This window comes from Tenrec ecaudatus, chromosome 18 (genome assembly GCF_050624435.1).
Source record: "Tenrec ecaudatus isolate mTenEca1 chromosome 18, mTenEca1.hap1, whole genome shotgun sequence".
Taxonomy (NCBI): Eukaryota; Metazoa; Chordata; class Mammalia; order Afrosoricida; family Tenrecidae; genus Tenrec; species Tenrec ecaudatus.
The window spans coordinates 6099189-6170680 of NC_134547.1; the positions used below are offsets into that span (position 1 = coordinate 6099189).

Here is a 71492-nt window from a genome sequence, read left to right on the forward strand (position 1 = left end):
CATGAAATAGACAAAGGGTTATTATGAATATGAAGGGTGTTTTAGTTCAATACCATTAGGAAGGGACATTTTCCCCTCTTGGAGCCAGTTAGATGTTTTTGAAAATATAAATAACAACATGAATCAGAATAGCCGAGGTTCAATTAGATGGGAATCCAGAGATCATGTTTGCGGTACTCAATTTCCTTTGTAGAATTGTTTGGTATTCGAACATCGTATCAGTAAAGAAAATAAGCCCAAATAACTGTATTTGATTTTTTTTTAAGTTACTCAATCCCACTTAAATCATGAAGTCATTTAGGGAAAAAATGTTAGTTTCAAATTCTTCACCTTTGTGAAGATGAATTTAAAGAAGATTGTCAACGTTGTTTACTGAAAATTTCTTTAAAGTGTTTTGGAAACCTTCTAAAATAATGCATACCTTCTATGCTACATAATCTTTGATCTTGACAAACTAATGAATGTAATAGAGAGAGAGAGAGAGAGAGAGAGAGAGAGAAAGGGCAGAAGTGTTAGTAGTGAGGTGCTCAAACACATTTTCTCCCTAATCAAACTTTAAAACAACAGATTTTCAAAAGAATATTTTAAAAATATACATTCTTTATAATTTTGAGCCTACTGAAGGGAAAACCTTGAATCAAAGCCAAAAAAATGACAGTAAAAAAACCACCAACCTTGTTCAGAAGTGGGGCCATGAAGGACTGCCAAATTTTGTCCAAGCTATGCATCCTAAAAATCTTTCTAGAAAATATGTTTTGAAAAAGTAAACTAGATTATATGCAATGTGTCCAGAATTAACCAGATATGTGACCTCTGTGTCTTGTACCCGAGACATTTACACGAAGCAACAATCGGGCTTCCTTTAAGATAGATGTATGATTACTTGGACTCTATTTCTACTTGGTTGCTGGCCTGTTTGGGGGTTCTGCTGTGGTGAAGTGAAGTTATTTCATGTGGCTCTTCTACCCATGTCTTTATAACTCCCCCAAAATGATTGGGTGGGACCATGTGTATTGGGTGTATAAAACACTTAACAGTGGGATTGGTCAGCGTTTCCTATTCCACTAGGTCTATAAGAGTGAGCCATCTCAGAAGCAGGGAGAGAGAATCCTGTGACCATGAAGAAAGAAGAACCACCAGTGGAGCATGTGGGAGATCCTGTCTGGAGCGACGGAGGCAGTGGAGGCCACCGCACTGAGGCCAGGAGGCAGAGCAGAGTCCTGAGAGTGTGGGGCAGAGTCGAGGAGTGGCAACAAGATGGTGAGGCAGAGTGGCAGGCTTCCAGGCCCAAGCAACAAGGCAGAGGACAAGGGGCCATGTGGCTGAAGGCCAAGGATCAAGAAGAGGTAGCCCTATCAGCATGGCTGAGAAGATGTTTGGGACAAATGAACCATTTCCTTAACATTTTGTAAACGATTAATTTCCCTAAAGAACCTATATTTTCTGCGAGTCCTGAGTGGTTATTGCAACGAATTATGGAATCCCACTGAAGAGTAGAGAACCTTGGGAGGGGCGGGAGGTGTCAGCCAGGTAAAGGAGAATGGAGATCGGAAGCACGTTTGACCTGTGTCATGTGGCAATTGGCTTTGGGCTGGGGCAGGGTTGGATTCTCCTCCTTTGTGTTTTCAGGGGAGGTCAGGCATGGCGTCTGTGCCATTGTCTCCCTTAAACATAATTAGCATACTGAACATACTTTGTGAAACATATGTAGAATGCAGATTCAGTCATGTCATTCGTAGAACAAAAACGTCAAAGACTATGAGTAAATTAGACACTGCAAGCACGTGATGCTTTGCTTACACCCTTCAGTTGTGTGCCCAGAAGCAAGCAGGAACCTGATAGCCATAAGAAGAAAGATGGCGGGCCACACTTTCACCATTATTCCTTGACCAAAATCCAGCCCATGACATATAAGAGATTTTGGGACTGCTGTTTTCGGTCACAGATATTCAAAGAAAGAAGGTATGCCATAAGGTGTTCAGATAAGAAGGCAAAGTAACTCTCCCATGTGGGAAACAGAATGGGAAGAGAGTTTATACGGATGAATCCTTTAGTCTCATATGAATCCTTTAGTCTCATATATTAGGGAGCCTGGCAGACTGGGTTTCTGGGGGTGGAGGGAGGCCTTCATCCTTGTGAGAAGGAGGTGAATACCAATCACATTCTCATAATTAATATTGTTCCCAGTATATCCTCCCGTCATAGTGCTACCTCAAGGTTATCTCTTACAAGCTCATGGCTGATTGCCACCTAGTGGGTGTCAGCATTCACTATAAAGGCAGGCATGTGCCATTGTTCTAGGCTCTGAAGACAGCCACCCCCCTTACTTGCACAGGGCACTGGTGTCAAGTTACTCTTCCAATGTACTCAGGGGCCTTAAGGGTTAAAGCACAGCCCACTTTGTGATGTATGTGGTTACCTGTAATTAGGGACACTTGGATGCCCCTAGAATGTATATAAGTCTCGTTTGGATATATCCTCGCTCTCTCTTCTGAAGCTGGCTCCGGAAGTCATGACTGCGAAGGTGAGACCTTGCATGCTTTATCTTGTCTTATTGTCTCTTTAGTTTACCCCTCAATTACACAACCACCCCTTAGGCCCATTATTTGTGGGGCCTGGTACTCCCACACCCCCATATTGAAAAGACTGTGTGGACAATACAGCGATTTCATACTATACTCTGCACATGGGAATATCAGCATAGCAGAATCTATTGACGGCCAAGTGTTGTTTACAGATAAAGTGGCTTATTCGATGCAATGTCTGGGAGAGAGGGAGACAGAAATGAACGTGATACACTAATGTGTGGAGGAAGATAGTTTTAGATAAAATTGTCATCTTTTGCAGAATGTAGGCTCTTCTAGCACCAAAGAATTTATGGAACCACAATAGAAAGGCTTGAACAAGCACTCACGGGTCTACGACAAGAAATTTGGAAAACAGCTAGCTGGCCAACGAGCTGGAAGAGATCCATATTTGGAGCTATTCCCAAGAAAGATGACCCAATAGAATGCAAAAATTGTCAAACACCGTCATTGATATCACATGCAAGTAAAGTTTTGTTGAAGATCATTCAACAACCATAGCAATGGTTCATCAATGGGAAGCTGTCAGAAATTCAAGTCAGAATCAGAAGAGGATATGCAACAAGGGATGTCATTGCTGACTTCAGATGGATTTGGGCTGAAAATAGAGAAGATCAGAAGTATGTTCACTTCTGTTTTATTGACTAGCCAAAGATATTCGATTGTGTGGATCATAACTGTGGGTAGCACTGAGAAGGGGAATTTCAGAACACGTCATTGTGCTCATACGGAACTTGTACATGAATCAAGAGGAAGTCATGAGAACTTAAAAAGGGAATATTTCATGGTTTAAAATCAGGAAAGGCATGGAGGGAGGGTGGGGTAGAAAGGGACCGATTACAAGGATCTACATATAACCTCTTCCCTGGGGGACGGACAACAGAAAAGTGGGTGAAGGGAGACATAGGACACTGTAAGACATGACAAAATGATAATAATTTATAAACTATCAAGGGTTCATGAGGGATGGGGAGCGGGGAGGGAGGGGAAAAATTAGCTGATACCAAGGGCTCAAGTAGAAAGCAAATATTTTGAGAATGATGATGGCAACAAATGTATAAATGTGCTTGACACATGGATGGATGGATGGATTGGGATAAGAGTTGTACGAGACCTCAATAAAATGATTACAAAAATAAAATAAAATGAGCAAATAATCAGAAAAACTGGTTTATATGAAGAAGAATGTGGTATCAGTATTGTAGGAAGGTTTATTTCCAACCTGCAATATGCAGAGGACACAACCTTACTTGCTGACAGTGAGGACTTGAAGCACTTGCTGATGAAACTCAAGGAGTGCAGTCTTCAAGATGGATTACAACTTGATGTAAAGAAAATAAAAGTCTGTGCTCGCTTCGGCAGCACATATACTAAAAAAGAGAAAAGAAAAGTCCTCCCCACTGGACCAACAGGTAACCTAAATGGAGAAAAGATTGAAGTTGTCAAGAATTTAATCTAGCTTGGATCTAAAATCAATGGTCATAGAGGCAGCAGACAAATCAAATAAAAAAAGAAGAACTCAAAAGATGTATTATCTAGGGCAAATCTGCTCTACACGACCTCTTTAAAGTGTTGGGGAGGAAATATGTCACTTTGAGGGTTAAGTTGCATCTGCCCCAAGCAAGCCACGGGGTCTTTTCAATCACCTCATATGCATGTGAATGTTGCACATTGAATAAGTAAGATCAAAGAAGAACCAATGCGTTTGAATTATGGCGCTGGCAAAGAATACTGGAAGTATTATGGACTGCCAGAAGAACAAACAAGTTTGTCTTGGAAGAACAGCCAGAATGCTCCTTGGAAGTGAGGATAATGAGCCTGCATCTCATGTGATGTCAGGAGAGCCCATGTTCATTAGGCACGGTTCTGTTGTACATAGGGTCACTGGTTCCGGACCAGTTTGACAGTACACAACAACAATAACAACAACAACAACAACAACAACAGGACCATCTACCTAGAACACCCAAAATAAAGTACTGAAAGACTGTAGAACATATCAGCGAAACATTCGATTTGGCGAATTCAAATATTGCAAATTTATTAACCAAACTCTTAGAATCAACAAGCAAAATTCGATCCCTACCTCACACCACTCACAAAGGCATTGTAGATTAAAGATTTCAATGGGAACAGAATTATTTTCCCATGATAATTTCCAATTGCTTCCTTTTCAATGTCGGAATGGCATTGCTGTTTAGCAGTTAATTGTATAATTCAATTCAACCAGGGGGCATTTATTAAGGCCTGGAAACACTTTTGGCTGCCACCCTGAAGAGTAGGTAGCAATTCCATCCATTTCTAGCAAGTAGAAGCCATGGATGCTGCAGACCATCCAACAGTGTACAGGATAGTCACATCCTACCAACAAATAATTATGTAGTTCCAAATGTCAATTTTGCTGAAATTGAAACAAAACAAAAGAATATCTACTGTAATCCAATGCCTTAAGAAGTCCTATTTTAATAACTATTCCCAGTTATTGAAGGATTTTCCACGTAAAAATCATACTACTTACAAATAATAAGCAATAGTAAACATTTCATATAGATTTCCATCATTCGTATCTTTTATTTAGTTCTACTGTGTAACTGCATTCAGTTTCCAGTCTCAGAAGCATATTTGTAATAAACAGTCGAACGGCCCTTCTCTTTGGGGACTCCATCATGGCATAAGTCATGGTGGGAGGTCCCACTTGCCACCATTATAGACTTCAAAGCCAGATATTTGCTTTCTCTGAAACCTAGTGGTCAGGAAGTAACCAGTTACACTGTGCCTTTTTATAAAGACAGTGACATAAAGACGGGCCCAGTGTTCAGCGAGATGGCCTTGGCACGTCAACCAGGCTGTCCTGAGGCAAACTTGGATCTGATTCTTCTTTCATTGTTTCTTTGAGTTCTGACCTATTTTCTGAACTTGGTACTTCAGCCATCTCATTCAATCTGTTGGCTACCCAATGTCCTGTGAATGAATTACTCTCTCTCTTTTTTTTTTTTTGCTTAAGTCAACCCAAATTGGTATTCTTTTTGACCAAGAACCTCACTGTTAGAATGTTATATAAGAGTTGTGATAACACATGCCATTGTCTTGTTCCTGATGTTGCAAATAGTTGATAGTTTACATCCATCCATCCATCCACTTATGAAACAAATATTGAAATCTATGAGTCCCCTTCTTTTACCTGGAGTTGCAGTGTCTTACTGTAAGGGTCGCTTTAGTTTTCCGCTTTTCTGTCATTGTAATCCCACTCTCTCTGAGAGTGGGAATCCTATATCGCATTATTCATATTTTTATGCTTATTTGATTCATTTCCCTGCGTGTAACTAGCCGTCCATCATGGCCACGGCCTGGACCCCATAAGAGTGCCCCCCTTACTGTGCTTGACTCTGCTTTCTCTTCTGGGAGGCCTCTCTCCTCAAGGACTCTCACCACCCTGTTCAAACCCTGGTATTTGGGCCACTCCCAAATGGGAATGTTCTTCTCTTCTTGCTTGGGCTCCTCAGTGACATGACAGCCTTGAGTACTCACCTCACCATGCTTGCGAGACCACATTCCAAGCCACCCCACTGCACCACTCGCCATCTTGCTCCACTGCATCTACTGGTCAAAAGGAGAAGGGACAAGCACAAGGAAGGGGAAGAGACTAAATTCTGGATATGTAAATCCAAGAATATGGGAAACAGAACCGGGAAGAGAGTGTATGCGGACTCATTTTCTACAGTCATATTTAATGAGTGTGGGAGGCCAAAACTCTCATGGAGGGAGGCCTTTGTTCGTGGGTTGGAGATGCAGTCCAGTCACATTCTCCTTAGTAAAAGTTATTCCCCACAATGACTCACCTCCCCACCCACCAACCCCGTAGTAATGGCAAGTTTAAGGGGCTGCTTGAAAGCATATGGTGGCTATTATACTCTTGAAGGTCAACTGCTTGAAGGCTATCTGCCTGAAGGTTGTCTGCCATCAAGAACGATCAGATCGCCCCACCCTGAGTACGGCCAACTTCCTTCTGATAAGGATCATAGTTTGCTCCTGGAGAAGAGCTCAGGGACACCTAAGGTCAAGCCAGCTCAGAGGTGACCAAGGTTAAGCCTCCATCTTGACTCTAGGACCCTACCATCTTGTTATATGTGTACCTTCCCTAACACTTCTTGTTACGTATCTGTATGACATGGCTTGCATGCCCGAGATTATATAGGCCTGCGAGAGAATAGATTCTCTCTCTCTCTCTGGTCCTGGTCTCCTTGGAATAGGCGAACCCTTACATGCCTTGTCTGTCATTTATTTAATTTACCCTTCAATGACACAACCACCCCTTAGGACCCATTCGTTTGTGGAGGCTGGCGTCTCGCACAAGAAGATTTCTGATGGGATGTAGAGTTTTAGAGAGGGAAGAGAAACAAGGGCTGAGTCCAAGTTCTTTAACCTGAGAGGGTGGAAAATGGAGTTAACATTTACTAAGAGCGGGGGAACGGTGGGAGAAGTAGGTCTGGAGTGGAAATCCAGACTAAGCTTTGGAGATGATGAATATGGATTGCATATAAGATGGATATGCAAGTAATTATAGGGCTGACCCCAATCTCAACTATGTGGACACCCCCTCCTCCCCCCCACCCCCGCCGGAAGAATGCACTACAGAGCACAACACTGAAGCTACAGCTCAGGGAGAGGAGTGCATCTGATCAGGGGCAAATGAAGATGGAAGGAGAGAGTGGAACACATCCTGTCCCACAAAGTTCTGCCCCGAGGGCGATATTCCCTGCTTAGAGTACCCAATGCACAGAGAGGACCATAGGGCTGGCCCCACCACGAGACAAGACCTCCCTCACTGACCGATATCGCTACGAGGGATGACACTGGAGGCACAGTGTGGGAATTGTGCCTGATCTGACCCCACCACACTGGGGTGAAACGCTAAGGGTGTGCAACAGAGCAGCAAGGGGAGCAAAGCAATGAAGTCCCTAGGGAATACCCAAAATAGACTTTGGAGCCACCCCACCATTCTTGACCAGAAAACACACCTAAAGGTCAACAAACAGACCTGGAACTATTTATAGGCTTTGGTTTTTTTGTCATTGGTTTTTGTTGTTGTTTTGTTTGGCTCTGCCTTATTTTTGTGCTTATTATTGTCTCTGCATGTCTATCTAGATAACATAGGCCGGGTAAACAATCTGGAGGAGAAAATAATGGGACTGATGGTTCTGGGGAGGCATGGGAGAGGGGAGGCAGGGAAAAGAAATGGGTGTTAATAAGCCCAGGGATAAGGGAACAACAAGTGATCTAAAATTGATGGGCGGGGGAGGGTGCAGGATACCTGGTAGGTCTTAATCAAGGGCAATGTAACTGAGAGGAATTACTGAAACCTGAATGAGGGCTGAACATGATAGTGGGACAAGAGGAAATTAAAAGGAAATAGAGAAAAGACCTAGGAGGCAAAGGCCATTTACAGAGGTCTAAATACAGGCATGTACATATGTAAATATATTTATATACATAAAATGATAGGGAAATCTATGTACATATATTTATATGTTAACTATCAAGGTAGCAGACAGACATTGGGCCTCTACTCAAGTACTCCCTCAACACAAGAATACTTTGTTCTAATAACCTAGCATTCTGTGATGCTCACCTTCCCAACCCACTGAAGACAAAGTGGGTGCATAAGCAAATGTGGTGAGAAAGCTGATGGTGCCCGGCTATCAAAAGATATAGTGTCTGGGGTCTTACAGGCTTGACAACAAACAAGTGGTCATGTAGCTGAGAAGCAACAAAGTCCACATGGAAGAAGCACACCAGCCTGTGTGATCATGAGGTGTCAATGGGATCAGGTATCAGGCATCAAAGGCCCAGAACAAAAAAATCATATAGATGGATGTGAGTGAGGGGGAGTGCAGAGTGGAGACCCAAAGCCCACTTGTAGACAATTGGACATCCCCTTATAGAAGGGCCACAAGGAAGAGTTGAGCCAGTCAGGGTGCAGTATAGCACCGATGAAATATACAACTTTCCTCTGGTTCTTGAATACTTTCCCCTCCCACCCCCCACTATCATGATCCCAATTCTACCTTACAAATCTGGGTAGACCAGAGCATGTACACGGGCACATACAAGAGCTGGAAACAGGGAATCCAGGACAGATAATCCCCTCAGGGCCAACAATGAGAGTATGATACCGGGAGGGTAGGGGCTCCTCATTTTTTCCCTTACACGGGAAATAATTCTGTCTAAAGTACTACATTGGTCTGACCCAAGATCCGATCCTTGGACAGCTTCTCTCTGCCTTCTTTGTTCACCTTCAACTCAGCCTCACCCAGGCCAAGGTTTACTTGTTACTGTGGTTCTTGCTGGTCCCTCTCCTCACAACTTGGCATAAAATGATTTCAAAATAAATAAATAAAAATAAATTTAAAAAGCAAGCAATTACATTCTGAGTCTGGAGCTACAGGGCTAGGTCCAGGATGAGAGTTGTCAATATTGACGTGGTCAGTGGTTCTAAAATACCAGCCCCTCCAAGGGAGAAAGACTGGGCTCTCTACTTCCATAAACACTTCCAGTCTTGGAAACCCACAGGGGGTCCTGATGAGTCAACATTGATTAGATGGCAGTGAGAGAGACGATTAGACAGATGAATTTTAAAAGACCCATATCAGCATCGAACAAAGTGATATATCGTCTCCTTTGATCTAGCTATGTATACGAAGATTTATTTTTTTAACACCATATTCCTAGGTAGTAGTCATTTGACCATGATATGGTCTTTTGACACATTGGGGTTTCTATTGCTCATATTCGCACCACCCCAGTAGTTTTATTGGTATAAAATTCATATATCGTGAACTGCCATGGTTAAGTCGCTTTTAAAAAGAATTGATATATACACTATCACCATCAGTTCAAGTGCACCCTTCTCCATCTTGCATTCATTATTTGCTTCAAAATTCCCCTCAACCTTCCCCTCCCTCCCTAATAAACCATGACATCAGTTATCATCTCTATGCATCCAATCCTTTTGTGTTTTATAAACTGGGAAACATCAGAAACAATAGAAAACAAAACAAAAGAACAAAAAACGTCGAGGAAGGAAGAAAAGATCATCGGCAAAGAGAAATTTTCTCTCTGGAACACCTTGGACATATTGAAACCTACAGCAAATTCAGGTTGGCTCAAGAGAGAGGTCAGGTGACCAAGCATCATATTACACAGCAGCCCCCTGTACCACAATCAAGTTTACAATAATCTCTGTCTGATCGCAGAGCCCTTTGAGTCCCTCTACTCTGGTCAGAGGGGATCTGCCAGAGGCTTAATCTGACTAGGTACTCTGCAAATGGATTTTGGGCTTCCATTGTCCTCCATACCCTTCTGCAAATTGGGTGTTCACAATTTTAGTGCTGACACCTTTCTCCTCATTTTGGATTTTGTTGTCATCTTTGGATCGCACAGGCTGGTGTGCTTCTTCCATGTGAACTTGGACTTAGTTGACTCCTCGCTTAGATGGCTGCTTGTTTGAATACAAGCCTTTCAGACCCCAGGCACTATACGATTGATAGCCAGGCACCATCTGCTTTCTTCACCACACTTTGCCGTAGCAGCCCCGTCTTCAGCGATCACTTCATGAAGGCGAATATGGAGCAGGGCCCTGCTATGAGAACTAATTGTTCTTGGATTGGGGCTAGAATGACGTGAGAGACCAGAATCCATCCGCTTGTCCAGGGAGTTATCCATGACCTGCTTTAGTTTCTATTGCTAATATTATGTATGGGAATTCCCTAACAGTAATTATCAAGGAGATTCCTTTGCCATTTTCCAAATTACTGTATTAGATGGTTATGCCATGTCACGCTGCCTATGTGCACACAACTCAGAAGCTTTTGACTTTAGCTGCATGCTGAAAAAACTTAATGGGATCCTATGACTTTATTTCAAAGCCCAATAGCAAACCCAGCCTGTTGCCTTTCAGTCAGTTCTGACCCACAGTAACCTTAGAGGACAAGGCAGCATTGTCCCCATGGGGTTTCCTATGCGTTTTTTTAAAACATTGTTAGTTGGGTAAAGTTTTTTGTGTTTTTTTAAATATGTATGGAACCATAACACAGAAAAGCTGATCACTATACAGACCCTGTCGGCAGGAAGCACGTGTTTCGATGTGAGTGACTCTCCATGGTTGCAGATTGCAGCCCCATGCGTAACCACTACGCCACCAGAGTTCAGGTTCCTTTGCCATTTATGGTATCTGGAAAATGATCGATATAATCCCATGTTTTCTAATCAGGCGAAGGAATTGGGCAAAGATTATCTAAATGATTCTGTTCCTACAGAGTTTTCATCTTCCCTTGGATTACGTCCATTCTTTGATCATTTTTCTTTTTAAATTTATTTTTATTTTGTTATTATTTTTCTTCGATCCTTTTCTGCATCCTGTGTGATTTTCCTGAATGTCGGACTCAAGCCACTGGGTTTTTGCTTTGTCAAGGCCTGTGTTTTATGCTTCTAATTTAATCTCACTTTTTTATTGTCATGTCCTCAATGGTTTCTTTCTAGATTTTCCGTTTCCTGTTTGATCCTGCTGTCTTATCTTTATTATTTTTTTTATAGGAAAATTTTCTTCCAGGTAGAAATCTGCTAGGTTCTACTATATTTTGTTTTCTTAGAGTTCATTAAGTACTCTCTGCAGGAATGTCCCCATGCTGTGTTATTTCTCGACTCTGTGATTAGAAATTCTTTTGAAAGAAGAGGCTGGAGTGACAGCCATCTCCACTGGAGGACGCTATCCCTGATTTTTGGCAGCTAGGTACCATGGATCGAGATTCCTACAGATAGTGGCTCTACCTCCAACGTAACAAAACACTGCCAAGTCCTGCACCATCCTCAATGAGCCCATTGCTGCAGCCACCTTGTCAGTCCATCTCCTTGAAGGGTCTTCCTCGCTCTGACCCTCTGCTCAGCCGAACTGGTCCCTCCTGATAACAAGTCTGTGAGAGGAAGTCTTATCCTTGCTTCCAAAAGAGCATCTGGCTGCATTTCTTCCAGTTGAGGTTGGCTCATGCCTTAGCAGTGCGTGGCACATTTAATATTCCTCATGGACTCAAGAGTTTAAGGCTATTGATTGTTCAATTCTTTGTTGTCCCTTGTCCTCCTTTCTCATGGCCTGGATTTCCTTCTTAACAGGTCCAGAATGCTGAGCGCGCCTTGGCCAGCCGAGGGCGCACGTGGGCTTCAATTGGCTTCTCAGTCTCAGGATGACCTGTAACCACGGATAAGATAGCAAATTCGAGAGTAAATCTCCAGTTACAGAAATTTAAAAAAATAGTAATATTTTTTTCCTGAAAGAGAGAACTGTATACAGTGTCTCCCGGGAGGAAGAGAAAGCCCTGCCAGCCAGCATAGCTTGTCTCGTGCTAATTAAAATTAATTTTAAGTTTTATCGACATATCATTCACATATCATGCAATTCAGTGATTTAAGTATATTCAAATGTGTTGTGCAATCATGCCCACAATCAGCCTTAGAACATTTTGTTCATTCATGTGCTCATTATTATTAGCTCCCGTCGCATAGTGACCCTAGAGGCCAGGACAAGATAGAGCTGCCTCTGTGGGTTTCCAAGATTGTAACTCTTCCCCCACCAAACCTCCATAAATGCAGATTTATTCCAAACAAAATATTTAAACATGCCACAATGATCAGCAGATGGTTATAGACAGTTTCTTTCTTTCTTTTTTTTTTTACAGTTTTATTGGCACACAAACCACATATCATGCTATTCAATAGTTCGTTCATATCAAGAAGAATTGCACAATCATGATTCCAATCATTTTGTAAACATTGCTTTTCCTGGTCAAGTTGCTTTTAAAATGAGTTGTATAATCACCACCAGTTCGAGGCCTCCCTCCCCACCTCCTGCATACTTTGTTTGCTCCCCAACCCCTCACCCTCCCTATCGCCCACCCTGCACCCCCACTTCCCCTATAAACCCTTGCATCAGTTATTGTCTCATGCATCCACTCCTTCTGTGTGGGGGACCAGCCTCCACAAGTGAATGGGTCCTAGGGGGTACTTGTGTCATTGAAGGGTAAATTAAAGAAATAACAGACAAGGCATGCAAGGGCTCACCTCTTCCACGGATCTGGAACCAGAGAGAGAGAGAGAGAGAGAGAGAGAGAGAGAGCGCGAAGGTATTCTCTCACAGGCTTCTATAGTCATCAGGCATGGAAGCCACATCATACACATACATACCAGGAAGGTTTGTATTAGAGCAGTAGTTCTCAATCTGTGGGTCACGACCCCTTTGGGGGTTGAATGACCCTTTCACAGGGGTAGCCTGTTCATAACAGTAGCCAAATGACAGTGATGAAGCAGCAACGAAATAATTGTAAGATTGGGGGGTCACCAGGACATGAGGAACTGTATTAAAGGGTCACGTGCGGCATTAGGAAGGTTGAGGACCACTGTATTAGAGGTATAAACATAACAAGAAGGGGACAAGCCAGGGTCAGACAAGTTGCAGGAAGGTACGCACATAACAAGGTGGGCAGGTTCCAGAGTTAAGATGATGGCCTGACCTTGACCATCTCTGAGCTGGCTTGACCTTAAGTGTCCCTGAGCTCTTCTCCAGGGGAACAGTCTATGATGCTTATCAGAAAGGAGTGGGCCGTACTTGGGGTAAGGTGGTCTGTCTGCTCTTGATGGCAGACAGCTTTCAACCAATTAACCTGCAAGAGTATAGTAAGCAACTATGTGTTCGCAAACAGCACCTACAAATTGGCTTTATTACAGGGGACATCGTAGGAACCAGCTTTTACTCAGGAGAATGTGACTAGGACCAGCCACGCTTGTGAAGCCTTCCACCATGAGAGTCTCAGCCTCCCAGACTCCTTCACATATGAGCACAGAGAATTTGTCCGAATACACTCTCCTTCCGATTTTTCATTTGCCAGGATTGGTGGTTTTGAACTGTCGACTTGGCAGTTAGCACCCTAAGTTGTAACCCACTATATTGACTTCATGGCAGTGAGCTTTCGCCCCAGTTCTCCCTGCCCTAATTCTAAGGAATTATTAATCTAGTTACTATCTCTATAGACGTATCTGTCTCAGATTTCATATAAAGAAGACCATAGAAAAATCTAAAGAAAATAAACAAGGAACAGAAAAAAAAGTCAATCCCAAAGAAAGCGGAAAACAATGAAAAGCAGAACAAATTAAAAATGGGTTAAAAGGGAAAGGTTAAATTTTCACCTAACTCTATCTGCATCCGTACACTTCCCAGTGAACTCTGTCTGAGAGCAAGGCTGTTCCCACCCCTGGTCAATGGTCAGAGAGGACTCACTGGGGCCTAAGAGTAATCAGGTGCCACTTAAAGGGCAGGCTGGCTGACCAACCCCTCCCTTCTGATACTGATCATAGATTGTTGCCCTGGAAAGAGCTCAGGGACAGCCAAGGTTAACCTGCCAACTTAACTCTAGTACCCGTTACATATGTTCCTCCAGCACCTGCCCACTTTGTTACATATGTGATTGACGTGGCTTGCAGGCCCGATGATGATATAAAACCCGTTGGGAAATACCTTCGCTCTCTGGGTTCCTGACTGGGACAAAGAGCCTCTGTGCCTCACTGTTATCTCCTTATTTTCCACAATTGCACTCGCCGCTCCAAAGGACCCATTCAGTATGTGGGGCCGGAACCCACACATATTGATGATTTTACCCCTGAAAACATCACTGGGAGGTACAATGGTATGTGCTCCAAACTAACACAAAAGATGCGGGTTCAAACTCACCTGCTGATGCCGAATAAGAAAGGCCTGGAGATCACCTTCCGAAAAAATGTAAATCAATACTTAAAAATCGTAAATCAAAGATTATTGTAGGGTACAAGCCCCCACAATTGAACAGGTCCAAGGGGCAGTTGTATGATTGAGGGATAAAATTAAAGAGACATCAGACAAGATAAAGCATTCAAGTGCTCACCTCCGGGACAGCCATGATCTCAGCAGCCAGGTCTGCCCAGAGAGAGAGCATATATTTCCAATCACAGCTTATATACATTTTGGGGGACAGTAAGCCCCCCTGATTATAGGTAACCACATACATTAACAGGAAGAGACTGTACATACATACATAACACATACATAACAGGAAGGGCATATGCACGACAGGAAGAGGAGGTGCTGGGGGTGCACACGTGATAAGATGGGGGGACCCTTAGATTCAAGATATTAGCCTAACCTTAGTTCTCCTTGAGTTGACTTGACCTTGTCTTTGGGCTTTCCTTCAGGAGAACAATCCACCATCCTATCAACAGGGAGTGGGCCCCACCTAGGGTGGGACAGAAAAATAGGGTTTCATTGCTCTAGATCAGGGGTGTCAAATTCAATTAAAACTCGGGCTATTTGGTGCAACTAGCAAGATTCATGCGGCCACATCACATTTACAAATTTTGTTAAATTTATATTTTGAAGTGAGGATTCAGGAATATGGATAGGATAATTAAAGCACTATATAATTGCTTTTATTTCAATATTAATTTTATTTCATGCATTTATAAAACCAAAATTATTCTTTTTTACCCCAAACTTGCCAGCACTTTCCTCCTACTAGTTTTCACTTACCTCTTATGTTGTGACCAGAAAATATAACAAAATAACTAATGAAAACCACAAAATGTTGGACAGCTGACAAACGTGATGCACAATTGTAATGGCTTTCCTCTAAAAATGGTTAACTAGCGCTGCCACTAGGTATGATTCATAATAGCACAACCCAGAGTGCTCTTTCTAACCTTTGCACTATTGGGATCTGTTTACATTACGTGACACTGAGAGTGCTAGACTTCTTGCTTCCAATTGTTGCCGGAACTGAGTCAGCGTGTTTTTACACGTCCACAGGCCCCCAGGAAAGGCACTGGGCCACGTGTATACTTGTCTTCAGAAGTTAAAGGGTTAACGAGGGAATTGAGTGTACGGTGTTGCCTCCATCTCCCCTAAGTGCTATTTTCTTCATAACCATTTCCCCCCTATTTTCATTGTATTTCAGAGCATCACGGGCCACAGAAAAAAATACCCCGGGGACCACATGTGGTCCATGGGCCACCAGGCTGACACCCCTGCTCTAGATGGCTGATAACCCTCAGGGAGATTACCTCTAAGCAGTTGACCTGCAAGTGTGTAGTCAGTGACCGTGTGTTCTTAGGTTTGGCATATATTATGGGGGCACAACCTGGGGAATAACTTTTCTGTTTCCCACACCCTAAAAGTGAAAAAACAAACAACTAAAAGCAACCTATTGCCACATATATTAACATTATAATGACATTACTAGAGGCTACAATGAATCAGAAGATGTTCAAATATTAGGCTGATAACCACAAGGCCAGCAGGTTGAATTCCCCAGCCACTCTTCAAGGGAAAGAGGCGGTTCCTTGCTCCCGTAAAGATCAGTAGTCTCGGAAAGCCACAAGGGGAGCACTTTTTTAGAAAAAATAAATATTATTAATCATTTTATTGGGGGGCTCTTACATCATTCAATTGTATTATGTACACTTGTACATATGTTGCCATCAACATTTTCAGAACATTTTCTTCTACTTGAGCTCTTGGTATCAGCTGCTCATTTACCCCCTCCCATCCTCATAAATCCTTGATCAATTATATATTATTATTGTTGTTATTTCATATCTTACACAGTCCGTTGTCTTCCTTCACCCACATTTCTGTTATCCGCCAGCCTTGGAGGGGGCTATATATCCAACCTTGTGATGGGTTCCCCCATTCCCACCCCCCTGTGGTAGTTACATAATCTGGTGTCAACTTGAGACTATTAATAGTAAAGGGGTGGAATTTAGCCTGCCAACCAGGTCACAGCTTGATGACCTCATTTGAAGGAGCGATGGAGATAAATCTCTCACTGGAGGCCAAATCATATTCTCTGCTTCCTCTTCCCATTGGTAAACCACATGGAGACACATTGAGGGAGCCAGAGCCCTGGAGCTGGAGAAACTATGCATAGACTCACACCAGCGCTGAGATGCTTCCACCACCACTGGATCCACAAGACTTTCCACCCACTGACCTGTGATCTTCCTTCATTCAGCATCATTGCATGGCTGTGTGAGTCAAAAGAGGAATTTATGGACTAGTATTGACATATGGGATATCGGACTTTATCTGGACTGGCCTGGGATATGATATTTTCTTAATATACAATTGCTCTTTGATATAAAGTTCTCTCTTACACACTTACGAGTGTCTCTGGATTTGTTTCTCTAGTCAACCCAGAAAAACACATGCCCATTTCCACTCCCCACCATCCTCCTACCCTCATACTCCCACTTCTGTTCTTGAGGTGGTTATCTGTCCTGGATTCCATGTGTCCAGAGCTCTTATCTGTACCAATATGTGTACTCTGGTCTAGCTAGATTTGTAAGGTAGAACGGGGTCATGGTAATGGGGGGTGGGGGTGGGAGAAGAATTCAGGAAACAGAGGAATGTTGTGTGTTTCACCATGATTGAATTGTCCCTTCCTTGTAACCCTTCAGTGGGGGATGTCCAATTGTCTACAGATTGGTTGTGGGTCTCTACTCCAACCCTCCTCCTTCACATCGATATAATTGTTTGTTCTGGATCTTTTGATACCTGATCCCATCGACACCTCAGGGGCAGCTCTTCTCTGTCCACGGGGTTGCTATGAGTCAGAGTTAACTTAATGACAGTTGAGGGTTTTCTTTTGTTCCCTAATTATGGTGCTGGAAGAATGTTGAGAGTATAATGGACTGGCAAAAAGAAAAAACAAGTCTGTCTTGGAAGAAATACAGCCAGAATGGCCCTTGGAAGCAAGTATGGCAAGACTTGATCTCACATTCTTTAGACATGTCAGGAGAGACAGTCCCGGAGAAGGACATCATGCTTGGTAACATAGAGGGGCAGTGAATAAGAGGAAGACCTTTGACAAGATTGATTGACACAGCGGCTGCACTGATGGACTCAAACATAAGAACAATTGTGAGGAGGGCACATGATCAGGCAGTGTTTTGTTCTGTTGTGCATAAAGTCACTATGAATCGGAATTGACTCAATGGCACCTAGCAAAATGACATCTCCTGCCATCAAGTTGATTTTGACTCATAGAGACCCCACACAAGACAGAGTAGAACTGCCCCTTTGTGCAGCCAGCCTCATCTTTCTCCTGTGGGGCACCTGGTAGAGTTGAGGTGCTCACCTTGCAGTTATCAGCCTCATATGCAAGCCAGCACAGCACCAGGCCTCCGTGTTAAAATGCATAATATAGTGAGATAGAATTGTTTCAATGATAAGATACTGAACATAGAAAGCTCACAAGATTCTACATGTAAATTATTGGCATTAGCATGTGACTTTATCAGATTAATTGGCTCTAAAGGAACTGTTTAGCTGTATTAGTGACAACCAAACAATGACATTAAAGGGTATGATGTTTTTAAAAACAGCACCCAAATTCACATTCTTCATAGTGAAACTAACAGAATAAGGTTGGGATCTCTACACCAAAGACTTGGAAATGTTTTTTGAGAAAAATTAAAGGAGTCTTAAATATTGTGATACACCATGCTCATGAATTAGAATTCCAGTTATGGTGGTGCAGTTGTTACATGTGGAGCTGCTAACCACAAGGTCAGCCATTCAAAACGACCAGCCTCTCAGAGGGAGAAAGGTGAAACTTTCTACACCTGTAAAGAATTCCAGTCTTGGAATCCCACAGGGCCTATTCTACTTGGTCCTATAGGTTTGTTATGAGTCAGAAATGACTTGATGACAGTTAGTTGCCTTTGGTTGGATTCAGAGATAAGATATTCTGCCCCAGTAGAGTTGGCTCACAGTAGTGAAGCAGGCCCAATGGGGTCTCTTGAGATCCAGCTATGCCCCCATGTCAACAAGAATCACCAGCAGCGTGGCGAAGCAAGTCTCAAAGGAACGACAAAATCCATGGGTTGGCTCGGCCCACAGGTAGTGCAGCACATGGTTGAGGCATAGAATTAGTTGAAGCAGCAGCAAGCTGGTCTTGATCACCAGGGAGAAAGAAAGAAGGGGACTGGCCTTGGAAATCCATTTATCTTGCCGCCCTCCAATCAAGACGTGAACTGATTAAAGTCCGCCCACAGTTCCCTATAAAGCCTAGTTGACACAAAAACCCTAACTATCACACATACATAAAAGAGAACAGAAAATGGCTCTAAAAAGTGCCACATAGATACAAAGTGATATGTTTAGTCGATCGTCTTTTCTAAGGAAACATTTTATAATAATTTTATTTCATTAGTCTTGTATGTATCCATTTAACAGGAGACTTTGGGAAGCCAGAAGTCCAATCCTGTGGGAAACAGAAAGATTTCTCCCAAGTTGTCTCCCCATATATATATGCCAAACCTAGCTGTTTGCTACATGTGGCAAATGACTTCATTTGGAGGTCAGCAAAAGTAGGTTAGGGGTTATTCTCCCTATGGGCTATCGGCCATCTAGAGCAAGCTGACTGTATAGTCTGTCCCTGTAGGAGAACCCAGGGAGGTCAAGCCCACCCAAGGGTGACCAAGGTTAGGCGCCATCATGAATCTTGGATCCAACCTTTTTTAAAAATCGTTTTATTAGGGGCTCATACAACTCTTATCACAATCCATCCATACATCAATCGTGTAAATCACATCTGTACATTCATTGCCTTCATCATTCTCAAAACATTTGCTCTCCAATTAAGCCCCTGGCATCAGGTCCTCATTTTCCCCCTCACTCCCTGCTTTCCCCTCCCTCATGAACCCTTGATAATTTTTAAATTACTATTTTGTCATATCTTGCCCTGTCTGACTTCTCCCTTCACCCACTTTTCTCTTGTCCGTTTCCCAGGGAGGAGATCACATGTAAATCCTTGTGGTCCGCCCTTCTTGTCACAAGTATACCCCTGGTCCCTCCCCTTTCTATCATGTGTACACCCCTAGATCATTCCCTTCCTGTTACGCTTATGCCCATGGTCTATCCCCCTCCTATTGCTTGTATTGCCTATTGTACAGCCCCTACCTGTGATGTGTGTGGTTACCTGTAATCATGCCCCCTAAGTAGATATAAGCCTTGGTTAGCAATAAATCACTTTCTCTCCTGCCCTGTGCCAGCAGGAGGAGCTGAGGTGATCATGTTACCATGCATTATGTCTGACTTCTTTATTTCACTCTCTCTCCTATCGCTCTTACTCTCTATGACTTTATTATAATCTTTATATAGCTCAACCGTGCAATTGTGCTTTCTGAACCCGTGATTAGTTGTAGGGGGCTGGCTACCCCCACAAAGTCCTAACAAAGGCAACATTTGGGAGTTGATAGGAGAAGCCCCAAACATTCCTTCAACCACAGATCTGGAGGCCGGGGTCCGGAGGGCACAGGGACAGGCAGGTCCTGGAGATGGAGAGTCAATTGAAGGGTGTTGGGGAAAGGCCAGCCCCCCACAACTAATCGCAGGTTTGATAGGTGCAATTGTACAGTTAAATATATATATAAAATAATAAAGTCAGAGAGCATGAGAGATAAAAGAGAGATTGAAAGAATGGAATCAGAGACATTTCATAGTAGCATGCTCACCTCAGCCCCGCTTGGTGGTCCATGTGGAAATGGGAGACAGGAGGGCAGGAGAGAAGGGGAGGGGAAGGAGGACAAGGGGAAAGGGAACAGGGGAGAGAGGACTGGAGAGGAGAGGGAGCCAATCAGAGGCCAAGGGAGATCTTTTATTGCTAACCCAGGCCTATATACCTGTGGGGGGAGTGCAAGCCCACTAATCACAGGTAATGACATACATCACAGGAAGGGGTTGCACTATAGGTTATACAGCAATGAGAGGGGAACCATCTAGGGATATACAGGTAATAGGAAGAGGAGGGATTTGGGGTATACATGTGACAAGATGGGCGGATCCTAGATTCAGGACGGCAGCCTAACTTTGGATGCCACTGAGCAGGTTTGACCTGTTCTCTGGATCTCCATAGAAACCATTATCAGTAGGGGGTAAACCCCACCTACAAGGACCAGACTAATGGTCACAAGCTTTTAGGGAGAAGTAGCCCACTGTCCTTAACAGCAGGGAGCAGGACTTACCTGTGGTGGGCCCAGACAGTAGTCTGGCAACTGACTGCCTTCATGGAGGTAACTTGACAATCATTTATCATTAGTTGCAAGCAGTATCCTAAGTCTAACATCTATTTTGGGGAGACGCCTTGGAAGAAATCTTTCTGTTTCCCACAGAGGGGCACTCCTGCAATTCCTTCGTGAGTGAATTGAGGTGGTTGGGGAGCACATATGAGGACAGTACAAAGGCGGGGGTGGGGGGCAGGCAGCAGTCAAAGGGAGCAGTGGGTGGAACCCCGTGTTTCCAAGGAGTCAGTGATGTCCCCGTGTCTCTCCCTCTGGGCTCTATATCCACAGCTCCATCCAGTCTTGAGAAGAAAGTAGCCTCAGTCAGCCCGTCTCCCCTGAGAGCTTCCACACCTGCCGAGAAAACCCAGATCCCAGGGGGTGAAGTTACATATAACTCCAGGCTGCGCAGGACAGCTCAGTTCCAACCAGGAATTCCAGGTCAGTAGTGAGCTGATGGCTTAGTGGTTACAAACTGGATTTGAAGCCAGCAGCCACTCATCGGAGGAAGATGGGGCTTTCTACTCCAGCTAAGAGTTGGGATGGGGAGGGTATCAGAGCTTTCCTTGTGATCCCCCCGGGATTGCCAAAGGCTATGGACGACAGTCAAGCTCAAGCCAACCGCACTGCCATTGAGTTGATGCTGACTCATAGTGACCGTCTGGGACCCTTGGGAAACACCTAACCGGTTTTTCCAAGACTGTTGACCCTTCACAGGAGTAGAAATCCCTGTCTTTCTCCAGAGGAGCGCCCGGTGATTTCATACTGCTAGGGAGGACGGTAGAAGCCCAAGATCCATTTGCGGGGTCCCCACGTGGATTAAGCCTCCAGCAAATGCACTCTGGCCATAGTTCAGGGATGTGACTATCTTTGCTATGAGATGGAGAGCATGGTCAGGTCCATGATGGTAATTGTAGTTAGGTTAAAATGTAATACCATACAATTTGCTCTCCCTGCTGACCCATTTTAAAGTTGTTTCAGTTGTTGGTATTTTCCACTTGTCTTCCCCGCCTCCCCCGCCCCCAACAGTTTTATTTTGCAGAGAGTTCACGTGTCATACAATCCAATCGTTCAGTCACATCAAGAACAGTTGGACAGTGTTCACCACAATCCATTTCCTTCAATCTTACTCTCATCGTGATTAGCTCCCCATTTCCCTTCAACCTCCCCTGGCCATTCTTCCAAGGGGCCATGCACCTGGTTCCTATCTTTAACGATGGACCTATCCCAGATCTGATTTCTTTCCCATGGAGGCTTTTCTACGTTTCATCCAGTCATGGTTGTTGGTTTGTCTGTTTGCTTCCTGTTGGTGTTCTGTATGATTTTCTGCAGATGAAATCCAGGACAGGGAGCTCTAGAGCAGCGGTTGTCCACCTTCCTAATGCCTCTGACCCTTTAAGACAGTTCCTCATGTGGTGGTAACCCCCCAACTGTAAAATTATTTTAATTGCTACTTCATCACTGTCATTTTGCTCCTGTGATGTATCGTCCTGCAAATATCTGATAGGCAGGATGTAATGTCACTGTTACAAATTTAACAGAATTAAAGTATAGTGATTAATCACAGTAACAATATGTAATGATATATTGTGAAATATTTGTTTCTAGTGACAAATAAATGAAGTTTTGTCTCGAAGCACGGTGTATCATGGGTAACAGGCTTCACACCGGGGACTCCTATGTGGGCGTATCTGCATGTGGACGGAGATGGAGAGAGGAGCGGTGTCTCAGTTCCTAAGACCATTGGAAATATGTGTTTTCCAATGGTCTTAGGAGACCCCGGTGAAAGGGTTGTTGGACTCCAACAGGGGTGGCGACCCACAGGTTGAGAACCGCTGCTCTAGAGAGACAGGAACTGAATTGATTATCGGATGGCATGGCAGGCTAGGGGATGATGGCGAACTAATGAGTTTGAGAAGCAATGTTGTGAAACGGATTGTGGTGATGATACACAATGAAACTGTACTGCAGGGAGAACAACTAAGAGCTGTGGGAAAATGACAGGAAGGGTGGATGCCGGCAAACTCAACATTCATATTTTTAAGGAGTCTGGGAAGCCAAGGGCCAAGTGTAGGAAGTCTTCACATTTGTGCGTTGGAGATGCATCCCACTCACATTCTCCTAAGGGAACGCGATTCCCCACGATGTCCCCCCATAATAATGCCAAACCGAAGCTGCTGTTTACAAACACATGGTCACTGAGTATATAATATACACTTGGAGGTCATTTGCTTAAAGGCTAATTGTCTAATATTGATTTGCCATCAAAGGCAATCAGACCCTGTTGTCTGTCCTACCCTAAGTAGGACCCCCTTCCCTTATGATAAGGATAGTGGATTGTTCCCCTGAAGGAGAGCCCAAAGATACTTAAGGTCCAGCCAACTCAGAGACCACCGAGGTTAGGCCTCCATATTGATGCTAAAGTCTGCCTACCTTGTTACGTGTATGCCTTCCTGTCACAGGTATGACTCTGGAACAGCGGTTCTCAAGCTGTGGGCTGCGACCTCTTTGGGGATCGACGACCTTTTCACAGTGGTCTCCTAAGACCATCAGAAAACACATGTTTCCAATGGTCTTAGGATCTGAGACACCACTCCTCTATCCGTCTCCAGGCAGGTCCACCCACATGCAGATAAGCCCGCATACGTGAGTCCCCGGTGTGAAGACTGTGACCCAGGCTACACCATGCTTCAAGACCAGATTTCATTGATTTGTCATTAGAAATCAATATTTCATAGTATATCATTACATATTGTTTTTTTGAGACGAATCACTATGCTTTAATTATGTGACAATGAGACTACATCGTGCATATCAGATATTTCCAGGACGATTCATAACAGTAGCAAAATCAGTTATGAAGTAGTAGAGAAAGTAATGTTATGGTTGGAGGTCACCACCACGTGAGGAACTGTCTTAAAGGTCACGTCATTAGGAAGCTGAGAACCACTGCTCTAGTTCCTACTTCTTGTATATCCCTAGCTGATACCCTTCCTGTTATATATGTGGTTATCTGTAATTAGAGGGATCTACACACCTAGAGTCTAATATATTCACTCTCTGCGCTGACCTGGCTCTGAAGTCATGGTGGTCCTAGAGGCGAGCCCCTGCAGGCTTTTATAGCCTCTAATGTCCCTTTAATTTTATCCCTCCATTACATAACCGCCCCTTGGACCCATTCCGTTGTGGGATGCTGGTCCCCCGCAGGGCTGCACTGTCAGACCCACAAAGGCAGTTCTACCCTGTCTTAGAGGGTCATTGCTGGGATTGGGCATCACATGGCAGTGAGCTCGCTTTGGGGTGTGGCCCCTGGAGAAAGGCAGGTATGCTCACCTGGTGTAGTAGGCCCAGGTAAGGCCATAGGTGAGGAGGAAGCCAGCCCCCATGAGGATCCCCCGGACCACAGTGCGGATCAGCGGCCCGGAGCCTTCTTCCAGACAGGGACAGGAAGGAGGGCTTTCTGCAGGAGAGAGAGACTGTCTCCAGGCGTCTGCCCTGCCCACAGCCAACACATTTCTTCCCCCAGTGTCTCTCCTACCAGGCACTCTGCCCAGGAGCCTCACAGAAACGGTAGGGTGCCCAGTGTGTGGGGGTGTGGCGGGGTGGGGTGGGGTGGAGGATGAGCCACTGAGGTCAACTTCTCCACATCTGCGGCTTAGGAAGCAGCTTCAGCACCCTGGACGGTGAGGCCTGCCTGCGGGGGCCTGATGAGCATTGCGGGGTGAGGTGGGGGTGTTGGTGTCAACCACGTCAATCCTTCAGGAGACCGGGCTGACCCCCTGGGACACGCGGCGACTCTGCCTCTTGCTCAGGGTCTCAGGTGCTGGGAGAACCAGTGAGAGTGAAAGGGAACCTCAAGGGGGGAGGAGGAAGTGGCCCAGAGAGTGGCAGATTCCTCACAGCGGGGCGGGAACTAGAGTAAGGGGAGGGGCTAGAGCTCAGCTATGGGGCGGGGCCAGGAGCGAGGGCGGAGAGTGGGCGGGGCCAGTATGAAGTCTGAGCGGGCAAGGCTGAAGTGCAGGGAGAGACAGGAGAGACAGGGGAGAGTGGGTGGAGCTTCAAAGACCTGGAAGTGGGAGGAAGAAGGGGGCAGAGCTAGATCGGAAAGGGGGCGTTTCTGTATTAAGGAGCAGCCCAGAGAGTGGACCCAGGTCTGCCATGAGGCTGGGAGCACCTGGCTCTGCAGACCAGGCAGGTGCGAAGGAGGCAGGGTCAGGTGCTGGGAACGTCCAGGACCAGGCTGAGAGCACTGGGCTTCCTACTGGGCGCACCCGGAGGCGCAGAGCTTGGGGCTGGGATGGGACGCAGTACGTGGAGGGGGAAGAAGGTTAATGCAGTAAACAATAGACATGGACCGAGGCAGGGGTCGAGTCAGGGGAGGTGGGGCGGGGAGAGGATGTCACCACAACTTGGGGAGGATGACAGAGCTGAGCAGCTGCTGGGGCCCCAGCGGGGAGGAAGAGGAACGTGATTTGAGAGGGAAGTTAGCAAAACTCAGTGACTGATGGGGTACAGGCTGGCTGGAAGGGGAGTTGTCTGGGGTGAGGGCGAGGGAGAAGCGGGGCTAAGTCGGCTTTTCCCAGATGGCACTCAGGCAGACTTAGGGCTCAGGGAGAGGGCTCTGGGTAATGCAGTGGGAGGAATGGGCACAGGAGGGCAGCTCTGGGAGAGAACCAGGAAAGGTAGGGGCAACATGGGATGGCCAGGGCTGAGCTCCGCGGGTGGGGTGGAGGGTGTGTGTGTACACACTGAAGTTTCTGGAAAAGAGGATGACATCAGAGAAGAAGGGGAGCAGGTGTTGCATTAGAAACTGCAGTGTGGGAGCCGAAGGTAGCCCTGGGTCCACCTTAAAGGGACTTTGGTGAGAGGGGAATAGGTTGGGGGGGGGGTGCCCACCCAGGAGCTGAGGACTGAGGGAGAGCTTCCTCAGCAAGTTGTGAAGTTCATCTTTCCCTGTGAACTTTGCTCAGAGATAGCATCTGCTTCCTAAGCAGACAGGGCCCAGGCTCCAGGGAAGCTGCAGAGAGAAGCTCGTTCCTACCTGTGTCGTTCCTCTGGAGAACGGAGGTGGCCACTGTGTGGGGTATATCTTCAAGGGGAGAGGGGGGAAGACCAGGTTGGTCTTTTGCAATCCTCGCTGTGGGGAACAGGAATGGGAGGTGAATGTATGTGGACCAATTCTTTATATTCTCATGTGTTAAGAAGCCTGGCAGGGCAGGTTTCTGGGTGGAAGGAGGCCTTTACAATTGTGGGCTAGAGATGAGTCCCTGTCACTTTCTCATAACCAAGATTGATCCCCACAATATCCTCGCATAACAGTGCTGCCTTAAAACAAAACAAAACAAACAAAAAACAGTGCTGCCTTAAAGTAACCTCTTATAAGCACATGGCTGATTGCGATCTGGCTGGCAGATTTATCTACAGGAGCAGACATATAGCTATTGCTCTCCCTGCTCAGGGGACTGTCGCTTCCCCTTCCTTGTCCTCAGCACTGGTGTTAGGTTCCTCCTCCAGTTCCTGTCACACTAGAGCAGCGGTTCTCAACCTGTGGGTCGCCACCCCTGTTGGGGTCCAACAACCCTGTCCAGTTTGTTAGGTATGTGGTTACCTGTAATAAGAGTGGGGAGTTTGCATGCCCCAAGACTATATAAGGTGATGTTGGGAATACATTATCTCCCTTTCTGCTCAGACCTACTTCTTGAAACCATGGCAGAGGTGAGCACCAGCCCCTAACAAATAATCATGGGTCCGGAAGGTGCAATTATATGGCTATAATACATAAAGATTACAGTAAAGTCATAGAGAATGTGCTAGAAAGTAAAATAAAGGACTCATACGCATGTTATGGTAGCACGCTCACCTCAGCCCCACTTGCTGGTCCACGTGGAGATCCAGAAACCAGAAAAGAGCACAAGGGGGAAGAATTTATTTCTAACCAAGGCTTATATATACTTGGGGGGGCGTGCAAGCCCCTGATTTCAGGTAACGACCTATGTCACAGGAAGGGATTGTAGCAAAGGCAGTAGAGTAATGGGAGGGGAACAATCTAGGGGTGCGTACAGAACAGGAAGACTAGGGATTGGGGTACACATGTGACAAGATGGGTGGATGCTAGATTGAAGATGGAGCTTTACCTTGATTGTCCTTGAGCTGGAGACTTGATTTAGTCTAAGCTTTCTATGATAAAGAATCCCTTAACAGCAGGGAGTGAGCTCCACCTGTGGTGGGATAGACAGTGGTGTCTGATTGCTCTGGATGGCTGAATGCCTACAGGGAGACTATCTCCAAGCCATCTGATCTCCCACCAAGTGCTGGCAAGCAGCCTCTTATGTTTGGTAGATATTTGGGGGGCGGGGGAGAGACAAAACTGGGGAAAAGTCTTTTTATGTCCCACGTTTGTCTGTCTCTTAATTTCTTCCTTTCAATTACACTATGGGTCCCTTAGAACCCGTCCGGATGGGAGGCTGGATCTCACCCTTCCCAAATGGGTCACCAACCTGGAAGGGGTGAAGTTGGAGGGAACTTCCTGTAAACTTTTCTAGGAAAAGCATCTCAGGGCGTGAGCCCTTCATGACCCAACGGCCCACAGGGTGCCAGCCATCCCACTCAATACTCACAGGAGACATTGAGCAGGATGGTCACCTCCGTGCTCACAGAAGACCCTTCTTGTTTCACCCGACAGGTGAGGTTGGTGCCGTGGTCCTGGGGCCTCGGGGTGAAGGTGAGCACTGGGGACTGGTGAGTGGTAGGGTCCGTCTCTTTAAGAGCTTCCCCCACCCACGAGAAGGCCAGGGGTCTGCCCCCCTCACAGGACCCTGGCAGGCTGCAGGTCAGGTTAGCGGGGCGGCCAGACTCCAGAGGTTTCAGAATGTGGATGGTGGGTTTCTCTGTCAGGTCTGAGGGGGAGAAAAGAGGGAGGAGTCTGGGCCCCAGTGGCATGGGAACCCAGAGTGAGTGTTCTGACAGTGGCCAGTGTCCCAGCAGGCAAGCTGGCCCTGGATCCTCTGACCACCCAGCCCCCTGAGCAGGAGCACGGATCATCACCTCCCTCTGCCAACACTGAAGCTCCCTCCTGCCAGCACCCCTCCCGGGGCCCCTTCATACCTGTCACCAGCAGTGTCAACCTCCTATTTTGGTAGGTATATTGCACCTTCTGTCCTCTCTCCACCCGGAAACTGTAGGTCTCTGAGTCAATCTTCCTAGCATCTCTGATGCTCAGGGAGCAGTTGTTGGTCAGAGGGTCTCCAATGAGTTGGAACCGGCCCCTTGTCTCTGCCTTTACTGCTCGGGTTGGATGGTTGGTGGCCACCACATGGGCATATTGTATATCACCCCTGCCCTCAAACCAGAAGATGTTGAGTGGGGCAGGATCATAGTAAGATTCCCAGGGGTAGATGAACTTGCAGGGAACCGTGACACACAGACCCTCCTGCACCGACATCCAAAGAGGCATGCGCAGTTCATACCCTCTCTCCTCCTGCAGGGACCCTGAGGGATACAGAGAATCAACCACAGCTCCATCCCGGACCCCCGTAACCTTGGCTCATCCCTCAGCCCACTCACCCCCCCCACAGCAGGGGAAGCAGCAGCCAGGACAGCATGTTTGTGTCCACAGCAGCGGGGCCCAGCCCTTCCCTGTGGGGAAGTGAATGCCCTCAATGTGAGGAGGGGCTGAGGAAGCCCAACAGGAAGCATTTGGGTAAAAGAGGGCTGTGGCCACCACTGAAGGAGAACTGGTAAATCAAAGCTTGGAGGTGGGTCAGGCTGAGATGACTTCTAGCCCCCCCTCCTAGAGTGTCTGTGTAGCCATTCTGGCTCTGAGACCTTGAAGGTTCTTTTCACCACCACATGATTGGTCACCACCACACAAGTGATTTCAAGCCCAAGAATGAGAGTTGGATCACCAAGGAGAGAGCACAGAGATCAAAGAGAAAGATGAGGGATCCCTCTCAAGATGCTGTGTGGGAGCTGCCTGCCCTCCTCCATCTTCAGGCATCACCATCAGCATCGGCCACCGCAGGCCCATGACTCTGCAGTGGGAATTAGGCATGTTTCTCATGTTGGGGACCAGCCTCCCCATACTGTATGGGTCTATGGGCAGTTGTGTATTTGAGAGGTAAATTAAGGAGACATCAGACAAGGTAAAGCATGCAAGCGCTCACCTCTCAGTCATGACTTAGGAGCCAGGTCTGAGCAGAGAAAGGCCATAAAGTAATCTCATGAGTTTACATAATCTGGGTCATGTAGGCCACGGTCAGCACATATTTAACAGGAAGGGGTTGTGCAAGAGCCATACATGTAACAGGAGGGGCATAAAGTTGGGGTGTACAGGCAATAGGATGGGGTGGCATGAGGGGCACACATGGGACATGAAGGCACACACGTAACAAGATGGGCAGCTCTAGAATCTGACATATGGGGTAATATTGGACTGATGGACTTGATCTGGACTTGGCTGGGATGTCTTCTCAATATACAGGTGATTTTTTATTTTTTTGGATCATTTTATTAAGCGCTCATACAACCCTTATCACATTCTATACATCTCTCCATTGTGTAAAGCACATTTGTACATTTATTGCCCTCATCATTCCCCAAATATTTGCTCACCACATAAGCCCGTGGCATCAGCTCCTCACAGTTGATCTTTTTAAAAAAAATTTTATTAGGGGCTCATACAAGTCTTATCACAATCCATACATATACATACATCAATTGTATAAAGCACATCTGTACATTCTTTGCCCTAAACCTCTCCACTTCAGCCCTTTGCATCAGGTCCTCTTTTTTTTTTTTACAGTTGCTCTTTTATCAAAAGCTCATTCTTATACACATAGGAGTGGTATGAGTGTCTCTGGATGTGTTTCTCTAGACAACCTGGAATAACAGACATGTGACAAGAAGGCACATACTGAACAAGATGGACGGCTCTAGAGTCAAGATGGCAGCCCGACCTTGGTCCTCTCTGAGCTGGTTGACCTTGGGTGTCTTTGAGCTCCTCTCCAGGGGAACAATCCATTATCCTTAGCAGAAGGCAGTGGGTCCTATTGAGTGTGGGACAGACAACAGGGTCTGGTTGCTTTTGATGTCAGATAACATTCAGGCAGATGGTCTTAAAGCAGTTGATCTCCAAGTGTATAGTTAGCGACCACGTGCTTGTAAGCAACACCTTAAGTTGGGCATCATTATAGGGGGACATCATGGGGAATAACTTTTCCATAGAAGAATTTGAGTGGAATGTATCTCCAACGCAGGAACGCGAAGCTTCCCTCCACGGGGAGCCCTGGCTTCCCAGACCCCTTACGTCTGAGTGTTGAGTGTTTGCCTGCATACACTGTCTTCCTGGTTTTCCGTTTCCCACACTTTCCCCCTACAACTTTTTAAAAAACTGATTCTGGCACCAACTCTCCACCAACAGCGTGCTTCTCTCCTGGGTTTGATCAGTTGTGGCAGCCGCCTGAGAATTCACAGACCCTGCTCTCAGCGATGGGTGTGTCAGGGAAGTAGTGCTTTGGCAGTTCCGGTTCAGGACTGCTCAGGATACAGCTCTTTATTTCCCACACTTTCACTGCCCTCCAGTCGATGTGGACCCCTTGTGACTCCTCGGGACAAGAGAAGGTGAAAGAACCATATGCACGGGGTGTTCATTGGGATGCTGTACCTGCTTTGATACAATGGAGGGAACTTGAGAGTGAGGTGTCCCAACAGCTGGCCCCACGGCCTGCTTCCCCACAAGGATCCCTGAGGCCCAGCTGGTGGGATGGAGAGGGAGAAGGGGCCCAAGTTGACTTTGCCCAGAGGGCACTCAGGCAGACTTAGAGCTCAGGGAGAGGGCTCTGTATAATGTAGTGGGAGGAATGGGCACAGGAGGGCAACCCTGGGAGAGAACCAGGAAAGGTCCAGGGATCATGGGATGGCCCAGGGCTGAGCTCTGGGGGTGGGGAGGGGGTGGGGGGGTGCAGATGGAAGTTCCTGGAAAAGAGGATGACATCAAGGAGGAAGGGGACCAGGTATTGCCTTAGAAACTGTAGTCAGTGTGGCAGCCGAAGGCAACACTGGGTCCACCTAAAGGAGCCTTTGGTGAGAGGGGAATTGGTGTGACATGAGGGAAGGCTTCCTCTTCAATTTCATCCCTCCCTACGTTTGTGCTTGGAGGTCCTGCCGGCCTGTAGCGCATCCCACCTTCCTTCTGCTGCCTGCTGAGATCCCCTGGAGTCCCGAATCCCCTGTCTCTGCCTGTGTTTTGACAGCTCCCTAAGGAGTCACCACAGATCCTGGTTCAGAACAACACCAGTGGCTTATCTTGCGTTTCTTGATGTCTGGACATAGAAATGGGTCTCATAGGGCTAACTCCGGAGATGGTTCCTTTGTGAGGCCTGAGGCAATATGCCGTACCCCTGGCTTCTCCAGCTTTGAAGACTGAGGCTGATGGCTGGATTCCTGGCCGCCTTCCAGCCCGGAATAACATCACTTTAAATCCATCCCAAACCACGTCTCCCTCTCTGACTCTTCCAGGGCATCCTTCCCTGGCATCTGTGCCCAGAGATGGCATGTGCTTCCTCAGCAAGGAGGGACCAGGTTCCAGGGCAGCTCCTGAGAGGAGAAAGTTCTCCCCTTGTAGTTCCTCTGCAGAATGGTGGCCGCCCCAGATTGTGAAGTATCTGGATCGAAAAAGGGGTGGAGGTCAAGGTGGCCTTTTGCAACTTGTAACAGTTGCCACCAAAACAGGAAGCAGTGTCAGCTGGGCAACTTCCCCAAGCACCTCTGGGAATAGGATCTCAGAGCATGATACACACACACCCACACACACACCCCTTGTGCCCAGGGTCTCTGTCCTCTCACAAAACTCACAGGGATGTTGAGCAGGCTGCTCCTTGCCTTGGTCCTGAAAGGAAGCTAGATTGAAGGACACGGGGAGCTGTCTTCCCACCGCTTGTAAAGTCCCACAGAGAGGGTCTGGAAAGAAGTCAGGCAGCCTTTGGACCTCTATGGGAGAAACCCAAACTGAGCATGCGCAGACTAGGACCCCCTAGGTCCAGGGAAAACCAATGGCTTGGGCACACCAGTCTGAGGTACATCACACAGCTGGGCCTGAACTCAGCCAATGAGGACAAACAATACCTTCAACTACCCCTCCCCAGCCAGAGGTGTTAAATAGCCCAGGCTGCTTTTTACTCTGCCCTCCTTCAGGGCCATGTGCAAGGAGGGTCTCTCGTGTGTGTGTCCTCTCAGAGTCTGCTTGGATCCTACTCAGGGCCCACATGCTCTTGGCCTCTTGGACTCCGGGGATTCCCCAGTTCCCACCAGTAGGTGTTCTTTCCCACGTGGCTTTTCGTGCCCACTTGAGAACCCCCGCACAGCTTCTCTTAGGCCTGGCATGCTTTCCAGAAATAGCGTGTGCCCTTTCCAGACTTTAGAACCTGAAACTTTTCCATTTGTTCATTTAAAACTCACCTGGATGACAAAGCTGTGCTTTTGTACCATGAATTCTTTCAGCATCGTCGTGTAGCAAGAACCGGGCTGAGGTAGTTAGTTTATTGAGCCAACTTGGCCAATAAACACATGTGAATTTAATGGAAAGGCAGAGGGATAAATGGCTTGGTGAGCCTTGCCTTTCTAGTTCTCGGGTCTCTTGCTTTCTGATGGTCGGACCAGGGTGCAGCTGCCTTAGCCAGTTCCCTGCTTTAGCTGGCAAGGCTCACTTCCTGCAAGACATCCCCTAGGGGAAGCCGCATGGACGTACCCCGATGCAGCCCTGGGAGCTGGAGCAGCCGTGTGGAGACCCCTGCCAGCACTGAGATGCTCACACGATCACTGACTCGGCTTTCCTCCTGCAGTCAGCATCATAAGTGTGTGTTTTGTGAGATGGAGGATTTTCTGGATTGGTGTTTGACATATGGGTTAATGTTGGACATGTGGGCTTGGGCCGCAGTAGGTTGGGATGTGTTCTTGATACTCATTTAACCTTTATATAAAACTCTTATACATGAGTTTCTGTGGATTCGTTTCTCTAAAATCCCTAGACTAATACATGAGCTTTATCCCGCTCCAGGAGCCAAACAGTCACATGAGATCCTGTGGGAAACTGAGGACATGGAAGAGAGTGTATGTGTCCGGTGGTCAACACTTGTGACCACGGTGCTCGGCTCACCGGTTCTAGGGAGTGATGAGCCCTCACCATCCACGATCCAGAGCGGCGACTGGATGACCATATTCTAAGGTCCAGCGTACAGGGACTCCCCCATCAAAATGCTAATGTCAAGCTACCTCATCCTGGCACCTGGCTCCTCAGGTAGCAGTTAAAGGATGCTATCCCCAGGGGCACCTGCTCCCTCTGTGTCTTCTCCTTAAGGAGCAATTCCCACCGTTTATCTCTTGCTTACCTGGTACTCCCTTTGAGGTATTGGCCTTGAGGCCTTGGGATAGTCAAGATCAACATGTTGCCCATTTGCATGTGCAGGTTTAACAAGAGGCTTGCAGGCCGCAGTACTATCAAACCTTGTTGAGTAAACTCCCGGACTCCTTTCTTCTCCTTTCTCCTGGAAAGGAGACCAGTCCCTCGCACCCCACTTTCTGTCTTCTTTGTCTTACGTATTGGCGCACATCGCTCCATGGGATCATTTGACGATGGGGCGGAACTCCCAAAGATCCTTTTTGTTTTACCTAGCAGGTGATGTCGGTGGTCCTTGGGCCTCAACGTGAGAGTGAGTACCACGGACCGGAGTAGACCATGGACCATCATGATAAAAAGGTTTCCCCCATCCGGGAGAAGGTGAGTGGGCTCCTCCCTCATGGGACCCCAGCAGACTACAGGTCTGATTCATGGGGCAGCCAGACTACAGAAGTCCCAGAATAGAGATGTTGGAAAACTGTCTGTCAGGAGCAGGAAGAGGAGAGAGAGAGATGTATCTTGGCTCTAATTTAGTAGGAACCCAAAGTGGTCCTAATAGTGACCTCTCTCTCAGGATATAGATGGCCCAGGTCCTGTCCATCCTCCAACCACCCAGGTCCCCAGTGCCAAGAGCAGGTACTGTCCAGTTCTTCTGGACAAACACCAAGGTTCCTTCCCTGGATCCTTACCATAGTTGTCACATGCTAATTAGGTGTATCTCACAGTTATAGGTTACATCTAGCCCTGTCTCCACTTGGAACATGTAGTCATCTGTGTCACTCTTCCTCATCTCTCTGATCCTCAGGGATTCGTTGTGGGTCTCAGGGTCCTAAGTGTGTTAGGCCAGGTAGACGAGAGAAACAAATCCAGAGACACTCGTGTGTATAAGAAAGAGCTTTCAAAGAAAGAAAGAAAGAAAGAAAGAAAGAAAGAAAGAAAGAAAGAAAGAAAGAAAGAAAGTGCTTTGTATCAAGAAAACATCTCAGCCCAGTCCAACAGTACTCTGTAAGTCCTTCCTCAGACTCACAGCCACCTGTAATGATGCAGAATGCAGAAAGATCACAGGCCAGTGGGTGGAAAGTCTTGTGGATCCAGTGGTGGTGGAAGCATCTTAGCACTGGCGTGGGTCTCCACATGGCTCCTCCAGCTCCAGGGCTCTGGCTCCATCAGCTTGGCTCTATGTGGCTTGTCAACAGGAATGTCTAGCAGAGAGAGCGCATCCTGCCTTCAAAGAGGAATACCAGAGTTCCCAGAATCCTCAGGTGAAGGCCATGCCCACACTGAGACCTCATTGGCTATGACCTGATTGACAGTCCTGACTCCACCCCTGTGAACTCAAGTTCACAGGAGATGATGTACATGCCACAGGTACTGCCCTTGTTTAGATGCGATGGACTGAACAATGATGTATAATATGCTTTTCTTTGTTACCTTCCACCAATAAAAGAGGTGAAACAATGAATGAAATACAACTTAAAAAGAAAAGAGAGAGAGAGGGAGAAGGGTCATTATAGGGGAAGCCAGCCCCCCACAACTAATCATGGGTTCAGTAGGTGCAGTTGTAAAGTTAAGATATATAAAGATTATAATAAAATCATAGAGAAACAGGAGAGATGAGAGAGTAAAATAAAGACGTCAGACACATTTCACGGAAGCATGCTCACCTCAGCTCCTCTTGGTGGTCCACGTGGGAATGGGAGATGAGAAGACGAGCAAACAGAGGGTGAGAGAGAGAGAGAGCAATTTATTACTAACCAAGGCTTATATATCTTTGGGGTCATGCATGCCCCCTGATTACAGGGAAAGACATACGTCACAGGAAGGGGCTGTATAATAGGCATACACATTACAGGAAGGGGTTGTACAATGAACATAAGCATGACAGGAAGGGAATCAGCTAGGGGTGTACATGCTATAGGAAGAGGAGGGACTAAAGGTATACGTGTAACATGATGGCGGCCTAACCTTGGTCACCCTTGAGCAGGCTTGACCTCCGTGGGCTCTCCATCAGGGAAACCATCTACTACTATCCCTATCAGAAGAGAATGGGCCCTACTTAGGGTGGGACAGACTATACAGTCTGCTTGCTCTAGATGGCTGATAGTCCTTAGGGAGAATAACCTGAACTACTTTCGTTGACCTCCAAGTGTAGTCATTTACCAGGTAGCAAGCTGCTAGGTTTGACAAATATGTGGGGGAGACCACTTGGGAGAAATCTTTCTGTTTCCCACAGGTTACAGCCTTAAACCCACCAGATTCTTTACCTAGGACAGCAGTTCTCAACCTGTGGGTCACACCCATTTGTGGATCACCCGATTCATCACCGTAGCAAAATTACAGTAATGAAGTAGCAACACAAGTCATTTTATGGTTGGGGCGGGGTTTCACACAAACATGAGAAGAGTCAGGGCGTTAGGAAGGTTGAGAACTACTGAAGTAGGAAATTGAAACGCTGGCCCAAGGGGTTACAAAAGGAGGAATAGCCAAACCGACACTGATTTACAAGGGGGTACCCCATCCCCCCGGAAAAAAAACCCTTCATCTGTTTGGATGACTGATAGCCCCTCCCTCATTTATTTTCTTCACCTCTTCCAAGTGGTCAAATTGCTACCGTTTCATGTCCCTCTTCATTCGAGGAAAGAAAAAGAAGTTGCACAGAGCAAGGTCAGGTGAGTAAGGTGCCTGAGACAAGAGAGGCATGTTGTTTTGGGGCCCCAAACTGGTGCACTGAGATGGTTGTGTGAGCAGGTGCATTGTCGTGGTGGCAAAACCAGTCCCCCGTCTGCCACAAATCAGTGTGTTGGGTTTTTTTTTGGTCGCATGCTGTTACACAATCTTCTCAGAACCTGTACACGGAAAGCTTGATCAAAAGTCTGACCTGGTGGAATGAACTTCAAGGGCACTATCGCCCTCACATCACCCAAGCAAAACAAATGGGCATCTGTTTTTTGGGGGGTACTCTCTTGGACATTCCTTGAGACACACAGGTTAGTTTCAATCAAGAACAACAAGAATGAGCTCTGTCTGTTTTTCTTTCCATCTTCAGGTAGGGTTGTTGTTTTTCTCCAAAATGTACACCTTCTGCACCCTGGTCCCCACCTCCCACGCACACATCAATCAGGGGGCTTGCTGTGCGCTGAGTGGCTTACGTCTTTGAGCGTTCAAGTATGAGCCTGCAGCCTGGCATTTCGGACCCACCCCGAGGCTCCTTGGAAGGAAGTCCTGTTGATCTCCGCGCAGAAGGTCACAGCCTTGAACACCCTGAACTGGAATCCACTGATTGAACCAGTGGATTTGGTTGTTTGTTTGAATTGATTCGTGGAGTTTTCACTCTTCTGGGAGCTTTTATTTGAGATCAAGATCGCCGGCTTTCTCTGCTTCATGTAGAATGGAAATTTCCAAGTGTGTGGAATTGCAGCTTCCCTCCCCCCCACCCTGGCCTTTGAATGTTCTGTCAATGTTATTCTGCTGTTTGGAGCGTTCTACGACTGGTGACTAGTTGCACCTGTGGTGGTGGCCGTCTGTGGTAACTTGTCCTTTCAGGTCTTAAAGCATTTAAGATTGACCAAGTGCCTCCCGCCGCCCCCCCCCCCACCACGCCCTCACCACGACCACTTGATTATAACAAGAATATGATTTCGGTTTGTTTTACTTTCTACTCTTAAAAATTCTTTTAAATTAAATCGCGGGTTTCAACGCCCATGTGACAGAACTAGCTCCTCAGGCCTGAGCGCTGTGGGGACTCGGGTCACCTTGGAGCCCTGACCTCTTCGTCGGTGGCTGAATGCGGTCTGGGTGGGAGAAGAGGGCACGTGGCCAGTGTGGAAGGAAGTGTGAATTCTCTTGTCAGCTCGCCTGACCTCTGTCAGGTGGGACTTCTGGATCTGATAATTTTTTGTTTTCAATAGAAGCTGATCCGGTCCATTCTGCTGAGAGTTCGTAGCAGTTAAATGTTGGGGACAACTGAAAATGTCTAGGAACATGTTTCGTCCAGCGAAACCAGAAAGAAACATGAATTTAAAACAAAAAAAAGATTGGGTGAAGGGCGACAGCGGTCGGGGTCAGAGATGAAAAGGAGGAGAATTTCTTGCTTATTAAGGGGTCACGCCAGCGGGAAGGTGGGGAAGAGAGTGAAAAAAGAGCTGATACCAAGAGCTGAAATAGAAAGTAAATGTTTAGAAAATGATGAGGGCAACACAGGAACAAATAGGCTCGGTGCAGTGGATGTATGCAATGTTATAAGAGCTGTAGGAGCAATACAATGAGATACAAAGGCACCAAAAGAAGCAAAATATGTTTTCATGAAAATAAAAACAAAGCAAACAACCCCACTTGCCACTGAGTGGGTTCCCATTCATGTAGACGCTGTTGGACAGGGTGGACCTGCCCCTTAGAGAGACCCGGCTTTCTCCCTGAGAACTGGTGGCTTTGAACCACTGACCTTTCTGATAGAAGCCCGAGGCTCAGCCCACAGCAGCACGAGACTTCTGCACCTCAAGAGCCAAGTAAGAGCAAGCTAGATCTTGGGTTGCTACCTCTGTGGGAGAGAGAGGCGTCTCTATGCTCCCATGGAGACTGACAGCCTCAGCAGCCCAGGGGAGTTTCCATCCTGGTCTGCAGGGTTCCTGAGAGTCCGAATTGACTCCCTGGTTTGGGGTTGGGGGCATTCACCCCATGTTTCCTTCAAACATGGAATCAAGAGAGAACTTCATCCGACCCGGCACCCTCCCCTCCCAGATTGGACCCTGCACGCTGTCCTTGACTTGCTTCTTGTCTCCTGGGATCCTGACAGCGATTCAGACAGAGGTGGTGACTGCTCCACGCCCCTGCTCTTCAAATGTCCTTGTGCCAGATTGTCTTGCAGGAGGCCGACTTCTCCCAATTTAGGCGAGCCATCTCCTGGCAGAAGAGTGGCACCTGGGGCAGCGCTTGGCTGCTAGCCTCAAAGTGGTTTGGAACTCAAGTGCTGCTCCTAGAGAGTAGAACACTGAGCTTCTGGCAGGGGAGGGGACCCAAGCAACGGGGGAGAATCCATAGCTCACGCGCTCCCTCTGCTGGACGAGACTCAAGGAGCACTTTGGAGATTCTGCCATTTCGCGGTTGTGCTGTGGGTTTACTAGTGGGCTGCTAACTACAAGGTCAGAAGTTCAAAAACACCAGCTGCTTCTCATGAGAAAGATGAGGCTCTATAGTCCCATAAAGAGTTCAAAACCACGGGGGAGGACGGAGAGAGAGCGGGAAGTGTTAGCAATGATGGGTGTACAACTCCCTGCTCCTTAGGGGGACGAATAACAGAAATGTGGGTGGAGGGATACAGCGCATAGATACAGCGCATTGTGTAACGCATGTAAGCTATTTCTATGTTGCTTATCTATCTATCTATCCATCTATCTATCTATCTATCTATCTATCTATCTATCTATCTATCTATCTATCATCTATCTATAGAAATGGAGTAGTCCGCAGGATCTATGTTGCTTCTTGATTGGCGTCCTCACTGGCAACATTCTTCCTTGTCTCTGAGCACCATCGCTGGGTGGTTTAGCCTCAACCATGCTTTCACTGTAGAAGGAGGATCCCATTCCTTTAGAGGTTGGCCAATTGGACCATAGTCATTGCGTTGCACAGATTAGGACAGGCGACTCCTCTGTCTGCATTATGTTCATCTTTGAAAGACTCCTTTCTGCTTCTGCTGAACTGACATCAACGGTGCCGAAAGTGTGTGCAGCGGTTTGAACATTTTCAGGACTTGCACAATGCAGTCATCATGCGCGCGTGGGCATTTTAGGACATAATAAAAAGCTGAAACGAGTGACTGTGTCATCCTCTGGTCCTTTGGTACTTTATCCCTTTACATTGTAGGTTTGTTGACTGAATTAGCAAACACAAGGGAATAAAAATGCAGTATTATATCAAAAGCATGAGTTTTATGGGCTGAGTAACCATAGTTCTGTCTAATATTTTATACCTATAGATGGAATGAACATTATTACTGACCCTTAGAATATGCCGCTGCACCGATGAACGTTGAAAAACAATAGTAAGATGTATAAGTTTGTGAGTTCCACACTCCGTGGCAGGGCAGCTGCCCACTGTAGAGAACCTGATTACACGTGCCCTTTCAATGACTTGTTCACTGAACACACAAATAATTAGGTATTGTTCCCGCTGCACCCTTGCAAACCTCTTCAATGCCACCCCTGGGCACAACCATAGGGAAGGAGTCTTACCACGGTTTGGATTGTGCCCATCGCCCCAATACATGTGAAAATCCTAACCCGGTACCTGCCAATGCACGGGAGAAAGCGGCTCTCTGCTCCCATGAAGAGCGACAGTCTCACAGCCCTACAGGGGCAGTTCTACCCTGTCGTGCGGGGTCGCCGTGAGTCGGAATGAAGTCCTTGGCAGTGCGGGGTTCTTGTTTTGTTTGGAGGGGTGCGATCCCACAGGTCAATATGGCTCCGCCATGGTTGGTGGCTTCGTGGCTGTGTCGGGCTGGGACCGGCAACATCAGCAGTTGGAAGCCACCAGCAGGAAGAAGAGAAGGCTTTCTGCTCTCGTCCACAGTCACACTCCCGAATCTCACCAGGGTCGCTATAAGTCAGAATCACCTCCAGGGCAGTAATTATTGTCATTATTTTATTAATAGATTACTTATCGGGGCTTCTTACTACTTTTATTACAATCCGCACATCCATTGTGTCAGGCGTATTTGTACATATGTGGCCATTGTTCTCTTCTACACATTTACTTTCTGTGGAGCCCTTGGGTTCAGCTCCTTTTTATCCCTCTCCCTCCCCACCCCCTCTGCCCCCCGTCTTGAGGGATATTTTATTTATTCATTTTAGAGGCGGGCAATTGTGTTAGACTAAAGAAACAAACCCACAGACACACATATGTGTGAAATAGAGAGCTTTATATCACAGAGCAATTGCATATTGGGAAACCATCCCAGCCCAGTCCAGGTCAAGTCCATAAGTTCAATATTAGTCCATATGTCTGATCCTAGTCCACAAATTCCTCTTTAGACTCACACAGCACATGCAATGATGCCAAATGCAGGAATATCACAGGTAGATGGGTGGAAAGTCCTGGGGATCGAGTGGGGCTGGACGCATCTCCAGGGCTCTGGCTGCCGTCAGCGTGGCTCCATGTGGTTTGCCAACAGGAGGGCTAAGCAGAGAGAGAGTGTGTGGCCCTCTTCCAGGGAGAAAGAGCGGAAGTTCCCAGTAGTATCCTCATGAAAAGATCACACCCACCACGAGGCACCAGGAGCTGTGTGACCTGATTGACAGGCCAAACTCCACCCCTTCACTCTATCAAGTTGACATGAAATTCTGTAACGACCACAGCAATACCTACAAAATAATGTGACCTCCGTGGTTACACATTGGGCTGCTAATCTCAAAGTCAGCAGTTCAAAACCCACAACCACTCCTTGGGAGAAAGAGGAGGCTTTCTACCTCTAAAAGAGCTAAAGGGAAAGTTTGACCCTGTCCCATGGGGTCACTATGGATCAGAATCTAATCGATGGGAACAGAGAAAAGCGGACTAACAGAGCTCCTTGCAGCAGCAAAGGCAGTGTGGCCGGTGCTCAGCTCACGTCACTTTTCCAGCGACATTCCTATGACTGGATTTTACTAACAATAGCCATCACGGTGTACATGAAGGTGAGCTATAACTCTTAGGCTGCACAAGAAGTCAAAGCTTTAAACCACAGTGACTACATAAAACAAATCCTAGTGTCCCTTTTCGGAATTGAGTGCCGCGGACCAATCCTACTCAATGACCAGGAAAGCTAGGAGGATCAAGGTGTCATTAATATTCCAAACTTTTGAAAAAAATTTTGATTTATTGTAAAATTAGCACAAGGTCAATCTTTTTAATGGAGTAGAATGATAAAGCCGGTGGAGAAGGTGTAGCTCTAATACTTCTACTTGAGTAGAGCACAGCAGTTGATGTCCCCCATCGTTTGTACACTCGCAAGGTAGCAACAAGACAAACACCGACTGGGAACTTTTCTGTGGTCCTGGCCAAGGCTCATCGGAACCCTGCATGCTCACAGCCTGGATACTGACCGCTTTTGAAAGCCGTGCTCTTTCCTTCTCTTCGACACCGGTCACTGTGACTCAGAACCACCTGGTGGCATCCAGCAATAACAGCGTCGTCAACATACCTACTTGGCATCATGTCATTTCTCTTACGTTCAAGGTTTGCTCGACGGCTCAGGACAGAGTCTAATGGGATGAATGTTTTATGTGTGCTCACGTACACTGGGGCCTCTCCTGTTAACAAGAACATGAACAGTTTATGGGCATATCATTCACATCATGTGGGATACAGAAATGTTATTCCGCAGGTGGTTCACCTCTATTCTATGCCACTCAAAGGAGCTGCTTGCTAACACATGCTCAATGGCTATCCACTTGCAGGTCAACTGCTTCAAGGTTATCTCCCTGAGGGTATCAGCCATTTAGCAGTGGTTCTCAACCTGTGGGTCTGGACTCCTTTGTGGGATCAAACGACCCTTTCACAGGAGTCACCTAAGACCATCTTAGAAAGCAATAAGATTCTTAACAGGGGAATTAAAAAGATGAATTAGCAATGAAAGAAGTTTATGTTTGGGGGTCACCACAACATGGGGAACTGGATGAAAGGGTCATGTCACTAGGAAGGTTGAGAACCACTCTTCTAGAACAATCAGACCCTGTAGTCTGTTCCCCTTTAGGTGGGGCCCACTCCATTCTGATAAGGATGGTGGACTGTTCCCCTGAAGGAGAGCCCAAAGACAAGGTCAAGTCAACTCCGGGAGGACCAAGGTTAGGCTGTCATCTTGAATCTAGAGTCCACTCATCTCGTCACATGTGTACCTCTAGTACTTTCCATTCCTGTTGTGTGTACCCCCCTCCCAGCTCATCCGCCTCCTGTTGCATGTATGCCTAACAACCCCTTCTTGTTACGATGTAATCAGGGGATGCCTGCATATCTCCTGGGTGCATATAATCCATAATTGGAAATATGTTAGCGCTCTCTGTGTGACCTGCCTCTGAAGTCATGGTGGTCCTGGAGGCAAGCACTTGCAGGCTTTTATCTCCTCTGATGTCCCTTTAATTTTACCCCTCAACACAGCTGACCCTTGGGCCCATTTGGTTTGTGGGAGGCTGGTCCCCCGCAGGGCTGCACTGTCAGACCCACAGAGGCAGTTCTACCCTGTCTTAGAGGGTCATCGCTGGGATTGGGCATCACATGGCAGTGAGCTCGCTTTAGGGTGTGACCCCTGGAGAAAGAGGTATGCTCACCTGGTGTAGTAGGCCCAGGTAAGGCCATAGGTGAGGAGGAAGCCAGCCCCCATGAGGATCCCCCGGACCACGGTGCGGATCAGCGGCCCGGAGCCTTGTACCAGTTGTGAGGGACAGGGACAGGAAGGAGGGCTTTCTGCAGGAGGGAGAGACTGCATGGGGCTCTGTCTCCAGGCCTCTGCCCCGCCCACAGCCAGCTCCTGTCTTCCCCCAGTGTCTTTCCTACCAGGCACTGTGCCCAGTAGCCTCACAAAAACTGTATGGTGAGGGGGGTGGGATGTGTGTGTGTGTGTGTGTGTGTGTGTGTTCAATTTCTCCACATCTGCAGCTTAGGAAGCAGCTCCAGCACCCTGCACACTGAGGCCTGCCTGCCAGTTCTCAATCAGCATGGTGGGGGTGACGTTGGGGTGTTGGTGTCAACCACGTCCTCCAGGAGCCCGGTCTGACCCCCTGGAAAAGCGGCCACTCTGCCCTTTGCTCAGGGTCTCAGGTGCTGTGAGAACCAGTGAAAGTGAAAGAGACCCAGGGTAGGACAAGGAAGTGGGCAAGGAGAGAGGTACCTTCTACTTCTCAATGGGGGCGAGGCTGGAGCCCCGATTGGGGCGGGCCAGAAATGAGGGCGAAGAAGAGTGGGCAGGGTCAGAATGGTGGGATTACAGCAAGGCTGAAGTGCAGGGAGAGACTGGAGAGTCAGTGGAGGGTGGGTGGAACTTTCAGGCCACATAAGTGGGTGGAAGAAGGGGACAGTGCTAGATCGGAAAGGGGGCGTTTCTGTACTAAGGAGCAACCAGGAGATTGCAGACAGCGGACCCAGGTCTGCCATGGGGCTGGGAGGACCTGGCTCTGCTACTAGGGAAGTGCGAAGGAGGCAGGGTCAGGTGCTGGAAGCGTCCAGGACCAGGCTGAGCGTCGTACTGGGTGCACCGGGAGGCGCGGAGCTGGGAGCTGGGATGGGACGCAGTACGTGGAGGGGGAAGAAGGATCCTGTTGGAACCAATAGACTTGGAAGGAGGCAGGGAGGCGTGGCGGTGGGGGCCTGGGTATGTGTGGGGGACGAGGATGTCACCAAAACTCGGGGAGGATGACAGGTGCGCAGCTGCTGGGGCCCCAGCGGGGAGGAAGAGGAACGTGACTTGAGAGGGATGTTAGCAAACTCAGTGACTCCTGGGTTCCAGGCTGTGGGGAATGGGAGTCGTCTGCGGTGAAGGCGAGAGAGAAGCGGGCTAAGTCGGCTTTGCCCAGAGGGCACTCAGGCAGACTTAGGGCTCAGGGTGAGGGCTCTGGGTAATGTAGTGGGACGAATGAGCACAGGAGGGCAGCTCTGGGAGAAAACCAGGAAAGGTAGGGGGATCATGGGTCTGCCAGGGCTGAGCTCCGCGGGTGGACACAAACTTTTCCTCCCTTCCTGACTTCCCAGGACGGACAGGCTGACGTCTCCTCTCCTCTCCCAGTGCACTCTGGGATTGGCAGGTGTGTGATGGCTGAGGAGAATGGACAAGCATGTTGGGCATCACACGATCACAGCAGAGTGGGTACCTCACAGGGCCATGTCTGCTTCGTTTGACAGAGAGAGAACAGCGCCTCCTCCGGTGGATTTGGGAAGTAGACTGGGTGGACGCAGCAGGAAACAGGACTTCGGGGACAGGTTGGGAAGGTAGAGGGACAAGCAGAGAGGGCTGATATGGCGAAACGACACCCAAAGCAACTCTGTTGGATTTGGAAACAAAGAAGTCTTTCATGGCTGTGGTAAGATGGAGACCACAGGAGGGATGGGCCCTGGGAGGGTCCGTAGCCTGGCTCACAGCTTGGAACAGAGTGTGTGCGACGTGGGTGGTGAAGGGAGGTTGATGGGAATCCTCGCTCTTCCCATACCTGATCCCGTTCCAGCTCTGATTCTCCACCTCTGCTCTGAGCTCCCAGCCCCAGAGGGAAGAGGGTCTTCCTACCTGAGCCAGTCTGGAAGGTGTTGATGGTGTGGGCCTCAGGTGCATCTGGGATAGAAAGATAAGGCTCTGTTTCAGAGGTGAGAGCGGGATCAGGGTTCATTCTGAGCCCAAGAAGTCCTGGAAATGGGTAAGGTGAACTCTGCCTTTCTTGCCCAGCCCAACGGGACCCCCATGGCTCAGCTCCCAGCATGAGTTTTTTCTCCTCTCCCTCTCCTCCCCCACTCCATCTTTCTTGCTTCTCTCTCTCTCTCTCTCTCTCTCTCTCTCTCTCTCTCTCTCTCTCACACACACACACACACACACACACACACACACACACACACACACACACATTCCCACTGCCCTCAGAATGCCAGCCATCCCCCCAAAACTCACAGGAGACACTGAGTGGGATGGTCTCCTCCGTGCTCACAGAAGACCCTTCTTGTTTCACCCTACAGGTGAGGTTGGTGCCATGGTCCTGGGGCCTCGGGGTGAAGGTGAGCACTGGGGACTGGTGGGTGGCAGGGTCCATCTCCTTAAGAGCTTCCCCCACCCACGAGAAGGCCAGGGGTCTGCCCCCCTTACAGGACCCTGGCAGGCTGCAGGTCAGGTTTGCGGGGCGGCCGGACTCCAGAGGCTTCAGAATGTGGATGGTGGGTTTCTCTGTCAGGTCTGACGGGGAGGAGAAAGGGAGGAGTCTGGGCCCCAGTGGCATGGGACCCAGAGTGAGTGGTCTGACAATGGTCAGTGTCCCAGCAGGGAAGCTGGCCCTGGATTCTCTGAGCACCCAGCCCCCTGAGCAGGAGCAGGGATCATCACCTCCCTCTGCCTACACTGAAGCTCCCTCCTGCCAGCACCCCCTCCCAGGGCCCCTTCATACCTGTCACCAGCACAGTCAGCCAACTATCTCGGTAGGTATATTTCAAGTACGTTCCTCTCTCCACCCTTAAAATATAGTCCCGTGCGTCACTCCTGCGGGCATCTCTGATGCTGAGGGAGCAGTCGTTGGTCCGGGGGTCTCCAATGAGTTGGAACCGGCCCTTTGTCCCTGTCTTCACTGCTCGTGTTGCATGGTTGGTGGCCACCGGAGAGTCATAGTATATATTGTCCCCGCTCTCAAACCAGAAGATGTAGAGTGGGGTAGGATCATAGTAATATTTCCAGGGGTAGATGAACTTGCAGGGAACAGTGACACACAGGCCCTCTTGCACCGTCACACTCTCCGGCACCTGCATCTCAAAATCTTCCTGCAGGGACCCTGAGGGACACAGAGAATCAGCTGCAGCCCCAGCGGGGACCCTCACACCCTTGGCTCATCCCTCAGCCCACTCACCCCCCCACAGCAGGGGCAGCAGCAGCCAGGGCAGCATGTTTGTGTCCACAGCGGGACCCAGCCCTTCCCTCCGGGGAAGTGAATGCTCTGGATGTGGGCAGAAGCCGAGGACGACTCAACCGGAAGCATTTGAGTGAAATAGGTCTGTGGCCACCTCTGAAGGGGAACTTGGACATCAAACAAAGCTTGGAGGTGGGTCAGGGTGAGATGTCTTCTAGCCCCTCCTCCTAGAGTGTCGATGTGGACCTTCTGGCTCTGAGCGGGTGAAGGTTCTTTTCAGACCCGAACCTGAAGTCACCACCACCACCAAGTGATTTCAAGCCCAAGAACGAGAGTTGGATCACCAAGGAGAGAGCACAGAGATCAAAGAGAAAGATGAGGGATCCCTCTCAAGATGATGTGTGGGAGCCGCCTGCCCTCCTCCATCTTTAGGCATCACCATCAGCATCGGCCATCCCAGGCCCATGACTCTGCAGTGGGAATCAGGCATGTTTCTCCTGTGGGGACCAACCTCCCCACAACCAACTGGGTCTATGGGCAGTTGTGTAATTGAGACATAAATTAATGAGACATCAGACAAGATAAATCATGCAAGTGTTCAGCTCTCAGTCATGACTTAGGAGCCCGGTCTAAGCAGAGAGAGAACATTCAGTAATCTCACGAGCTTACATAATCTGAGTCATGCAGGCCACGGTCAGCACATATTTAACAGGAAGGGGTTGTGCAAGATCCATACACGTAACAGGTGCATGAAGTTGGAGTGTACATGCAATAGGAAGGGGTGACACTAGAGGCATACAGGAACAGGAAGGCACATATGTAACAAGATGGGAAGCTCTAGAATCATTGACAGATGGACTAATATCAGACTGATGGACTTGATCTGGCCTGGGCTGGGATGTTTTCTCAATATACAGTTGCTCTTTGATATACAGAGCTCTTCCTTATAGACATAGGAGTGGTATGAGTGTCCCTGGATGTGTTTCTCTAGTCAACTTGGTATCACACCCATGTGATAAGAAGGCACATACCCAACAAGATGGGCGGGCTCTAGAGTCAAGATGGCAGCCCGACCTTGGTCCTCTCTGAGCTGGCTTGACCTTAGGTGTCTTTGAGCTCTTCTCCGGGGAAGCAATGTATGATGCTCATCAGAAAGGAGCGGTCCTACATAGGGTGGGACAGACAACAGGGTCTTGTTGCCTTTGATGCCAGATAACCTTCAGGCAGATGGCCCTGAAGCAGTTGACCTCCAAGTGTATCGTCAGTGACCGTGTGCTTGCAATCAGCTCTTAAATTTGGCATTATTATGGGGGGACAACACAGAGGATAACTCTTACTTAGAAGAATTTGAGTGGGACACATCTCCAAGCCAGGAACGTGGTTTCCCTCCATGGGGAGCCCTGGCCTTCCAGACTCCTTAATGTATGAATGTTGAGTGTTTGCCCACATACACTTTTTACTAGTCTGGGTACTTTAGAGAAACAAATCCACAGAAACTCATGTGTAATAGAGAATTTTATATAAAGGGTAAGTGCTGCCCAAGCCCACAAGTCCAACATTAACCCATATGTCCAACACCAATCCACAAAGTCCTCTATCTCACAAAACACACACTATGATGCCACCTGAAGGAGGAAAGCTGAGTCAGTGAACATGTAAGCATCTCAGTGCTGGTTGGGGTTTCCACATGGCTGCTCCAGCACCCAGGGCTGCATCGGGGTAGGTCCATGTGGCCTCTTCTCAGGGATGTCTTGCAGGAAGTGAGCCTTGCCAGCTGAAGCAGGGAACTGCAGCTGCACCGTGGTCTGACCATCAGAAAACAAGAGACCCGAAAACTGGAAAGGCGAGGGTCACTGAGCCATTTATCCCTCCGCCCTTCAATTAACCCCACATGTGTTTATTGGCCAGGTTGGCACAATAAATTAAGTACCTCACACTATCTTTCTTCAGTTTCCCACACTTTTCCCCTGCTTTTTTTTTTTAAAACCAATTCTGGCTCCAACCCTCCACCAACAGCGTGCTTCTCTCCTGGGTTTGATCAGTTGTGGCAGCTGTCTGAGAATTCACAGACCCTGCTCTCAGCGATGGGTGTATCAGGGAAGTAGCACTTTGACAGTTCTGCTCAGTTCAGGACTGCTCAGGATACAGCTCTTTAATTCCCACACTTTCACTGCCCTCCAGTCGATGTGGACCCCTCAGGACTCATCGGGTCAAGAGAAGGTGAAAGAACCATATGCACGGGGTGTTCATTGGGATGCTGTACCTGCTTTGATACAATGGAGGGAACTTGTGAGGTGTCCCACCAGCTGGCCCCACGGCCTGCATCCCCACAAGGATCCCTGAGGTCCAGCTGGTGGGATGGAGAGGGAGAAGGGACCCAAGTTGACTTTGCCCAGAGGGCACTCAGGCAGACTTAAAGCTCAGAGAGAGGGCTCTGGGTAATGTAGTGGGAGGAATGGGCACAGGAGGGCAACTCTGGGAGAGAACCAGGAAAGGTCCGGAGATCATGGGATGGCCCAGGGCTGAGCTCTGGGGGTGGGGGGGGTGGTGGGGGGTGGTGCAGATGGAAGTTCCTGGAAAAGAGGATGACATCAGAGAGGAAGAGGACCAGGTGTTGCCTTAGAAACTGTAGTCAGTGTGGCAGCCGAAGGCAACACTGGGTCCACCTAAAGGAGCCTTTGGTGAGAGGGGAATAGGTGCGACATGAGGGAAGGCTTCCTCTTCAATTTCATCCCTCCCTACGTTTGTGCTTGGAGGTCCTGCCGGCCTGTAGCGCATCCCACCTTCCTTCTGCTGCCTGCTGAGTTCCCCTGGAGTCCCGAATCCCCTGTCTCTGCCTGCGTTTCTGACGGCTCCCTAAGGAGTCACCACAGATCCTGGTTCAGAACAGCACCGGTGGCTTATCTTGCGTTTCTTGATGTCTCATAGGGCTAACTCTGGAGATGGTTCCTTTGTGAGGCCTGAGGCAATATGCCGTGCCCCTGGCTTCTCCAGCTTTGAAGACTGAGGCTGATGGCTGGATTCCTGGCCGCCTTCCAGCCAGGGATAACATCACTCTAAGTCCATTCCAAGCCACGTCTCCCTCTCTGACTCTTCAAGGTTGTCCTCTGGCATCTGTGCCCAAAGATGGCATGTGCTTCCTGAGCAGGGAGGGACCAGGCTCCAGGGCAGCCCCAGAGGGGAGGGGCTCCCCCCACCCCTGTAGTTCCTCAGGAGAAAGGTGTTGGCCCTAGATTGGGGAGTATATGGATCAAAAGGTGTGGTGGGGTTCATGGAAGCCTTTTGCAATTTGCAAAAGTAGGCACTAAAACATGAAGTGGTGTGGTCTGGGTAACTTCCCCAAGCACCTCTTGGAATAGGATCTTAGAGCATGACACCCCCCCTGCCCCCCGCATACCCAGGGTCCCAGCCCTCTCACACAAAACTCACAAGAGATGTTGAGCAGGATGGTCCTTGCCTTGGTCCTGAAAGGAAGCTAGATTTAGGGACAAGGGGGACTGCCTTCCCATTGCTTGTAAAGACCCACAGAAAGGGGCTGGAAAGAAATCAGGCAACCTTGGACACCTTTGGGTGAAACCCAAACTGAGCGTGCACAGACTAGGACCCCCTAGAACAGTGGAACCACCCTTTCACAGGGGTCGCCCAAGACCATCGGAAAACATATTTATGATAGTCTTAGGAATGGAGACATGGCTCCTCGATCCATGTCCAGGCGGGTCTGCCCACATGCACACATGCTCTCATACGAGTACAGGCATGAAGACTCTTACCTATGCTACACCATGCTTCAAGACAAAATTGTATTTATTTGTCATTAGAAATAAATATTTGACAATCTACAATGACATTGTTTTTGTGATTCATCACTACGCTTTCATGATGCTCCATCTGTAACAAGGACAATGCATCTTGCCTATCAGATATTTACATGATGATTCATCACCGTAGCCAAATGACAGTGATGAAGTAGCAACGAAAATAATTTTGTGGTTGGGGGGTCACCACCACATGAGGAACTGTATGAAAGGGTCGCGGTGTGAGAAAGGTTGAGAACCACTGCCCTAGGTCCAGGTAAAGCCAACACTGAGAATCCAATCTAAGCGGAACTAAGGCTATATCACATCTGTAAGCATTTGTAAACCCAACCAACCCTATCTCGCTTCTGTAAAGATTTACTTGTGTCAGGCATGCCCGTCAATTACCACAGGAAAGGCAAGTCTTGCTAACCAAATAGAGTGCCCAGCCTGACCCCTGCCATCCTGCAGAGCTCCTGAGACAGGGCTGCAGGCAAGAACTGAAGAATGTGATTGGAGAGAGCCCCCTGAAGACGGGTGCTGGAAATGCTTAATTAACTGCCCTGTGCAAAAAAAATGGTACATGGATTAACTGCCTTCGTGTAGAATTGTGAAAGTGTAAGTACCCAGCTTGGTTGCGGAGAGGGGCTGCTCTCTGAAGCCCCTGCGTTGGGCTGCGGCAGTCTCTGGCCAGGAAAATAAAAAGAGTCTTCATTCGAACGCTGGTGGTCGATCTCACGATTACTACCAAGGAGACCCCCCCAAGAGAGGGTCTTACATTTGGGGGCTTTCCCAGAATGGACCACCAACCCCCAAAAGAGCTTTTTTGTGTGTGTAATACCTGGAATAGGCCACCACTCTTACGATCTAAAACTAATACGGGGTGCACACTCTGAGCCCCAAGTACAGATCAAACAGTGAGCGGAGCCCAGAATCTGCACTGCAATTGCCAGCTTTGCTGAGTCTCCCTGAAAATCCTCCGGAGGTAAGTCTTAAATGACCCTTGTTTTGAACTTGGAAGAGGAACCTGTTCTGGGCTGGTAGCCTGTGGAGACACTAGCCCTCGGCCTGCGGGAGCTGGCGAGTGGCTGGCAGCTCTTGGGGACTTATACGTCCCAAAGGTGTTTGGTGTGTGAGTACTGGATGGAGCATGCATGCTGCTTGTCTTTTTTGTTGTGTCTTTGCCGGCTATTTGACTAGTGGTGGTGGGGAGGGGGCTGGCAAGGATCCAAAAGAAAGACTCCCCTGGATTGTGTCCTGGAGCATTGGAATCAGTTATAAATCCGGAGTCTATCTGAGTTCGGTGTTGTTTTCCAAAAGAGAATTGCACGCCTCGTGTGAGTCAGAAAGGCCTACTTTTGGTGCAGCGTGACCTTCAGAAGGTACCCTCGATCGATCCCAAGATAGCGCGAGCCGTTGACCGGGTGATGACTGGCTCTCCGGACCATCGGAACCAGTTCCCCTATATCTCTGTCAGGGTGGAGAGGCCGTGAGAAGCCCACCTCCTTGGTGACATCACTGTGCACTATAACACGGGGGAGCACCACTCTGTTAGCCAGGGATGCCTCTGACGGTGACACCAAGAGCCCCTCAAAGGCCACTGCGATGGCTATTTAAAAACGCAAGGTGTTATGGGACACTACCGCTGTCGAGAAGAACTTGTTAGTCCCCCTGCTTATCCAGCCCTTTACTCGTCCCTACTTACTTCCCCACCAGTATAAGCCTCTACCCCCGCTCCCCTCCACCCATGCATGCATCAACTTCCCCATCAACTTCTACTTCTCCAACACCCCCTGCTCCTACTTCCCGCTCCCCCCGCCCTGCTCCCCTGTCCTTTCCCCACCGCATACTTGGGGTTTGCAATCTTCTGAACCCCTTTCACCTGCTCCTCTATTGCCTCTTGGGCAGGTGGGACAAGAGGGAGGGTCCATTTCACATCCTACCTGGGGGTCCCAGGACCCTCCTTTTTCAACTGACCTCCAAGGTTTAAGCTCCCTGGCAGCCTCTAATTTTTAGCCATCAGCCAATTTGGGGATGTCTGCCCAGCAGCCCCTCAACAGCCTCTTCCCTGCTGAGGAAAGAGACTGCATTCCCGTGGAAGTGGGAAGGCAGCATTAGGGGCTCACAGCTCCTGATCTGCTGTTCTCAGCGCTTGCTACCTGCCTGGGGAAAGGTCCCCCTGGGACTCCAACACTGCGGATGGGAAGCAGTCTCTAGAAAACCACCACCAGGCTCTTACTTTGGTACTCTGTGGGGCTGCCAGGAAACCCACCAAGTTGTCTAAAGTAGCAGTTCTCAACCTGTGGGTCGCGACCCCGTTGGGGGGTGAGGGTGGAGGTAGAAAGACCCTTTCACGGGGGTCAGTCACCCAATTCATCACCGTAGCAAAATGACAGTGATGAAGTAGGAACGAAAATCATTTTATGGTTGGGGGGTAGGTCACCACCACATGAACTGTATTAAAGGGTCACGGCATGAGGAAGGTTGAGAACCACTGGTCTAAAGTAACAGATGTAAAACAAAAACCTGAGGCCCCGCCCCTTGCCTGGAGTGCCTCCTAGGTCCTAGGGGCACATCACGTGTACACACCCCTGAACTCAGACAAGCCAAATCATCAGAGTGCCATTCATACGGCATTTGTAGCGCAGATCTCGGGAGGAAAATCCAAAAGCTAGATGCGTTTGAAGACAAAACAAGGTCAGAATGGGTAGCCACCGCTCAAAAGGTATTTGACAACCATGAACCTGCTGAGGATCACCTCGCTAAGAAGGTGGGATGGGCTGTTACTGAAACCCTCCAAAATAGCAAAAGATCTGCTCGCTCCAGGAGATGCACCTCTCTCTCTCTCACACACACACAACCCTCCAAAATAGCAAAAGATCTGCTCGCTCTAGGAGTTGCATCTCTCTCTCTCTCTCTCTCTCTCTCTCTCTCACACACACACACACACACACACACACACACACACACACACACACAACCCTCCAAAATAGCAAAAGATCTGCTCGCTCCAGGAGATGCACCTCTCTCTCTCTCTCTCTCTCTCTCTCACACACACACACACACACACACACACACACACACCCCTCCAAAATAGCAAAAGATCTGCTCGCTCCAGGAGATGCACCCCTCTCTCTCTCTCTCTCTCTCTCTCTCTTTCATCTATCTATCTATTATCTATCTAATCGTTTTATTAGGGGCTCATACAACTCTTATCACAATCCATCCATCCATTGTGGCAAGCACATTTGTACATTCGTTGCCCTCATCATTCTCAAAACATTTGCTCTCCACTACAGTCAAGGGAAACAACCCTGTGGATGCACAAGGGCGAGAACAGGCTCCATGTGGAAAAAGACCAGGGTGCCTATTGCAAGGAGCAGGGGCATTGGAAAAAGTGGGCCCGACTATAAACAGGAAGGAGAAAGTAGTGTAAGGCCTGGAGGGCAATTTGAAGGGGCCAGGGCTCCATTGGCCCTGGAGTCCATGGGGTCTCAGCAAGTAGGGGGCCAGCCTGTTAGGTTTTGGGTGGACACCAGAGCCACGCATTCAGTGTGAACCAAACCGTTGGGTCTGGGAAAATGAGAATGTGGGAAATAGGACGAGGACTACTATATTCCCTAACTTATAACAGAGGGAATCTGGAAAGCTAGGAAAGCCACCACTTTGGTAAGTTAGAGACAAAGTCCAAGCACACGATCCTGCTTTAAATAGCATTCCCACTGATTCTCCCCTCACAGCTGTGCTGCCTTAAAGTGAGCACACGGTTGATTCTATCTCCGTGTGGAAGCAGACATTCTTGTTATCTCCTCCCGCCAAGGCACCCATCCCCCCTCATGCTTTCCCCCAATGCAGGTAATAGATTTCCTTACCTGGGAGCTTAGGGACCTTACTGTGGTTACTGCCCACCTGTGATGCATGTAGGTACCGAATATGCATGTCTTATGGCTACTTACAAATATCCCAAGATAGTAAAGACACTCTCTTTCTTGGCGTGGACCTCGCTGTTGAGATCATGGCCATCTCGGAGGGGAGCATGTTACCATGAAATGTGTCTGACTCCTTTATTTTACTCTCTGTCTTATCTTCTATCAGTGTACTATGATCTTTATATCTTATAACCGCACACTTGTGCCTATGGGCTCTGTGGTTGTTAGAGGCTGGTTTACTCTGACAGTTGGCAACTTTAAACTCAACAAAGACTGAAGTGCAAGGGGCCATAGGGAAAGTACAAACCTTCCCGTGGACCACCCAGCGCACTGTACATCTGGGACAAGGTACTGTCACTCATTCCTTTGTGGTCCTTCCGGATCACCCTACCCTTGGATGGGGCCGGATTTGCTTCACAAGCTGAGACCTACGGTTCCTTCCACCATTTCCAAAACTCTTCTTCAAGTCTGGAATGAGGTTACTCTTCTGGCTCTCACCTGCCCTCTGGTGGAAGAACACGGACTATGGTCTACAGTCACCACCCAATGATCATCCTCCTCGCTCTCTTTTAAAACAGCGTCAGCAAGAAGTTCCCGAGGTTTGGGCTGAGATGAATCTGCCAGGTTTTGCATCTCATGTGCCACCAGGCATTGTCCAGCTAAAGCCTCAGTGGTGCCGGTAAGAGTTAAGCAGAACCCCGTGAGTCATCAGGCCAACATGGGCATATCTACGAATGATGGCAGCAGGAACACTACACCATGCCAGTCAAGCTGGAGCACCCCCTTGCTACCAGTACAGAAGCCTGACTCCGATGACTACCACCTGTACAGGACTTTTGAGAGGTACACAAGAGTGGAAACCATCCACCCCACGGTGCCCAGCCCCTATACTCTGATGAGTCTTTTGCCACCAGAAAGGACCTGTTGTACAGTCTTGGATCTAAAGGATGCTTTCTTTTGCATTCCTCTGTCTCCTGTAAGCCAGCCTTTGTTCGCCTTTGAATGGGTTGATCCTGGGCATGGAAAATAGGGCCAACTATGTTGGACATGATTAGTAAAGGGTTATAAAACTTCACCTGCCCACTTTGATGAAATCCTGAACAAAGATCTCTTGGGCTACCAAGAAAACCACCTGGAGGTAAGTCTTTTACAATACGTTGATGATTTACTTCTGGCTACGGCGTCTCCCAAGCAGTGTTGGCAAGCGACAGAGGATCTCCTGCAGCCCTTAGCCAACCTGGGATACCGTGTTTCAGCGAAGGAGGCCCACGTCCGTCTGCCGAAAGTCACTTCTCTCGGTGATGAACTACAGGATGGAAAGCGATAGCTCTCCTCATCCAGGATCCAGGCCATGTGGCAGATCCCCGTGCCTTCCACCAGAAAGCAAGAAAGGGAATTCCTGGGGACTGTGGGTTATTGATGCCTGTGGCTTCTGCGTCTTGTGGAAACAGCCAAGCCCCTGCATGCCACTACTTCCAGAGGTGATGTCCCTGGGATTGGACCCTGGAGACTCAGAATGCCTTTGGAAACTTGAAATTAGCCTTAACAAACCTCCCTGCGCTTGCCCTGTCAGACTTGACCAAGCCCTTCCACCTGGTTGTGGCTGAAGCAAAGGGGTCCTAACACAATCACTGGGAAGCATCCTGCTGTATACTTCTCAAAGAGACTCAACCCCGTGGCATGGGATGGCCCAACTGCTTGCATGCAGTGGTGGCTACTGCCTTATTAGTTAAGGAAGCTGACAAATTAACTCTGGGCCCAAACCTGGATGTGGTGGCTCCACGCTCAGTACCCACAATGTTACCTTAGACTTCAATTCATGACTTTAGAAGCAATACACACGGCCTGAGACCCGGTCTTCCAGACCAGCCCTTGTCAACTCTGGATTTAGTCCTGTTCACAGCGGGGTGCAGCAGCATGATAAATGGAGTCCACCATGCCGGACGGAGCAGCACTGGTAAATCCAGAGCTTGAAACCCTGTGGGCCCAACCCCTGCCACAAGGCACACCAGCCCCTAAAGACTGAACGTACAGCCTTAACTCGAGCATTGCAGCCCGAGGAAGGTAAGAGAGTATGCTTATACACAGACGGTAGCCGTTCTTTTGCGATGGCTCATGTGCATGGAAGTATTTACAAAGAAAGAGGACGATTAAAATCAGATGGTGTGTTAGACGGGGTTCTCTAGAGAATCAAAACCAAATTTTAATAATTATATATATATATAATATAAGAAATAAACTGTTAATTAAATTATATAGCAGTACAAATGGCTCAGTGCAACTCACTCCCGTGAGACAGTTGTGAGACACTGGCAGTCCTTCAAGTCTTGAGGGCCGCCGGGTAGCCCTCTGTAGAGCAATTCAGGCTCTCCGGGCACAGGCAGCAAACACCAAGGCAAGTCACCAACAGTCAGCCAGATGACAGGGTCCGACAGTTCCCAGCTCAAGAGATGTAAATTCCAATAGTGTGGCAAAGGAGATTTTGAAGGAACCTCAAATTACAGCAACACAGTCCACAGGTTAGGTGTCCCACAGGTAGTGTAGCTTGCAAATGGAGGCACAGAACAAGCAACGCAGCCGTACACTGGTCCGATGATCAAAGAGCAAGAGACAAGAGGTGAGGTTTGCCGAGCCATTTATCTCTCCGCCCTTCAATTAATCCCACATGTGCTTATTGGCCAGGTTGGCACAATAAGCTAACTACTTCATATGGGAAAGGGATTAAAAATAGACTGGAATCCTGGCTCTACTTGAAACTATATGGTTACCACGCAAAGTGGCTCTCATCCACCAAAGAGCCCATCAAAAAGACAATAGCCTTGAAACAAGGGGTAGTAATGCAGCAGATTAAGCAGCTAAGTAGGCTGCAGTAGAACAAGTGGGGAAGTCACAAACCCGCCTTACTCTTCTGCTGTCCACCATAACCCCAAAACCCCGTTACACCAAGGAAGAAGATGAAAAATACTTATAGTTCAATTGGACTAAAACCCCTGATGGATGGTGGGTAACTCTGAAAACCAAACTTGTTTGACAAATGCTTTGGGAAGAACTTTCTTGTGGCAGTTACACCAAACCATCCATTTATCAGGCAAAAACTGTGGAACTTAATTAAAAAACAATTTTTTAATCCCTTCAGGATGAAAGTTAGTAGAAGTTGTTGCAGGTAAGTGCATCACCTGCACAAAGGGAAATGCTAACAGAGCCAAGGTTGTTACAGGTGCTCAGCCACCTGGAACTTATTCCGGAGAAACCTACCCCTTGGACTTTATTGAAGTGAAACCTGGGAACTATGGATACAAGTATCTTTCAGTATTTGTGGACTCATATTCAGGGTGGGTAGAAGCATACCCCGCAAAACATGAGACTGTGAATGTAACTATTAAAAGTTATTAGAAAAAATTATTCCCAGATTTGGTCTCCCGTCTTTCCTGGGGTCTGACAATGGCCCGGCTTTTTTTCTTTTAATCATTTCATTGGGGGCTCATACAATTCTTATCACAATCCATACATGCATCCATTGTGTCAAGCACATTTGTACATTTGTTGCTATCATCATTCTCAAAATATTTGCCTTCTACTTGAGCCCTTGATATCAGCTCCTCACTTTCCCCCTCTCTCCCCTTCCCCCTCCCTCATGAACCCTTGATAATTTATAAATTATTATTATTTTGTCATGTCTTACACTGTCCGACGTCTCTCCTCACCCACTTTTCTGTTGTCCACCCCCCAGGGAGGATGCTATATGTAGATCCTTGCAATCGGTTCCCCCTTTTTACTCTACCTTCCCTCCACCCTCCAGGTATTGCCACTCTCATCACTGCTCCTGAAGGGATCATCTTTCCTGGATTCCCTGTGTTTCCAGTTCCTATCTGTAGCAGTGTACATCCTCTGGTCTAGCCAGATTTGTAAGGTAGAATTGGGATCATGATAGTTGGGGGAGAAAGCATTTAAGAGCTAGAGGAAAGTTGTATGTTTCATCGTTGCTACACTGAACCCTGACTGGCTCGTCTCCTCCCCTCTACCCTTCCATAAGGGGAAGTCCAATTGCCTACAGATGGGCTTTGGGTCTCCACTCAGCACTCCCCCTCATTCACAATGATATGATTTTTTGTTCTTTGTTGCCTGATACCCGATCCCTTTGACACCTTGTGGTCACACAGGCTGGTGTGCTTCTGTCATGTGGGCTTTGTTGCTTCTGAGCTAGATGGCAGCTTGTTTATCTTCAAGCCTTTAAGACCCCAAATGCTATATCTTTTGATAGCCGGGCACCATCAGCTTTCTTCACCACATTTGCTTATGCACACATTTGTCTTCAGTGATCATATCAGGAAGGTGGGCACCCACTGATATGATTTTTTGTTCTTTGATATCTGATACCTGGTCCTTTCTATACCTCATGGACACACAGGCTGGTGTGCTTCTTCCATGTGTGCTTTGATGCTTCTCAGCTTGATGGCTGCATGTTTACCTGCAAGCCTTTAAGACCCCAGATGCTATACCTTTTGATAGCCAGGTGCCATCAGCTTTCTTCACCACATTTGCTTATGCACCCATTTGTCTTCAACTATCGTGTCAGGAAGGGATGCATCATGGAATAATGGCTTGGCTCTTACAGCCCAGGTTTCCAAATTGTTGACTAAGGCTGTGGGCATTGATTTGAAATTAAGGTGTGCATATCACCTTCAAAGCATAGGACAGGTAGAAAGAATGAACAGGACCCTAAAAGAAGCTTTAACCAAGTTAACACATGCGACTGGAAGACATTGGATAGAGCTGTTACCTTTAGCCCTCCTGAGGGCAAGATATACCCCTGATAAAATGTCTTTTACCCCTTATGAAATGATGTTCAGTAACCCTCCTCCTATATCACCAAATGTTGTCTTCTTTTCTAGAAGAAAATAATGTTTTTCTTGCTAAAGTCTTTCCAAGCCGTGCAGCAGGTCCAAGGTGAATCTGAAGGAAGCTTACTGTACTCAGGACACCGTGTTTCAATGGATGAGAGCCTTCGTCAGAGTACGAGTTCAAGGTTGGAGACTCTGAATTCATCAAAAGCTTCACATCCGCTGCCACATTGGAACCCAGAGGGAAAGGGCCTTTTAACACCCCCTCCCTCCCTCCCCCCCACGCCCCCACCAGCTGTGAAAGTAGCTGAGCGCCCTGCCTGGGTCCACCACACCTACTCGAAGAAGGCCCCTCCATTGGCCGAGAGGAACGAAAACTGAGCTGTAGTAGAAACCCCAAATCCTTTAAAACTGAAATATTCACGTTCTCCTGGTTCCTCTTCTGTAAAATCCAGGGTAGCCAGGCGGGATTCCAAGATAGGTCCATTCTGTGCCCCATCTCTAAAAGCCATCTCAAATGGTCCAAATGGTATGCACACCTACTTATATCCACAGTGATTGCTACTGAGGCCAGTACCCAGAGTGAATGCATTATTGTGGTATGAGAGTATGGAAATTAACCTAACTACTTAATTGCCACCCTTATAAAAGAACTAGGTGCACACCTGATTGTAATAAACCCGCATGCTGGGCTCACCAAACACACTGGGGGGGGGGGGTGAGTGCTGGAGGAGGTGTGACAGACGAAGGCAGGATACAGATGGCTCAACAGGTTATAACAGATCTGAAAACCATCTCCCAGAGACTGGAATAGAAGCCCATCAGACACGAGGGGCACCACACTGCCCTTAGCCAACTGTGCCAGCCAATGCTGAAAGCCCTGACACATAGCTTCGCGCCTGTAGAAACCGCTTGCTGGGTGAGTTTCCTTTGGTGGCACGGGGTTCACGGGCTTTCTCACCCCTGAAAATGTATACACTCTAGCTAGGCCACAAGGCGTGGGGGGGACAAATGTCCCCATGTTCTTAGCACAGGTTTATCATTAGCATTTAACCTCACCTGTCACTTCTTAGAAAATCGATCCCCAGGCACCACACAATGCTCTACCACAATGCTCTGCCTTCAGCAAACTCACTCAAGCCACGAGTGCCACCAAAGGGGACATTTTCCTGGTGGGATACAAAGGTGTGCAAACGCTTCTCTATCCGGGGAATTTGACGAGTCCCAGTGGCGTGATTTACCCTCCTGTTTTCAGAAAGTGCTCTTCAACGGTTATTCCTGGGTTCCCCATCCCGTACAGAGAGGGGTTGGCCCTGCTCTTGCAGGCTTAGGGATGATCATAGGGACTGGGGCAGGTCTAGCGGAGTGAGGCCCCTCTATAGGATTATACCCACAGTTGTCATCTGCCCTGAGCGAGGCTATGATAGAAGTGACAGACACCTTAATACCTTACAGAATCAAATAAATTGATTGGCTGACGTGGTCCTCCAAAACCGTAGGGACTTAGATCTCCTGCTTCGTGACAAGGGAGGCACGTGCTTGGCCTGAGGTGAAGTGCTATTATTTTCTTAATGGATCAGACACTGTCACCAGCAAAGGTAAACAGTTAAAAAAACAAACAAAACGAACTGCAATCAGGAAGGAGCAGTTAAACACCTCTGGGCAGGGAATCCTCTTATCAGCCTTGCCATGGCTGCTTCCTTTTGCTCCGATGCCTCCTTGCCTTACTAGTTATGTGACACGGTTCTCTAGAGAAAAAAAACCAGGGCACTTATGATTATATATACATATATGTATATATATCACATGAAATACACAGCTAATCAGTCTATAGAGCAGTACAAATGGCTCAGAGCAACTCACTTCCTTGAGACAGCTAACACCCTGGCAGTCCTTCGAGTCTTGAGGGGCGCTGGGTGCAAGTCAAGGAAGCAGACAGCTGAGTCCTCTGTAGAGCAATTCAGGCTATCTGGCCACAGGCAGCAAACAGCAAGGCAGGTCACCAACAGTCAGCAGCCAGATGACAGGGCCTGAGAGTCCCCAGCTCTAGCAATGTAGAGTCCCCAGTAGCATGGTGAAGCAGGTCTTGAAGGAACCTCAAACTACAGTGACACAGTCCACAGGTTGGGTGTCCCACAGGTAGTGTAGCTTGCAGTTTGAGGCAGAGAACCAGCTAAGGCAGCTGCACACTGGTCTGATCATCAAAGAGCAAGAGACCAGAAAGGGGAGGCTTACTGAGTCCTTTACCTCTCTGCCCTTCAGGTAATCCCACATGTGTTCATTGGCCAGGTTGACACAATAAACCTACCTATCACACTAGTAATGGCCACTTTGGGGCCCTGCACACTCAAAAGAATTGAGGAAACCTTTGTTAGAAAAACTACCATTGCAGTTGTAGCCTTAGCTGTAACATATCGCCAAGAGCACACCGGATGAAGAGGCATCAGACTCAATGATTTGAGTCCTGAATAGAACAACTGGGGAATGAGAGTCCCATCTAAGCCTAACTAAGGCGATATCACCTCTGTAAACCTTCCTAGGCCTAATGAATGCTATCTCGCTTCTGTAAACATTCACTTGAGTTAAGCACTCATCAATTACCACAGGAAATGCAAGTCTTGCTAAGCAAGCAGAATGCCTTGCCATCCTGCAGAGCTCCTGAGACAGGGCTGCAGGCAAGAACTGAGGAATGTGATTGGAGAGAGCCCCTTAAAGATGGGTGCTGGAAATGCTTAATTAACTGCCCTGTGCAAAAAAGTGGTACATGGATTAACTGCCTTCGTGTAGAATTGTGAAAGTGTAAGTACCCAGCTTGGTTGGGGAGAGGGGCTGCTCTCTGAAGCCCCTGCGTTGGGCTGCGGCAGTCTCTGGCCAGGAAAATAAAAAGACTTCATTCGAACGCTGGTGGTCGATCTCACGATTACTACCAAGGAGACCCCCCAAGAGAGGGTCTTACAATACCTTAGGCACACCCACCTTAGGTACATTACACAGGTGGGCCTGAACTCAGCCTATGGGGTCAAACAATACCTTTAACCACAGCTCCCCAGACAGGTGTTAAATACCCCAGGCTGCTTTTTATTCTGCCCTCCCTCAGGGGCATGTGCAAGGAGGTCCTCTAGTATGTGTTCCAACTTAGGGCACACATGCTCTTGGCCTCTTGGCCTCTTGGACTCCGGGGATTCCCCAATTCACACGTGTGGGTGTTCTTTCCCACGTGGTTTTCCATGCCCGGTTGTGAACCCCAGCGCTGCTTCCGCTAGGCCTGGCACGCTTTCCAGAAATGGCATGTGCCCTTTCGAGACTTTAAAACCGGAAACTTTTCCATTCCTTCAACAAAACTCACTTGGATGGCAGAACCGTGCTTCTACGACATGACTCCTTACATCGTCGGCTTGTTGCAAGAACCAAGCTTTATCCCCCTCCAGGAACCACGCAGTCACCTGAGAGCCTGTGGGAAACTGAGGACATGGAAGCGAGTGTATGTGGTTTGCTCTCAACACTCGTGACCACGGTGCTCAGCACGCCGGTTCTAGGAGAGGCACACCTGCACCGTCCACGATCCACAGCAGAGCCTCGATGCCCATATTCCAAGACACATCGACGCCCCAATCAAAATGCTAATGTCAAGCTGGCTCCTGGTCATGTTCACAGCACATCAGAACACTGCACCCTAAAAGCCTTGGCAATGACCATTTTTAAAAGAGTTTTATTTCATTCTTTTATACAAAGGGTCGCAATGAACCAGAACCAACTTGTGTCACCCAACAATAACAACATGATCAAAATACATACTTTGGATCATTTCAATTCTCTTACATTTGAGATTTGCTGGATGGCTCAGGATATGGTCTAATCCAGGGGTCCTCAAACTGCGGCCTGAGGGCCACATGCGGCCCGCCGAGGACATTTATCCGGCCCCCCTGGGTGTTTTTGCCCCGTTTGTTTTTTTACTTCAAAATAAGATGTGTGCAGTGTGCATAGGAATGTGTTCATAGTTTTTATTATTTTAATTTTTTAGCTATAACCTGGCCCTCCAACGAGTCTGAGGGACAGTGAACTGGCCCCTGTTTAAAAAGTTCGAGGACCCCTCTTCTAGTGGAATGAAAGTTCTATGTGTATTCCAATGCACTGCAGATGCTCCCATTAAAACCAAACGCCCGTTTTATTGACATATAATTCACAAAGTGTACAATCCAGTGGCTTAAACATATTTACAAGACTTGTGCAGTCACCACCACAATGAAGTTTAGAGCATCGTCTTCCTTTCTTATACTCATTGCTATTAGTTTTCCATCCCCTCCCCCTAGCATCCCCTGCTGTAACCCAAAGCAACTATGAATCCAGTTACTGTCTCTATAGAGTTAACCTGTCCTGGATTCCAAATACAGTACCTTCATAGCAAGAAAATAAGACCCAAAAAACCCAACCAAGCCACCCCCCCCCCCAACAACAATAACAAAACAAAGAAAAACTTCAGTCCAAAAAAGCAAGAACACGCCAAGCTCTTGTTTGAAATCTTAGGAAGAAGCTAAACCATACTTTCCCCTAATTTATTAGGCCTTCCACCCCCATTTAAGAAAAAAAAAATTATGCAGCGAGCCCCTGGAACTGAAGAACGTGTTCCACAGTGCTGAGAAAGCCCGCCGTTCCTGCTCGTGCCCAGTCCCCAGTGATGATGGTCCCCGGACAGCACAGGCCACCCCGTGACATATGTTCAGAATATCATTCCAGAATGAGCAAGGAGGGTGTGAAATTACGTTGTATCCGATTTCCTTCAGCTCGGACAGTGTAGGCATCATGTGCACGGTTCAAATTTTATTTTGTAAATTATTCCATTTGAGTGCTCACGATGAACCCTGTGGTCCTTAAATCTTGCTTTAATGAAGCTTCAGAATGAAGAGAAACAGATTAAAAAAATCATTTCATTGGAGGCTCGTACAATTCTTATCACTATCCATCCATCCATCCATCCACTGCGTCAAGTGCATATGTACATTTGTTGCCATCATCATTCTCAAAACATTTGCCTTCCACTTGAGCCCTTTATATCAGCTGCTTGTTTTCCCCTCCCTCCCCACTCCCCCTACCTCATGAACCCTTCAAAATTCATAACTTTTTATTATTTTGTAGAAACAGATTGTTTTTAATAGAATGACTGTATAAACATTTTTTATGACTTGTCAGCAGCTTTAAAAAAATAAACGTTTTTTTAAAAGATGTTTTTGATACATTTGAATGTACAGATCATGAAAATGGAAAATTGTGGTGCTTATTACAAGTACACACTGAGAGGAATATTGAAACCGGAATGAAGGTCAGACATGATAGTGGGACACGAGGGAAATAGAGGAAAGAACTAGGAGGCAAAGGGCATTTATAGAGGTCTAAATTCAGGCAGGTACATATGTAAATATATTTATATATAATGATAGGGAAATAGAGCTCTGTACATATATTTATATGTTAAGTATTAAGGTAGGAGATGGACATTGGTCTTCTATTCAAGTACTCCCTTAATTCAAGAACACTTTATTCTATTAACCTGGCATTCCACGATGCTCACCTTCCCGACACAATCGCTATAAACAAAATGGGTGCATAGCAAATGCGGCGAAGAAAGCTGATGGTGCCCTGCTATCAAAAGATATAGCGTCTGGGGTCTTAAAGGCTTGAAGATCAACAAGCAGCCATCTAACTGAGAAGCAACTAAGTCCATATGGAAGAAGCACAGCAGACTGCATGATCATGTGGTGTCGAAGGGTTCAGATATCAGGCAGTAAAGAACCTAAAAAAATCATATCCTTGTGAATGAGGGGGAGTGTGGTGTCGAGGCCCAAAGCCCATCTGTAGGCAACTGGACATCCCTTACAGAAGGGTTGTGGGGAGGAGATGAACCATTCATAGTGCAGTACAGCACCAACGAAACACACAACATTCTTCTAGCTCTTTAATGCTTCCTGCCCCCACCCCCTCCCCATGGCACACCATGACTCCAATTCTACCTTACAAATCTGGCTAGACCAGAGCATGTAAATGGTACAGATAAGAGCTGAAAACACAGGGAATCTGAGACAGATAACCCCCCAGGAGCCATGCTGAGAGTGGCTATACCAGGACGATAAGGAAAGGTGGGGGTAGGTAGGGGGAACCGATCACAATCATCTATCTATAACCTCTCCCAGGGGGATGGACAACAGAAAAGTGGGTGAAGGGAGACATCAGTCAGTGTAAGACATGAAAAAATGATAATACTTGATAAATTATCAAGGAATCATGAAGTAGGGAGGGTGGGGGAGAGGGGGAAATGAACTGACACAAAGAGTTCAAGTAGAAAAAAAATGTTTTGGAAATGATGATGGCCACATATATATAATTGGGCTTCATACAATGGATGCATGTAAGGATTATGATAAGAGCTGTACGAGCCCCTAATAAAATGATAACAAATAAATAAAACAAATAATAATAAAAGTACAGACTGGTGGGAAACTCTACACCTGGTTGACTTAGGTTTAAGCAGTTGATGCTGTAAAAACATACTGCTTCTCTGATACTTATGGCAAGTTGAGCAGCCATTCTTGCTGTCTTCTCCCTGCTTGTCAGTGATGTGGGCCATTTTATTTCCATTAGTTTGGACTATATGCTCTTGAGTCGAACAGTATAGCTTCCTCACCCCCCTGTGGCCCTAGCTTTCCTGGCAGAAACGATGAGGAAATTTCCTCTTCTGACATTCTGCCTGTTTCTTGTGGCTTCCGGTTGCAATTTCCTTTCCCCTCAACCAACCCATCTGTTTCTCACTCCTAACCGATGGGACAGAGCATGGGGGTTGAGGGGTGGATGAGGGTGTCCCAAGGCAAGATCTGGACTCCTCAGCTCTAGAGATGCTTCTTTTGTTGTGTGGGGGTCCAGGTGTTATGTGTGGGGCTGGTACTGCTCCCGTCACTGTCTCTCACTTAGGCACTGAGCACAGAGTCTATATGTTAATCTGGGTAGACTACAGAAACAAATTCATGGACACTCCTATGTGTATAAGAATGAGCTTTATACAAAAGAGTAATTGTATATTAAGAAAACATCCCAGCCCAGTCCAGATCAAGTCCATAAGTCCGATATATTAACTCATATATCTGTAAATTCCTCTTCAGACTCATACAACACATGCAATGACACTGAGTACAGGGAGATCACAGGCCAGCGGGTGGAATGTCTTGTGGATCCAGTGACGGTGGAAGCATCTCAGCACTGGTGTGGGTCTCCACTTGGCTCCTCCAGCTCCAAGGCTTTGGCTGCCATCGGCATAGCTCCATGTGTCTTGTCAACAGGAAGACAAAGCAGAGAGAGAGGGTATCTGGCCTCCAGTGAGTTATTTATCTCCTTTGCGACCTGATTGACACGCAAGACTCCACCCCTTTCCAAGTTGACAGGAGATTATGTAACTGCCACCTCTGTGATGGTCCAGGACAGCCTGTGTGGCTTCATGCTCTGTACCTTCTCCACATGTGGGATCCTGGACCCCTGATCCCTGTAGCAGTGGTTCTCAACCTCTGGGTCACGACCCCTTTGGGGGCATCGAATGACCCTTTCACGGGGATCACCCAATTCATAACAGTAGCAAAATTGCAGTTATGGCGTAGCAACAAAAATAATTTTTTTGATGGGGGGGGGGTTGTCACCACAACATGAGGAACTGGATTAAAGGGTCACGGCATGAGGAATGTTGAGAACCACTGCCCTACAGTGATGTATTTGAATTGTGGTGCTGGAGAAAATATCAAAAGTACCCTGGACTGCTGAGAGGACAATCAAACCTGTCTTGGGAAAAGCATAGTCCCGGAAGAGTACTCTTAGAGGCAAGAATGACGAGACTTTGCTTTACGTGCTGTGGGCTTGTTGTCAGGAGAGACCAGTCCCTGGAGAAGGACATCGTGCTGGGTAACTTAGAGGGGCAGTGAGAACGAGGGGGGCTCTCGAGGGGATGGATTGTTCAGGGGCTGCCACAATGGACTCACGCTTAGGAGCAGTTGTTGAGGACGGCTCAGGACCGGCAGTGTTTCCTTCTGCTGTGTGTAGGATCATGATGGGTCAGAATGGACTCCATGGCGCCTACTGACAACATAGTCAGGTACAAGATCACAGTCCTTCAGTGGCCAAAATGAGCAAGATGAATACGTACAAAATATAATCCCCCTGGTCTTTATTGTCCTTTTTCTTTGGGAGAGTCACCTTTTTGATTCGGGCACCTGCTGGGAATAAGCCAATTAATGAGATGGGAGAGAGAGAGAGAGAGACAGAAATATTTATTGAATACCAACATTCAAAAAGAGCAGAGTGGATCCTGTCCAGCACACAAAAAAAACCCTTAGCAGATGGGGCTCTACTGGTGTAATCTGTTAGACTCTAGTACGGTTCTCGACCTGGGGGTCACAGCCCCTTTGGGGGGGTCAAGCAACCCTTTCACAGGGGCCGCCCAATTCATAACAGTAGCAAAATGACAGTGATGAAGTAGTAACAACAACAATTTTATGGTTGGGGGGTCACTGCCACATGAGGAAGTGTCTTAAAGGGTTGCAGGATTAGAAAGTTTGAGAACCACTGAGTTAGTAAACCAGCTTCTAATATCCATGGGGTCCATAGGAGCAATTGTACGGTTATCATAGATGCCGATCATAGTAAAGTCATAGAAGATAGGAGCGAAGCTAAAATAAAGGACTCGAGGTGGGAGGGTCTTGCAGAGCCATTGATCTCTTTGCCCTCCAATCAGACTGCAATCTGATTAATCCCACATGTTCCTATTGGCCAGCTTGGCACAATAAGGCTAACTATCACAGTCATAGACAATACCAAATAAATACCTTAATGGCCAGCTAACAAGAAGGCCCTCAACACAGTAGCTGTTGACACAGTGGCTGCAACAATGGGCTCAAACATGAGGTAAAGATGGTGCTGGACTGGGCAGTGTTTTGTTCTGTTGTGTACAAGGTCACTATGAGTTGGGACCAACTTGATGACAACTAACAAGAAGAACATCATCAACACCTTTTCTCAACATATCCTCCACTTAGGTCTACACTGTGGGATAGAGAAAGGTTTTCCCCCAGGTTAATATATGCCAAATCTAGGAACATATGGTCATTGACTATGCACTTGGAGGTCAACTGCTTAGAGATTATCTCCATTATCAGCCATCTAGAGCGATCACACTCTATTGTCCCTGTTGATGGGGATAGTGGATTGTTTCCCTGAAGGAGAGCCCAAAGACAAGGTCAAGCCAACTCAAGAAGGACCAAGGTTAGACTTTCATCTTGAATCTAGGGTCCATCCATTTTGTCACGTGTGTACTCCTAGTGCTGCCCCTTCTGATTGCGTGTACACCCCTTGCTTATCCCCCTGATTGATGTATGCCCGCGGCACAACCCCTTCCTGTTATGATGTAATCGGGGGGGGGGCTTTCATGTCCCCAAAGTGTATATATGCCGTGATTGGAAATATATTCCAATTTGCTCTCTCTGTACGGACCTGGCTGCTGAGATCATGGCCATCCGAGAGGTGAGCAATTGAATACTTTATCTTGTCTATGTCTCTTTCATTTTACCTCTCAGTGACATAGCCGCCCCTTGGACCCATTTGATTGTGAGGGCTGGTACCCCACATCCACACAATTACAAGGGCAACATGTCCATTTCTCCCACCTCTTCCATGAGGAATTCTGTGCTCTTTGCTTTACACCACCACCACACAGCAGCTTTGGTATCCTCAAGAGACTCCAACCATATTCTGTTATTTTTTTAAATTCACATTCTTAGCCTTTGGGGACAAGACAAAGTCTTGTCAGGGATGTGTGTAAAGTTTTCCAATGACATTGTTAATGGACAGCTCTTAGCCCTTGCTGACAGTGCCCAGGTGCATTTTCATGATGGAAAATAAACATTCCTTGGGGAAACTTTCCTCACCATTATAGCTTTCCATTTTCATAAAAGCAACTTCATAATAGCCCTCCTCAGCCCCGATCATCCTGCGTCCTTTGAAGAAATCTATCAGGATGACATTTTTGAAGACACCCCCAAACAGCTGCCATGACAAGCTGAGCTACCGTCTTGGCCTGGAATTTTTCCGGCCCAGTAGATCCCCTAAGATCCCATTAGTTTTATTGGATTAAAAAAAATAGGAACCCTAATGGGACTACAGGGTTCTCGTGGCCCCGCAGCGACGCGTTAGGCTGCTAACTGCAAGGTCAGGAGTGTGAATCCACCCGCCGCTCCACGGGAGAAAGACGGGGCTTTCTACTCCCGTCAAGAGCTACAGTTCCACCCCGTCCTACGTGGTCGCTGGGGGTGGAGTCGGCGTGGACTCCATGGTGATGAGCTTGAGTCTAATGAGCCTCACCCAAGTGTGCGGTTGAGAGAACTGGTCTGCAGCCATCCTCTAAACACGGAGATGTGTCTTGGTGTTGTGTCTGTCAGAGGCTGTCAAGTTGGTTCAGGCTCACAGCGACCCAGAGCAGAACAGAAGGAACTACTTACTGCCTGCTCCCGCCCCACCCTCACAGCTGTGGTGATGTCACTGCGTCTGGCCACCGCCTGGCGGGCCTTCCTCATCTTCAATCCCTTTCTCCTTCACCAGGTATATCCTTCTCTGGGGCCTGGTCTGGGGACTCGTCTATCCAAAGTCTCTAAGATGAAGGCTGGTCGTCCTCGCTTCTCATGAGCACTCGGGCCGGACTTCTTCCAAGACAGACTGGTGTGTTCTTCCAACAGTCCAATATTCTTCTCCAGCACCATGAGGTTCGTCTTCGATCTTCCTTATCCAATGTCCAACTGTCACATGCATCGAGGCCACCAAAAATACCAAGGCCGCCTTCCTGTTCCCAGGCTGTCACCTGCGGGGAAAACTAGCATGCTCCACACCCGGTGGGTTGTGGGGATCCGGAGAGGAGCCGAGCTCTCTCTCTCTCTCTCTCTCTCTCTCTCTCTCTCTCTCTCTCTCTCTCTCTCTCTCTCTCTCTCTCTCTCTCTCTCTCTCTCTCTCTCTCTCTCACACACACACACACACACACACACACACACACACACACACGGCAGCAAAGAGTGAAGTCAGTTTTATGAAAGCATTGAGTCCTTTGAAAGGAAACACAAGGAGATGGGTCCCGCTCATGGGTTGAGAAGGGCGGTCTTAAGCATGGATAAGGTATGCTTCCCTCCAGGAGTGAAGTGTGGTCCCCGCTCAGGAGCTGAGAGGAAGATGCTGTCTGGGGGAGCATTTCTAGCTCTCACACGTTGCTTTCAGACGGGAGGGGTCGCCCTCTGCAGAGGGTCAAGCAACTTTCTCCTGACTCAGTCCACCCTTGGGTGTCAAACACCCTTTCTCTCTGTTTTATCTGGGAAGCTACTCTGGGTCAGCACATCTCAGGATGCTCTCTGAGAACCGTCCTGCGTCAGCAGGTTCACCAGGGCATGGCTTCAAGGTTCAGGTGTCTGCCAAGCCAGTTCTCACGGAGTTCTTTGTCCATCATTTGTTTCAATGGGCCCTTTGTTCATCCCTTTGCCAGGCAGGGCAGAAGCTCCTGTCCTGTCCTTGTCAATTACCAAAACTCTCGGGGTTCCCTGGAGTCGGCCGCAGCTTCTTCTCCAAGTCAGAGAGTTTCTTGTTTGCTTAGGTCTTCAAGAAGCCCAGAAGACATTGGTTGCTTTGAAGCCACCTGCCAACCGCGGGGCCACCTGCTTCTGTGAGGATGGACGGCCTTGTGGTTGCTTCCACTCTGAGAGAGTCACCCTGAGTGAGACTCAGAGCTGCAACCACAGGGGTGGTTCTTTGGGTCTTCAGACCCATCTGCACAGCTGGAGGTTGGGTGGACCCCAAAGGTGATGACTACATGTGCTGCCCCTCCGGGTGAAGCAGGCTCTGCGGCCAGAGCGGGGTTTGCTTGAGTCCCTGCGGGGGGGAAAGGAGGGTCCCCAAGAAGTCATCACTGGTCCAGTAGGTGCAATTGTACAGCGGTGATAAGTAAAGATGATAGTGAAGTCACAGAGAACATGAGAGATTGAAGTCATGCAGTCAGACACAATTCATGGTAGCATGCTCACCTCAATCCCGCTTGGTGGTCCTCATGGGGAGAGTCCAGGAGCGAGAGCAGAAGCCCCCAACTTTATTGCCAACCAGGGGTTATAACTACTTAGGAGGGTGTGATTACAGGCAACCACACGTCACAGGAAGGGGCAGTACAATCAGCATACACATCAAAGGAAGGGGTGTATAATAGGCGTGTGCATGACAGGAAGTGGATGAGCTAGGGGTGTGCACATAGGAAGGGGAAGGACTAGAGGTAGACATGTGACAAGATGGGCGGACCCTAGATTCATGATGGCGGCCTAACCTTGGTCACCCTTGACCTCTCTGGGGTCTCCTACAAGGAAACAGACAACTACTATCCTTATCAGAAGGGAGTGGGCCCTACTTGTTGTGGGATAAACAGTGGTGACTGCTTGCTCTGGATGGCTGAATGCTCTTAGGGAGGATAACCCCTGACCTCCTTCTGATGATCTCCAAGTGTACAGTCATTCGCCATGTGTAGCAAGCAGCTAAGGTCGGCATATATTTGGGGCAGACAACCTGGGAGAAATCGTTCTGCTTCCCACAAGTCCCTGCTCTGCAAATCTGCATCTGTGCTTGTTTCGAGAACCTGCTCAGTGGGTGGGGTTCTCTCAAATGGTGCCAGGCTCCAGAGGGCCTGTGCCTCATTTCTCTCCCCTCAGGCCATGGTACTTGTCCAGGAAAACCCAAAGCTCTGGAAATGTCTTTCTTGTTAGCTCTTCAGTGCCTTTAGTGGTTTCATGCTGAGTCCAGAGCGCTGGTGGCATAGCGGTGACAAGTTGTGCTGGGATCCTCAAGTTAAGCACTTCGAAACCACCAGCTGCTCCCTGGGACAAAGACGGGGCTTTCTACTCCCGTAAAGAATGATACTCTTGCCAACCCACAGGGGCAGTTCTTCCCTGTCCTATAGGCTCACTATGACTCGGAATCAACTCCCTGGTGGTGTTTGGTTCGATTTTGGATTTTCATGAATAAGGGAATTCTGGCAGTGTAGGGGCTTACCCAGTGAGCTCTTGTAACTATGAGGTCACCACGTGAGCCAGTAGTCAGCCCGAGGGAGAACACTGAGGATTTGGATTCCGATGAAGAGTTGCAATCTCAGAAACTCAGAAGGACACTTCTGGGTCATAGGCACTTTATGGCTGCCATAGGGTCACGCTGAGTCAG

At 47.9% G+C, this 71492-nt stretch overlaps 2 protein-coding genes and 1 pseudogene across 2 annotated transcripts; all 3 read right to left on the reverse strand.

The window, feature by feature from the left end:
- Window positions 1-10656: 10656 nt before the first annotated feature.
- On the reverse strand, window positions 10657-10775 carry LOC142432959 (small Cajal body-specific RNA 14; annotated as a pseudogene).
- Window positions 10776-24478: 13703 nt separating this feature from the next.
- On the reverse strand, window positions 24479-28321 carry LOC142432632 (sialic acid-binding Ig-like lectin 14). The gene is made up of 4 exons (XM_075537854.1): window positions 28290-28321; window positions 27825-28213; window positions 27338-27616; window positions 24479-24543 (listed from the first exon to the last, which is right to left on the reverse strand). The coding sequence occupies exons 1-4, from the start codon at window positions 28319-28321 to the stop codon at window positions 24479-24481; spliced, it is 765 nt and encodes a 254-aa protein (XP_075393969.1).
- A 14085-nt stretch (window positions 28322-42406) lies between these two features.
- LOC142432634 (sialic acid-binding Ig-like lectin 14) lies at window positions 42407-45708 on the reverse strand. Its single transcript, XM_075537856.1, has 5 exons — window positions 45672-45708; window positions 45219-45596; window positions 44732-45010; window positions 44357-44401; window positions 42407-42546 (listed from the first exon to the last, which is right to left on the reverse strand). The coding sequence occupies exons 1-5, from the start codon at window positions 45706-45708 to the stop codon at window positions 42407-42409; spliced, it is 879 nt and encodes a 292-aa protein (XP_075393971.1).
- Between the last annotated feature and the right edge of the window lie 25784 nt (window positions 45709-71492).

What these genes read in the sequence shown, in the direction of transcription:
- LOC142432632 (XM_075537854.1), bottom strand. Translation starts at nt 28,321, where the DNA reads ATGCTGTCCTGGCTGCTGCTTCCCCTGCTGTG. An exon ending in CTGCTGCTTCCCCTGCTGTG is followed by an intron (nt 28,214 to 28,289) that starts GGGGGGGTGAGT and finishes TTCTCTGTATCC; the next exon opens with CTCAGGGTCCCTGCAGGAGG. An exon ending in CATCCTGCTCAATGTCTCCT is followed by an intron (nt 24,544 to 27,337) that starts GTGAGTATTGAG and finishes TGGTTCTCCCAG; the next exon opens with CACCTGAGACCCTGAGCAAG.
- LOC142432634 (XM_075537856.1), bottom strand. Translation starts at nt 45,708, where the DNA reads ATGCTGCCCTGGCTGCTGCTGCCCCTGCTGTGGGGGG. An exon ending in CATCCCACTCAGTGTCTCCT is followed by an intron (nt 44,402 to 44,731) that starts GTGAGTTTTGGG and finishes TTTCTATCCCAG; the next exon opens with ATGCACCTGAGGCCCACACC. An exon ending in CACCTTCCAGACTGGCTCAG is followed by an intron (nt 42,547 to 44,356) that starts GTAGGAAGACCC and finishes TCCCTCCTGCAG; the next exon opens with AAAGCCCTCCTTCCTGTCCC.